At 34.1% G+C, this 72,089-nt stretch overlaps 1 protein-coding gene and 1 non-coding gene across 2 annotated transcripts; one reads left to right on the top strand and one right to left on the bottom strand.

Moving 5' to 3' along the window:
• Window positions 1-56,351: 56,351 nt before the first annotated feature.
• LOC107962823 (trihelix transcription factor DF1) lies at window positions 56,352-58,426 on the top strand. Its single transcript, XM_016899356.2, has 2 exons — window positions 56,352-56,890; window positions 56,962-58,426. Exons 1-2 carry the CDS (start codon window positions 56,553-56,555, stop codon window positions 57,998-58,000), a joined length of 1,377 nt encoding a protein of 458 aa, XP_016754845.1. The 5' UTR covers window positions 56,352-56,552; the 3' UTR covers window positions 58,001-58,426.
• An 11,017-nt stretch (window positions 58,427-69,443) lies between these two features.
• Window positions 69,444-69,550, bottom strand: LOC121231681 (small nucleolar RNA R71). Its single transcript, XR_005929737.1, has one exon. It is a non-coding gene; the product is annotated as a small nucleolar RNA R71 (small nucleolar RNA).
• Between the last annotated feature and the right edge of the window lie 2,539 nt (window positions 69,551-72,089).

Below are 72,089 nucleotides of genomic sequence, written 5' to 3'. Positions count from 1 at the left end.
GTAGTGTCTTCTCATTTATCCCTCAGAATTATGCCTTTCCTTCATCTTTATCTTTAGTTCTCACTCTAGCTAATCCAAGGATTTTATCCACAATCTCAGGGAAGTTTCACTTCTCTTCCTTTCTTTCGATATTATATCTTTGTACATTGAGGACAATGTACATTTTAAGTGTGGGGAGGGGGTTATTTATATCATTATCAGAAACAAATCCCTGAATTTAGTCTTATTCTCACGTGAATCACTCATATCACTATTAGAATGAATTTTAATTAATTTATGATTTTTATTGATATGTCTTGAATTAAAATATAGGCATTTATGCATTGACTGTTTAGACCTTAAAGGAATTAAGGAATCAAGCATGAAAAGTTGATTCTTGAGAATTAAAAATTTTTAGGTTGTTTCCCCAAATTTAGGTATTATCTTGAGTTGAAATTCATAGGTTAAACATCAAAAAGCCATAATTTTTGTGAGATCTTGAGCCTTTAGAGCATATATTATTTCTTTCATGCTCACTTTTATTGTTGCTTTGAGTGCGTCAATATCGAATCGTTATTCTAGAACTTGCTTGATTATGCATGTCAATACCACACCATTGATTTGATATGTCAAGATGATAAAGGCACTAAGGTTTAACCCACTTACTCCATAAAAGCCTACCCTCATAATTAACCCTTAGTGAACCCCTTTGAGCCTAACAAGCCATTCATTGATTTACCCTCAATATTAACCCATAACCCATTATTTTATAAATCCCCTAATTTGACCCCTATTTTTGTCGAGATTTGATTGGAATTAATTGCTTAGCTATGTTTTATTTTTCGTTGTAATAATTAGCAAAGCTCTATGTTATTTAACTAGTTCTTAAAAAAAAAGAAAAACAAAAACAACATGCATACATATTAGTCGTAATTCTTTGCTTTTGAACTTAAGTATTTAAATTCCTTAACCCATGAAGAAAAGCTAAATTCTAGGATTTTCGAATTAGAAGTGTAATTTATCAAGTTGTAGTATTTTTCTAGTTAGGTAATTTTTCAAAGCAATCTCGAATGTAACCTTCTTTTTTAGCTTGTAACCACACCCCCTAACCAAAGCCACGTTACAACCCTCTAAAGACCTTTTGATTGATGTATCATCTCAATATATGGTGGCGGAGATTTGATTTTCACGCAAGCCTATGGTAATAACTTTTTTCTTTTCCTTAAACAACTCGAGTGATTTGAGTGAATCTTTAGTGAGGATGTGAAACTCTGTGATGTTTTGAATAAAAGGTGATTACTTAGATGAGGGGAGACACCTATGTTTCCGTGATAAAATGCTCAACCTAGAATGTTTGAAAATTTGATGTTTTTCGAACTGAATTTTCAATGTATGATTACTTATGGATTATTTTGAGATACTATTGATGAGAATTATAAGTTGAGAAGAATTTATTTTGATTGTGAGTTGAGGATTTTGCTTGAGGAGAAGCAAACGCTTAAGTGTGGGGGTATTTGATAAACCATAATTTATACATATTTTTATCCCATGCTTAGCATAATTTTGGATGAATTATCCTTAGAATTGATTAATTCGATGCTCTTAATCCTTTAATTTCATTTTTTATACTTAGGAGAGCATAGGAGAGTAAAAAGAGTGAGAAACGGGCCAAAAACGATGAAAATGGGTCAACATGGGAAATCAACATGGCCTGGACTTCCTCACACGGATAGTTCACACGCCAGTGTCCATTCAACAGACTCAAACACGGTTTGAAGCAATCGCACACGGGCGTGTCCCTGTCGAGCCCAAATTTAGTCCTATTCGAAAAAGGCCACTCTTGAGGGTTTTGAAGCATTCTAAAGCCTGTATAAACACCCCAGAAGGTACCTGAAAGACACACACGGAGTAGGAGGCAAGAAATTACTCAAAAAAAGCCGATTGATCCATCCCAGAAGTCGGATTCACCTTCAAGACTGAAGATCTCCCTTCAATTCCCTTCAAGAGTTCTTGGGTTTTCTTTATGTTTTGTTATCATTATTCTTTTGAGATGTTTTCTTTCATAAATATGAACTAAACCCCCTAAATACCTAAGGGGAATGAAACATAAGACGGATCTTGTTATTATTATCTGAATTATATTATAAATATTGGACTTGTTCTTAATTATGAGTTCTTAATTCTTGCTTTAATATTCCCAGGTATTGATTCAAGTATTGATGTACTTATTCAAAGGAGCAAAAGTCCCTGGCTAAAAGTAGATCTAACATAATTAAGCGGAGTTGATTGCACGCCTAGAGATAGGGTGACATAATTTTGCCCGATTAGGGTGAAACCTAATAAGGGAATCCATAGATCGAGTTAATGCAACACTAGGGGTTTTAATTAGAAATAGATTTCAACTAATCAACCTAGGGTTAGATGTTGTTAGTCTCGAGAGAGATAATAGTATAACTTAGGGATTTCTACGGATTAAGTGAACTGAATAAATTGTCTGATTCAGAGACAATAACAAGCAAAGTCTAAGTGGATTTTTCCCTTAGGTATTGTCCAAATCATTCAGTTTTCCCAAAAGTTATTTCCCCAATTTACTTTCTGGGCATTCTTAGTTTAGTATTTAGTTTAGATAAAACAAACACCTTTATTTTTAGGCTAGATAATAAAAAGAAAGTTAATACTAGTACTTTTAGTTCCTTTGGGTTCGACATCTCAGTCTTGCCATAAGCTATACTACTGCTCGATAAGGTGCGCTTGCCTTTGTCGTGATAATAGTTAGTTTTCAAGAACGGACATTCATAAATTATAAAACTTATCACAATTCACATCACATCACAATTAAAATGACTAATTAAATCTAATAAGTGCATAAAAGACTATGTGAGGTAACAAGGTATTCTTATATTAAAACAGTTTAATCACAATAATCTTGCAAGTTATGCAAGATAAATGTATCGCTAGATACAATGCTAATTTAACCTTTAGCTACCTTAGAAGAATAAATATGCACTAATTAAGTATTGTGTCAATTAATTACAATTTCAATCCGTTTAAATAATTAATTCATTAGTTCCCTCAAAATTATAATGCAAGAATAACTTAGGCATGCTTTTACTTAATCAAGCATTTTACCGAGGCCTATAATAGCATAAACGCAATTTTAATAATTTAAGAGGGCGAAATGCAATCAAACCAACACAAATTAAATTCAAGCTAAGCTGATTAAACTAACCATTACAATATTCATAGATGTGTTCATCACAAAAACAACAAAATTTAAAGAGATATGGAACAAGAATCAAATCCGGTGTTTTTTCGTGACTTGACTAGGTTATTCCATTCTTCCTTCTTTGTTGTCCACGCTGAACAAGGCTACTATGAACACTCAATTGCTACTCCAAAATGGATGAAGAAGATCCCTTTCTCAAGAGGAGAAATCGACAAAAGAACGAGGAACTTTGAATGGGAAAATGAGAGAAAGTGGAGAGAAGAGAGAAAAGATATGAATGAATGAGATGTGTATCAAATGATCAGCTTAAGGGGGGTTTTATAGCTGAAGAGGACTGCTAAAAATAGCTAAAATTAGCAGCCAAAGAGCCCTCCCTTGGCCGGCCATACAGGTGGCAAGTTTGATGATTTTAAACTTGCTAAATTAAGCTTGGGGCAAATCTAGAAAGCCACCATTTGTGGAGGGGTTTGAATGCTATTTGAACAAGTCTTTAAGGGCCTCTTTGCAAGCTAAATAATCAGCCAATAAGCTATTTTGGGTCAGCACGTGGGGCGGTTTTGGGCTGTCCATTACTTGGTCGGTTAGGTTCACTCGATTCGGCTCAACTGGACCACTTTTCATAATTTCTTAATAATAATTTATTAACCCAAATTAAATTCGATATTAATTAAAATTAATTATATTATGAATTAATACACATAATTTTGGACCATCTTAGGATGAAAATTAATTCTCCTTGATACTTCAAATTGCTTCTCGGTTTTGTGCTTCTAGCAGTGTCTGCCGAGCCATTTTTCGATTTTTGTGCAAATTTGTTGAAAATAACCAAAATTCATCAAAATTTATTATAAAATTAATTAAAATTCAACATGTTCATATTTTAACTACACTTTAATTATTTTATAAAAATTAATTATTTTCCAACAGGAATTTTATCGAAACTGCATGAATTTAAGTTAAAAAGGGCATGAAAAAATGTGTAAATTTTCGTGTTTCCAGTTAAGGACACGGGTGTGTGTGACCACACGGCTTGCCCACATGGGCGTGTCCCAGGCCACACGGTCGTGTGACCCCTGTTTTGGTGAAAATTTTCCTAAGCATTGTAAAATTTCCTAAAGTTTTGGGTTTGGTCCCGAACCACTTTCAATGTATGTTTTGAGCCTAGTAGGCTCGTATTAGGGACGATATGAATGTATATGAAAATTTTAAATTTAGATGGAAATTTATATCTCGATTTTGTATGATTTCTTGTGTATATGTCCAGTAATGCCTCATACCCTATTTCGACGTTGGACACGGGTAAGGGGTGTTACGACAATTACTCGAGCTTAATTGTATATGTGCTATTGGTCCCTCTGCTAGCTCAAAAAAGCTCGATCGGACTACATTTGAATCAAAAGAAAATTCTATGAGAATTGTTCAACGAGATAATTTGATTAAATATTTTCTTGAAAAATTAATTTGGAAAATCTAATTGTTTTCTAGGAAAATTAATTTTGATCAAGAAAAATTAAATTAATCAAATTAATTAAAATTAATATGATATTTTTGAAAATTAATTTTCAAGTAAGACAATTAGCCCGATGGGTAATTAAACTTGAAAATTGGACATGAGATTGAAAATTTGGCCTTAGAACACAAAACTAAGACTGATACCCAAAAAATGGTCTAACCAGGCCTGGGATGTGAAATGGGGCTGACGATCCAACCAGTGGCAAGACCGGACAGGTCGGGCTGTCACTGGCCTGGACCGAACTGGCAAAAGTTGAACTGGTTCGCGGTGCCATAAGGGTGTCGCACTTGCGATGGCACCACCGGACATGACAATGTTAGCAGCGGCATTTCGGTGGTTGATGGGTGGTCCTTCAATGATTGAGCAGTGGAGGAATCACACTCCTACTGGGACTCTATCAGATAATTTGATTTCATATTAACTATTCAAAAAATAATATTATTTTAATATATTTAATATTTATCTTGTAGATAAATATTCTATTAGTTTAATAGATTTAATCTTAAATTTAATCTAATATTTATCTTAATAAGTAATATATTAATTTAATATTAAGATGATTAAGTTTAATCATAGTTGAAATCTCTAAACTCTCTCTATATAAAGAGAGTATCGGGTCATTATTTTTCACATACTTGAATTTAAGAGAAAGTTGTAGAGAGAAAATTATCTAAAGAAATTATTTCAGAAATTTTCTAGAGATATTTTTCTTATTTACAATTTGGCTCAGAAGTTTTGAAAAATTATAAAATTGCCCCACTAGTAATTTTGTGGAAAATTTTCTTATTTGAAGTGACCCACACTTGGCAGACATGAGCTTGAAGATAGCAGAGAAGACAACTTAGTCGAAGCATTTATCCTAGATGAATCGAAAAGGTAAAATTTTGATTAAATGTATATTACATTAGATATCACAACCAAGTTCTTGTTTTTGAAAAAAATTAAACTCTAGTTTTTCTCTTAAACTTATTTTCTGTTATGTTTTCTAAACTCGTTTTCCCAACAATTGGTATCAAAGCCAGGTTGTGCACTATTTATAAGTATAAATATGCAACACCCCTATCCCCTAACCATCGTCGAAATAGGTTAGGGGCATTACCAGACAGACAGAACATTTCAGATAAAAACATAATCACAGATATCAAATAGTATTATTGCATAAACAAATCAACAATTCATCCCTTATAGAGGTCTCTAAGACCTAAGACATACTTTTAGAAAAGGTTGGGACTAAACCGAACACATTTAGAATTTTCAGAATTTAGAAAAGGGTTCTAATCAATCAACTAGTCAATACCCTAGTAGGATCTTTCCATACATCCACTAGAATAACGAGTCAACCAGAACTACTTATTTTTCGACCTCACAGTCCAAACTAGTTTGGGGTTAGAGTGTTCATGGATAGGCCATACCAATTTTGGGTTAATTCCCACCTAACTGACTTCCTAGGGTTGTCAAGCCTAAAGTTTATGTTCTTCCTCTCCCGAACAGTTGATCCACTAAGAAACTCTACCCATCAATAAATTAATATGATTAGAATAGTTGAAACCATGCAAGATATGTATGAAGCATAAATTGATTCTAATATTTATGCAAACATTCAATGAACAATGTTAAAGAAAGAGATATAAAGAATATAATAAAGAAAAAGAGATGTTAATAGACTTCTCGATGAAAGCTTGGCTCTAGAACAATTTCCACTCGCGAGAGTCTCACTTTGAAATTGGATCTTTTGATTATAAGAACATAAAATACCCTAAGTAAAAACTAAGAATGAAATAAAAACTCTAAGTATACTTTGTCTCCCTAAAGTTATGTGTTTAAATTGATTACAATGGCCTTTATATAGGCTAAACTTGGAATATTAAAGTCCCTAAAATATGCTTGAAGTCTTTAGAGTTCGACTAGGAAAGATACCATTAATTTCCCTAAAAATGAAACTATTATGTGGAAGGACCTTTTGGGTTGTGCACGGAGTCTAATGTAGTGACACAGGAGGGTCGTGTCACAACATCGAGGATAGTTGTAATGCCCCGAATTTGGGCCTAGAAGTATTGGGCCTTGAGTATGAGTCCGTAAGGAGGTTGTATATAAGTATTTAATTGTACAAGGAAATGACACAATTAAATGCCTACTTTGGTGGTTAATGGCCCTGAGAAGTGTTTGAGAAATCTTGGGTTCAAATCTGGGCTTTAGCAAATTTTAGTTTCAAGTGAATAAAACCTTGGATGCTTGGATGAAGGCCTTTTATATTATTGTGTTAAATAAATGACATAAGAAAGTATGTGGTCTAGTGGTTGTGGCGTCATTAAGGTTGCAAGGAGCCTTAGTTCAAGCCTTGGCTCTTGCAATTTATTTTAATTTTTGCTCTTAAGTGAATCTCGACATTGGTATGTAGGGCTTATATTTTACTACAACTGATTGATGACACAAGTGAGCTTGTGGCCTAGTGGTGGTGGCGTGGCATAATTATTGTGAGAGAAAGTGTTCAAATCCCATGGCAGGTAGGGAGTAATTATTTTTCTATCAGGGGACGGCAAGAGTTAGTGTTGGATTTGAACTTTGGTGATGGAGAGTTTGAATTGGTCTTGTGGTTGGTTGTGGAGGATATCAGGGAGAGAATCAAGGAGATTTTTAAGGAGTTTGAGTGGGGAAGAGTTGTAGCCGAAATGGGCAGCTTGATGATGCAAAATTCCTCCAAGGGGTTTGGGGTGTGCATTTTCGGCAAATGGTATTGAGTAGTGGCCGAATTACCTTTTAGACATTTTGGGGTTCTTCGTTTTTAGCTTCTTTTCTCTCTAGTGCCGACTTCCTTGGCTATCATTTGTGTTTCTTCGGGATTTGTATAGTGCAAGTCTTTTGTGTCAACATACCGAATATCTTGTGTTGTTCTACTCAAACCTTTTTCCTCTCTCCTTTGTTTCTAAAGCTACCAAATCTCTCATTGGCCAAATATTGACTACCTATTCTTTTCTTTCTAGTCGAACCTATTACTCTTTTATCTTCAATATTTCTTCTTTTGTTTCTAAAGTTTGTTTAGGCCGAACAAAATTACTTCTTCCTCTTCCATTGCTTCTTTTCTCTTCAAGGAAGTCGAATACTCTGCATTCCTAACCATTGCTTCATCTCTTCGATTTTTGGGTAAGTGGTTACTCTAGCCGAAACTTGGGTGGCTTCTTTTTCCATGCTCAGTTTTTGATATCTTGTGGGCCAAAAGGCTGCCATTGTTTTTGTTTGCCGTATGAATAAGTTCATCTAACACCTTTCTTCCTCGTTCAAATAATGCTAGCGGTTCATTTTCCTTAACCAGGGTGTAGGTCGATTACCTTTCTTCTGCAAGGGGTCTTTCAATTTGTGGAAAGTTTTTTTAGCATAGCATAAATGTATTCTATTATGATTGTGGATTCATATAAGATGGTTAAACCCTTACAACCCAAGGAGAAATAGGAATTAATCCAAGTATTAATAGAACATAAAAAGGCCATAGCTTGGAAAATTTCTGACATTAAAGGGATCAGCCCTTCTTTTTGCACCCATAAAATTTTAATGGAAGATGAATATAAACCATGTGTGCAAGCTCAAAGATGGTTGAACCCCAACATGAAGGAAGTTGTTAAAGCCGGGGTAATTAAACTTCTAGATGCTGGAATTATTTATCCTATTTCTGACAGTTCTTGGGTAAGTCCAGTGCAGGTTGTTCCTAAGAAAGGAGGCATGGTTGTGGTAGCCAATGAGAAGAATGAACTAATTCCAACTAGGACAGTCACAGGTTGTAGAATTTGCAATGACTATATGAAGCTAAATGATGCCACGAGGAAAGATCACTTCCCCTTACCATTCATTGACCAAATGTTGGAAAGATTATCAGGGCACATGTACTACTGCTTCTTAGACGGACTATCTGGCTATTTTAAAATCCTAATAGCTCTTGAAGATCAAGAAAAAATGACATTCACATGTCCATACAGTACATTTGCTTACCGAAGAATGCCCTTTGGATTATGTAATGCTCCTGCTATGTTCTAGCACTGCTGATGGCCATCTTTGACGAACTCGTAGAAGATATCATGGAGGTATTTATAGATGATTTCTCGGTATTCGGTAACTCTTTCCATCTTTGCCTTAAAAATTTAAAATGAGTTGTGAGGAAACGAACCTTGTACTTAACTGGGAAAAATGTCACTTTATGGTTCAAGAAGGTATAGTGCTAGGACATAAAATTTCTAGTAAAGGGATTAAGGTTGATAAATTTAGAGTCAAAATCATTGAATAATTACCTCCTCCTAGTTCGGTTAAGGCTATTGGAAGTTTTTTAGGACATGCTGGGTTTTATAGAAGATTTATTAAAGATTTTTCTAAAATAGCTAAGCCTTTGACCAAATTACTAGAAAAAGACATGCTCTTTAATTTTGATCAGGAATGTTTAGAAACATTTAATACTTTAAAGGATAAATTGATTAATTCTCCAATTATAATAGCACTAGATTGGAATTTACCTTTTGAACTAATGTGTGATGTGACTTTGCAGTAGGTGCAGTTTTGGGACAGTGAAGGGACAAGCACTTTCAACCTATTTATTATGCTAGCAAAACTTTGACAGATGCACAGGAGAATTACACTACCATAGAGAAAGAATTGTTAGCTGTAGTTTTTGCATTCGATAAATTTAGGCCATATCTAATATTGTCTAAAGTTTTCATTTTTACTAACCATTCTGCCCTTCGCTATCTGTAAACTAAGACTGATGCAAAACCTCGTCTCATTCAATAGATTTTGCTTTTGCAGGAATTCGACTTGAAAATTCAAGATAAGAAAGGAGCAGAAAATCTCGCAGCTAATCATTTATCCAGGCTTGAAAATTCAAATACTAAAGAGCTAGATGAAGTGGAAATAAATGATTCGTTCCCTAAAGAACAATTTTTGCTATTTCTGACTCAGAGGTACCTTGGTTTGCAGACATCGTCAATTTTTTAGCTGCTAACGTTATCCCAAAAGGGTTGACACATCAGCAAAAGAAACGATTCTTTACTGATGTGAAAAACTACTTTTGGGAAGATCCTTTTCTTTTCCGAATATGTCCAGATCAAGTCATTCGGCGATGAGTTACAAGAACAGAAGCATTAAAAATCTTGGAACATTGCCACTCAGGACCAGCTGGAGGACATTACGGTGGAAATAAGACCGCACATAAAATACTTGAATCAGGTTTTTATTGGCCCACCTTATTCAAAGATGCCAACAGGTATGTTATTTCTTGTGACAAATGCCAAAGGACATGTAATATCTCTAACCGTGATGAAATGCTTCAGACATATATGCTTTCATGTGAAATATTTGATGTTTGGGGTATCGACTTCATGGGTCCATTCCCTAGTTTATTTGGAAATAAATACATCTTAGTAGCTATCGATTATATGTCTAAATGGGTTGAAGCCCAAGCTCTTCCTACAAATGATGCTAGAGTAGTGGTACGTTTCATTAAAAAACATTTCTCTCGATTTGGAACACCTAGATTAATCATCAGCGATAGGGGACTCACTTCTGTAACGCCTAATTTGAAAATACCCTCAAGAAATATGGAGTTTACCACCGAATAGCTATCCCTTACCACCCTCAAACTAGTGGCCAAGTCGAAGTGGCAAATCAAGAACTTAAACGTATCCTAGAAAAGACGGTAGGATTAAACAGGAAAGATTTGGCAATGAAAGTAGATGACACATTATGGGCTTATAGAACTGCTTTTAAAACCCCCATAGGAACATCACCATACAAACTCGTTTATGGAAAAAGTTGTCATCTACCATTTGAGTTAGAACACAAAGCATTCTGGGCTATAAAATTTCTAAACTTTGATCCCAAACTTGCAGGTGAAAATAGGTTGATGTAGTTAAACAAGTTAGACGAATGCCGAACCTATGCATATGAAAATTCAAGACTATATAAGGAAGCAACGAAACGACGCCACGATGCTCGGTTAAAACAAAATAAACAATTTGAAGTTGGAGATCTTGTACTATTATATAAATTGAGACTCAAATTATTCCCTGGGAAGCTAAAATCACAATGGTTAGGTCAGTTCATAGTCAAAACAATTTTCCCATACGGCACCGTAGAAATAAGTCACCCATTGCAAGGGACATTCAAAGTAAATGGACATCACCTCAAACCTTACAATAGTGAGAAATTTTAAGATGACAGGGAGGAGCTATGGCTCCACGAATCTCCTTAAGTATACTCACTCGGTAAAGTCTAGCTTAGACTTTAAATAAGCACTTCTTGGGAGGCAACCCGAGCACTAACAATATTACTTTCTTTAAATTTTAGTTTTTAAAATCTAACATACTAACCAAATCATTGAGCACAAGCTTTTCAGAACCACACGGCCAGGCATACGGGCATGCCGTAGGTCGTGCGCATACCATGGAATGCAACACGGCCGTGTGAAAACAGAGCAAAAAAATTTTCTTCCCCAACACGGGATGCGATAAGTAGCCATGGCCGTGCGACATGGCCGTTGGCGAAACTGCCAAAAGAACACAGGCGTGCAACACGCCCGTGTTTTGAAACCGTGGTTGAACATGTCAATTTAACGCTGGCGTGCGCCTTCTTACACGGGCGTGGGAGAAGCGAACGGAGATCGACACGACCGTGCAACATGGTCGTGTACACCAATGCGCCTAATTTTGAAAAATACGAAATGCACAAGTTGAGCTTAGAGCACATGGGCGTGCCCCACGGTCGTGTGCCCCAATTTCCCTATAAACACCTATTTTTTATTTTATTTTATTTTTATCTCTATCTTTTAAAATTATTTTTTATTTATTATTTTTTTTCCTTTTAATACTATTGCATCCTGAGTTTTTACAATTTCTATTCTTCAGCTATTTCATTATGAGTAATTATGCTTCAGTATACCTCTTAAAGAATTCTTGATTTGCTCACAGTTATAAAGAGCTCCAAAGCTCACTATTACTCATGAACTTGAAACTCCATTGGGAAAGGTTCCCCATGACTGCCATGTCCTGCTCGACCACGACCATACCTACCACCAGACATAATATCCTTTTGGCGTAGGACTTATAGACTAATGAACCTCTACCACCGCCAGAGTATCCTCCTCCACCCTCATGCAAATTATTCTCCAAAACTCTAGTTCAAGGAAATTCATTAATCACTCAGGAAGTTTCACTTCTCTCCCTATCTTATATTTATATTATTTTCTATATATCTATCTTTGTACATTGTGGGCAATGTACATCTTAAGTGTGGGGGGTATTCATTTCACTATCAGAAAAATCTCTGAATGATTGCCTTGTTTACTTGAAAAGCTCTCATATCATGTTTAGGATAAATTTTGATTGATATATGACTTTTATTGATATATCTTGAATTAAAACATAGGCATTTATGCATTGATTGTTTAAACTTTAAGACACTAGGGAATCAAGCATGATAAGTTGATTTTTGAATAATTAAAAACTTTTAGGTTGTTTCCCTAAGTTTAGGTATTATCTTGAGTTGGAATTCACAAGTTTAAACATCAAAAAGCAATAATTTTTGTGAGATCTTGAGCCTTTAAGGGCATCTATTAATTCTTTCATGCTTACTTTCATTATGAGTGCGTCAGTATTAAACTGTTATTCTAGAACTTGCTTGATTATGCATGTCAAGACCACACTATTTGATTTGACATGTCAAGATGATAGAGGCACTTAGGATTAACCCACTCATGCCATGAAAAGCCTACCTCCACGATTAACCCTTAGTAAACCCCGTTGAGCTAACAAGCCATTTCTTGTATTACCCTTAATATTAACCCTTAACCCATTATTGTTAAAATCCCCTAAATTATTATGATCCCTATTTTTGTCGAGATTTGAGTTGAATAAATTGCTTAGTTATGTCTTGTTCTTAATAGTTAGTCTATGTTATTTGACTTGTTTTGAAAAAAAAAAGGTGTATATATATTAGTAGTAATCTTCTGTTTTTGAGCTTAGGTACTTAAATTCCACATTCTAAGAAAAAGCTCTGTTGTACGCAAGTAATGATTAAAAATATTTCTAGTTAAGTAATTTTTCAATTCAATCTCAATTCTAACTTTGTCTTTCATCTTATGACCACACCCCCTAACTAAGCCTCGTTACAACCCTCTAAAGACATTTTGATTGATGTATCATCTCAATTTATAGTTCTGGAGATTTGATTTTCATGCAAGCCTATGGTAATAACTTTTCATATTGACTGATGAGTGCTACTTTCATTGTTCTTAAACACTTTGAGTGATTTGAGTGAATATTTAGTGAGGATGTTAAACTCTGTGAGATTTCAAATCGAGGTAACCACTTAGATAAGGGGAGATGCCTAAGTTTTGCATGATTAAATACTCAACTTGGAGTGTTTGAAGCTCTAATATTCTTTCAATTGAATTTTCAATGTATGATTACCTATGGATTATTTTGAGATCGATAGAAATTATAAGTTGAGAATAATTTATTTTGCTTATGAGTTGAGGATTTTGGTTGAGGACAAGTAAATGCTTAAGTGTGGGGGTATTTGATAAATCGTAATTTATACATATTTTTACCACATGCTTAACACATTTTATGGATGATTTTTCCTTAGAATTGGTGAATTTGATGCTCCTAATGCCTTAATTCCATGTTTTATACTTAGGTGAGCATAGGAGAGCGAAAGGAACGAGAAATGGGCCAAAAAACGAAGAAAATGGGTCAATGTACGAAATCAACACGACTTGGACTTCCTCACACGGGCAGACCACACGGCTGTGTCAATTTGGCAGAATCGAAGCACGACTCACACAGGTAGAACACACGCCTGTTCCATTCTAACAAGCTCGAGCACGGCCTGAAGTAATTGCCCACGGGCGTGTCCCTGCCGAGCCCAAGTTAAGTCCAATTCAGAAAAGGCTAATTTTGAGGGCTTTTAGGCATTCTAAAGCCTATAAATACACCCTAAAGGAAGAGGAAAAGGGAGGCACAAGGAGGAAGGAAGGAATTACTCGAAGAAAGTTGATTGATCCATCTTAGAAGCCGAGTTCATCATCAAGACTAAAGATCTCCCCTCAATTTCCCTTCAGGAGTTTTGGGTTTTCTTTATGTTTTGTACTCATTATTCTTCTGAGATGTTTTCCTTTTTATTTATGAACTAAATCCCCTAAATACTTAAGGGGAATGAAACCTAAGACGAATCTTGTTATTATTTTCTAAATTGTATGATAAATATTGGACTTGTTCTTAATTATGTGTTCTTAATTCTTGTTTTGATATTCCAGGATATTGATTCAAGTTAAACTCTTATTCAGAGGAGGAATAGACCCTGTCTAAGAGTACAATTGTAATAATTAAGCGGAGTTGATGCGTGCCTAGAGATAGGGCGACAAGATTTTGCCAGATTAGGGTGAAACCTAATAAGGGGATCCATAGATTGAGTTAATGCAACCCTAGGGTATTAATTAGAGAAAAGTCTCAATTGTTCAATCTAGGGATTAGACGTTATTAGTCTTGAATAGGGATAATAACATAACTTAGGGATCTCTACGGAACAAGTTAAATAAATAAATCGTCCAATTCAGAGTCAGAATAACAAGTGAAGTCTAGGTGGATTCTTCTTAGGTATTGTCTTAATTCAATCGTTTTCCAAAAGTAATCCCCCAATTCTATTTTCTTTGAATTCTTAGTTTAGTTAATTAGTTAGTTAAAACAAACCCCATTATTCTTAGGCTAGATAATAAAAAGAAAGTCATTACTAGTACTTTTAGTTCCTTTGGGTTCGACAATCCAGTCTTGCTAAAACTATACTACTGTTTGATAGGTACACTTGCCTACATCGTGATAATAGTTATTTTCAAGAACGATTAATTATAAATTAATAAAACTTATCACACAAAATCACGATCACCACTCCATGATATCTACCTTACTATGGAAAAAAACTAAACACAAATAATATCAATAAAAATAAAATAAATGAATAAAATCATAAAAAAACATTTGAAATTTAAAATAGGAAATAAAAGCTCTTTAAAAACTGGGACGATCTGTGTCGCCACCATAGAAAAAGTTCTAGTCGGTTCTTGACACTTTGATTCGACATTTGTTCCATTGTCGATATATATGAACCAGCCCCTTCGGTCGATTCCAATAATGTTGCCTTATTTTTTATCGATGCGACATCCACATTACAATCCATTTAGTACATAATTTGAGCCAACCCTAAATCTTTTTTCAGGTTATTATTGCCTTAAGGTTCCTCCCTTCCATGTCTCTTGAAGTTTTGGTTATAGTGATAAGGCGACCCTGGATTGTGCTGCTAAACGAATGGTGTTAAGGACCACAAAGGATGAGGAGGTTATAGTGATAGGTGAGCAAAGGGATTATTTGTCCAATGTGGTGTCGGCATTAAGAGCCGAAAAGTGGATTCGGAATGGTTGTGAAGTCTATTTGGCATTTGTAAGTCAGTCAGAAGAGGAGGGACTGACAGCGGATAAGGTTGGGACCGTAAAAGAGTTCCAAGATGTTTTTCCGGAGGAGCTTCCAACATTGCCTCCGAACCGAGAAGTTGAGTTTGGAATAGATTTGTTGCCTGGAACGGCGCCCGTGTCCATCGCACCGTATAGAATGGCACCGAAGGAGTTAGTGGAGTTAAAGGCTCAAATTCAAGAGTTTCTGGATAGGGGCTTCATTATGCCAAGCGTGTCTCCATGGGGAGCACAGGTGCTATTCGTGAAAAAGAAGGATTGTACGATGCGGATGTGCATTGATTATCGCCAGTTGAACAAACTGACGATTAAGAATAAGTATCCACTGCCAAGGATTGATGATCTGTTTGACCAGCTTAGAGGAGCTTCTGTATTTTCTAATATCGACCTCCGATCTGGATATCATCAGTTAAGGGTCAAGGAGGCGGATATCCATAAGACCGCATTCAGGACTCGGCATGGTCATTACGAGTTTTTGGTTATGCCATTTGGACTGACGAACGCTCCTGCAGCATTTATGGATCTGATGAATCGGGTGTTCCAACCATTCTTGGATCGATTCGTAGTCGTCTTCATTGATGATATCCTGGTATATTCTGAAACTAAAGCGAAACATGATGAGCATCTCCGTATAGTGCTGCGAGTGTTAAGGGAGAAGGAACTCTTTGCGAAGTTCAGCAAGTGTGAATTTTGGTTGAGGGAGGTAACCCTCTTAGGACATGTGGTCTCTGCTGAGGGGATTAAGGTGGACCCTCGAAAGATTGAAGCAATTTTGGAGTGGAAGGCACCTAGGACGGTGTTAGAAATACGGAGTTTCCTAGGACTGGCAGGATACTACAAAAGGTTTGTGGAAGGTTTTTCTGTTATGGCAGCACCCTTGACAAAACTCATAAGGAAAGGAGAACCGTTTGTATGGACTGAGAAGCAGCAGGGAGCTTTTGAGAAGTTGAAGAAAGTTCTGACTGAAGCACCTGTGTTGATTCAGCCGGAGTCTGGGAAGGATTTTACTGTGTACAGTGACGCATCATACGTGGGTTTGGGTTGCGTGTTAATGCAGGAGGGTAAGGTGGTTGCATATGCATCACGACAACTTAAACCTCACGAAGGGAACTATCTTACTCATGATTTGGAGTTGGCGGCAGTGATATTTGCACTTAAGATTTGGAGACATTACTTGTACGGGGAGAGGTGTATTGTATACACAGACCACAAAGGTCTTAAGTATTTGTTGACTCAGAAGGAGCTGAACCTTAGGCAAAGGAGATGGATTGAGTTGCTTAAGGATTATGACTATTCGATCGAGTATCACCAGGCAAGGCTAATGTGGTAGCCGATGCTCTAAGTCGTAAAACTATATCTGATCTGAGAGCAATGTTTGTTCGTCTGAGTCTGTATGATGATAGAAGTCTGTTGGCTAAGTTGCAAGTGAGGCCAACCTGGGTGGATCGGATTAAGGAAAAGCAGTTGAACGATGAGTCTTTGGTCGCTCATTTTCAACAAGTTAAGGAAGGGGAAACTTCTGAGTTTGGTTTAAATGGAGAAGGAGTTCTGTGTTTCCGAGGAAGAATTTGTGTTCCGAAGGACTCTGATTTGAGGCAGACAATATTGAAGGAAGCTCATGAAGGACTTTGTGCCATGCACCTTGGAGGGAACAAGTTGTATCACGACTTACGAGAATTGTACTGGTGGCCTAGACTTAAACGAGAAGTAATGGAGTTTGTAGGGAAATGTCTGACATGCCAGCAAGTGAAAGCTGAGCATCAATTACCCTCTGGACTGTTACAGTCAGTGAAGATACCAATTTGGAAGTGGGAGAGGCTAACCATGGACTTTGTGAGTGGGCTGCCCTTGACACCATCAAAGAAAGACTCGGTGTGGGTGATTGTGGATAGGTTGACCAAATAGGCCCATTTCATACCTGTTCGTACTGACTTTTCACTTCAAAAGTTAGCCAAGTTGTATGTGGCGGAGATTGTGCGACTTCATGGAGTCCCAGTTTCAATTATTTCTGATCGGGATCCTAGATTTACATCTCGATTTTGGCAAGAGTTGCATGAGGCGTTGGGGACGCGATTGAATTTTAGTACGACTTTCCATCCCCAGGCTGATGGTCAATCGAAAAGGGTTATTCAGATTCTGGAGGACATGTTGAGGGGATGCATGATTGATTTTCGAGGTAGTTGGGAGGATTACTTGCCGTTGGTAGAATTTGCGTACAATAACAGTTACCAGGTGAGTATTCGAATGGCACCGTATGAAGCACTGTATGGACGAAGGTTTCGTACACCTAGTTGTTGGACTGAACTAGGAGAGCGACAAATTCTTGGACCAAAGTTGGTAGCTGATACTGAGGATAAGGTCAGAATAATTAGGGACCGGTTAAAAGAAGCATCTGATAGGCAAAATTAATATGCAGATTTGAAGCGTAAGGAGATTGAGTACTCAGTAGGTGATATCGTCTTCTTAAAGGTTTCTCCTTGGAAGAAGATATTAAGGTTCGGTAAGAAAGGCAAGTTGAGTCCGCGGTTCATTGGGCCTTATCGGGTTTTGAAGCGAGTAGGCCCAGTGGCTTATCAGTTGGAATTGCCTCCAGAGTTAGACAGGACTCACGATGTTTTTCACGTCTCCATGTTAAGGCGTTATCGTGCTGACCCTGCTCATGTCCTGCCAGTTGCAGAAATTGAAGTTCAGACTGATTTGACCTTTGAGGAGGAGCCTGTGCAAATATTGGCTCGAGATGTTAAGGTTCTCAGAAGGAAATCTGTCCCGTTAGTGAAAGTACTTTGGCGTAATCATGGAAGGGAAGAAGCTACTTGGGAATCAGAAGAGACTATGCGTCAACAATACCCTCAACTAGTTGGATCAGGTAAATTTCGAGGACGAAATTTGTTTAAGGAGGGTAGAGTTGTAACGCCCCAATTTTCGGGAATTCTGTGAATGTTGGCATAGGTTTAATTATGTTAGTGGGCCTCTAGAAGGCCCAAGCTTAAGATAGAACCTGGCAATTTTAGTTAATTTTTGTTCCATAAGAAAAAGGGGGTGAAATTATGAAATAGAACCTATGTGAAAATGTTTGAAAATGCTATAGGCTAAATTGAAGGGGCCAAATAAATAGGAGAACAAAATAGGAGGATTTGCATGACAAACCTCCCATTTTACATGAAGTGGCTAGCCATCATGTTGTTGTAGACAATATGAGCACTTGATATCCATAATTCATGATACAAATTGATAATGGGTTAGGTAAATGTTCCATGATAATGGATTAGGTAAATATTCCATGATAATGGGTTAGGTAAATGTTTTATGATAATGGTTTACGTAAATGTTCCATGATGGGCATTTCATGTCTTTTGTATTAAAGAATTAAATGGATGAAATATGAAATTTTATTAAAAGAAAAAGGGGTGAAAAAAGTTTTGTCCATCTTTGTTCATCATAGCCGAAAGTTAGAGAAGAGAAAGGAGAGGAGAAAGCTCTTGAATGTTCGGTCACTTGGGGAAGAAAATTGAAGGTAAGTTCATGGTAGTTTGCTTCTATCTTGATGTTCATGAGTTCTTCTTGATTCTACCTTAACTCTTGAAGCATATTTTGGTTTTTAGTTGTGTTGTGAGCATTTAGTCATGAATTAAAATGAAGGAAATGGTTGTTGTTTCATGTTCTTTTGATGAAAAATGGAAGGTAGGTGAAGTTGAGCCAAACAAATGAGCATGCATGTGCCTTAGATGCTAAGGGGAAAAATCGGCTAACATGTTGTGCTTTAAAATGATGAAATGGAGATTATACTTAAGTAAAATCATAGATATGTGATGATTGATTGGTGATATACATGTTTAAATAACAAGCATGCAAGTTAGGTGTGAAAGAGTGATTTGGTAATAAATCTGCTTGGGACAGCAGCAGTAACGTGACTTTGGAAAATCACCATAAATTGTGGAAGATGAGTTAGAAGCTGAATAAATTATGTAATTAAATCTTAATGAGTCTAGTTTCAAATGGAATAAACAAGAACATATTTTGAATTCTGTACAATGAGAAATTTGATTCGTAATGAAGAGTGGTCAGATTAGTCAAATGGTGAAATATCGGAAACTTTAAGAAACATCAGGTATTGATTGGTCAAACCAAAAATTCTGAAAATTTTATGGATAGAAGATATATGAGTCTATTTTTAGGGAAAATTAACGGCACTTGATTTGGAGTTTTGTAGCTCCATTTATAAATGATTTAGTGACTGTTGCTCAAGAAGACAGCTTGCAGTGAAATTATGATTATGTGGTAAACATTGACAAAAATTTGTTAATGAGTTGCTTATTGATTTCTTATAAGCTTACTATGATCTGTAGGTGTGGTTGGCCGAATATTGTAAGGGGTTAATACGTAGTTTGTATTTGAATAGTTAGATTAACGTGTTAGTAATCCAATTGTAGGCGGTTCGTGTGTGGATCTCATCAGCATATCGTCGCAAACAGGTGTGTAACTAACACCCTGCGAAAAGTCGGTATTTTTGGAATTTGCGAGTGTGTGAATGCTTGTAAGATAGTTGGGTTTGTATATTTGGTAATCTAAAGTAATAAACTGCAGTACGCGCGATTTCCTACATTTTGATAATTTGGGCTTAATGGGCCAAAGATCGGGTTCATGGGCCAACGGGCCCAATTCGGTAAGTATGCGCGGTAAGTGTTCTGATAGTACGTAAATAGTTAGGATATACATGAAAACCCTAAAAGCAGCTAAATTACTATAATACCCCTATGTATGGAAAATTACTGTTATACCCCTAGGTGCAAAATTACCGTTATACCCCTAGGGTTAATTTTAACTGAAAAGCATGACGATCTGATTCTGTATGATGTATGCCATGATTATATATCTGTTGCATGGGGACATGGGTTATATTGTGGAGGAAGCGTCCTGGTGGCTATGCCACAATTATCTGATCTGGTGGCTCTGCCACATATATCTGTCCTGGTGGCTATGCCACAATTATCTGATCTGGTGGCTCTGCCACATATATCTGTTCTGGTGGCTCTGCCACAATATCTGTATCTGGTGACTTCGTCACAATATCTGGCAGCCTCGCTGCGATTTCTGTGGTGTGTAGCGGTTGGGTGGGTCGAGTAGTCTCCCCACATGGTGTAAGGCTGGTACGGGGGTGTTATGGATGAATCTGGGTTGGGTTTCTGCATAAACTTGTAATATCTGTTCTGTTCTGTTATGGGCCTATAGGCTTTATTCTGAATTATGTTATTAGCTAAGGCCAACTTATTCTATTTCTGTGATTTGAGCTGATATAGGCTATGGTTGGGTTAATTTAAACACTGAGTTTCCCCAAACTCACCCCTTTTATTTTCATCCACGCAGGTAATCCCCAACCATAGTGGGCTTGGACCTGTGAGGGAATTCGGAGTGGCCACCCATTCTGAAAGTTTGACTTTCTTCTGGTGAACTGGACATCCTTTTAATTACGTTTGAGGTTTTGGGCTTTTAAATGTAATAAGGCCGCTTATTTATTTTTGATGGTTTTTATATGTTTTATTAAGATAGGTAATATTTATATTTAACTGTTGAAATTGGATAGCTTTAGGGCGCGTTTTCAATAACAATAATTGATTTAAAAATAACACGAAAGCAAGCAAAGCTTCCGCAATGAAGATATTTTCCAAAATTAATAACTTTTCCTAAAAAGGACTTAATCAAATCGGTTTCCTAGAAATATACATGACGTTAAGGTATGGCAATGGCGGTTTGCATGTCTAGGATTGGATCCGAAGGGAGTTTGGTACTTAAGTAGTCCGATGGACTCACCTCCTCTTTTCCGGTTTCCTACCTGGTGCACAGCTTCCATTCACTTTAACCTATAATGAAATCATCTTTTAAAACACTTAGTAAGTTTTCTTTCTGGATCGGAAATGTTTTGAATGCTTCGATGTGGCATGTCGGATCCGGCCATAACGTCTGGGTCGAGTTTGGGGTGTTACACATATAGGTGTTTATTCAGCTCACTGACCGCCTCTAGACGTACTAGCGTCCAAAGTGTGAATATTGCAACTAAAGATATAGATTTGAGGTGGTTTCTGCAAGTATACGAATCAGGTTGTAATATAGTTACAATGAAGTAGGTAAGTACTCTGAGGATCGTACCCAAGGAAATGCAGTTTTGGGAAGGCTATTATTAAACCAATTACAGGGAATAATTACTAATCTACTTGAGTCATGAATTAGTAGTGTTAATATGGAAAAAAGATGATAATAATATTAATAAACTAAATAAATAAAATTAAACCTAAATCTACTCTTAAGTTCTTGTGTTGGCTTCTCCTATCCTTTGTTTCGACTACGTGAGTTCCTTTAGCCTAGATCCAATTGTTTTAACTAATTAATTACTGATGTAGGGTTCTAATCAATCAATTAGACGATACCCTAGCAGGATCTTTCGATAAATCCACTAGAATAACGAGTCGGTGAGAACTATTTATTTTCTAACCTCATAGTCCAAATAGATTCAAGGTTAAGGTATTCGTAGATAGGCCATACCAATTTTGGGTTAATTCCCACCTAAATGACTTCCTAGGGTCCTCAAGCCTAAGGTTTAAGTTCTTTCTCTCCCAAACAATAAAGCATAAAGTCATTTTAATCTTTACACAACATTCAATTAAACAATGTTAAAGAAACAGATATAATGAATAGAATAAAGGAAAAGAGATGCTTATGGACATATCGATGAAAGCGTGGCTCCAAAACGATCTCCACTCTTGAGAGTCGCACTTTGGAATTGAATCTTTCGATTACAAGAACATAAAAATACCCTAAATAAAAACTAAGAATGAAATAAAAAACCATAAGTATATTTTCTGTCTCCCTAAAAGTGTGTGTTTAAATTGATTATAATGGATTTTATATAGGCAAAACTCTGAATATTAAAGTGCCTAAAATATTCTTAAAGTCCTTTGAGTTGGACTAGGACAGATACACCTAATTTCCTTCAAAAAAGTAATTAAAACGTGCAGAAGTTTTGGGGCTGCACAGGGGCTTGGTTACAATATAGGCTTGCGATGTTGCAACCAACCACAGGGGGTATGTCGCGACATAGGAGGGCCATTTCATGACATCGAGGGCATTTTCGCTCCAAAGCTTTTTTTTGGCTTTTTTCTTCAATGTTGAGACATCAGTGTCTTGGTGTCGCGACATATGCATCGATTTTGGCCCGAATAAGCATTTTTAGCTCCCAACTTGAACTACAAGATCATGTAACCTTATTTAAATATATAAAATATAAAAAAAACTATTAGAAAGCATAAATTACTTTAAGTATGAAAACTTAAATATATACTACGATGCTTGGATTTAACTATTAAACAAGCTAAAGTTATGTGTAAAAAGGATGCAAATAATAGTGTAATCTTTTTGCTTGTGCTCAAGCAAACCAAGTCTAGACACATAACATGCAATAATAAGGCGTCCCTTGGGTTTTATTACTACTATAAACACGATTGTCTAATATGAAATGTATAATGTCTAGGTTCAGGAAATCAAGGATAAGCAACGATTATATGATGCTTCAACGCCTCGATTTAAATAGATTGAAGATGGTTCGACTGAAGACTTCAGGATTAATTTCGATGGTATCTTGTGCTTCTGAGGCAAATATTGTTTACAAAATGATCAGTATTTGAGACAGTCTATACTAAAGGAAGTGCATAGTAGCCCTTATGCTATGCATCTTGGAGGTAATAAGATGTATTGTGACTTAAGGGAGATGTATTGGTGGCCAGGTCTTAAGCGTAAGGTAACAGATTATGTATCAGAGTGTTTAACATGTCAGTAAGTTAAGGCTAAACATCAATTTTTGTTTGGGTTGTTACAGCTGGTCAGAATTTCGCAGTGGAAATAAGAGAGTGTGACCATGCATTTTGTTAGTGGGTTACCTTTAACACCTACAAAGAAAAATTTATTTTGGGTCATTGTGGATAGACTGAACAAGTTTCCCCATTTCATACCAGTCTACACTGATTATTCTCTTTAAAAGCTAGCTAGGCTCTACATTTCTAAGATATTGAGGCTACATAAGGTGCTAATGTCGATTATTTTAGATTGGGATCCCTGTTTTATGTCTCAGTTCTGGAAAAAGTTGCATGAGGCTTTGGGCATACATTTGGACTTCAGTACAACATTCCATCCACAGTCAGATGGTCAGTCTGAGAGGGTTATTCAGATTTTAGAGGATATGCTAAGGAGCTGTGTGATTGTTTTTCAGGGTAGTTGGAATGAGCATCTATCGTTGGCTAAGTTCGCCTATAATAACAACTTCCAATCCAGTATTCAGATGGCAGAGTATGAGGCTCTTTATGTTTGTATTTTTCATTCACCCTTATGCTGGACTAATATATTTTGGGTCCAGATTTGGTTTTGGAGACTAATGATAAGGTCTGTTTGATTTAGGACAAATTAAAGGTGGCTTCAGATAGACAGTAATCCTATGCTGACATAAAACGGAAGGACATCGAGTTCAGTGTGGGTGATTAGGTATTCCTTAAGGTTTCTTCATGGAAAAATGGTTTTGAGGATTGGCTGGAATGGCAAGTTAAGCCCTAAGTTCATTGGACCCTATTAAATTCTTCAAAGAATTGGTCTAGTAGCATATCAACTTGAGTTGCCTCCAAAGTTGGATTGAATTCATGATGTTTTCTATGTCTCGATGTTGAGATGATATCGATTCGACCCTTTTCACATTGTTTCGATTGATGAGATCAAGGTTAGAATGGATCTATGTTTTGAGGTGGAGCCAATCCAGATTTTAGATTATGAGTTTAGGGTTTTGAGTAAGAAGGTGATTCCTTTAGTTAAGATGTTTTGGCGGGACCATGGTACTGAAGAGGCTACTTGGGAGTCAAAGGATTGGATTCAACTTTAATATCCTTATCTTTTCAAATCAGGTAAATTTCAAGGCCGAAATTTTTTTGATCGAAGGAGAGTTGTAACATCTTGAATTTTCAATTATTTATTTGTATCATTGTTTCAAGATTGAGTAATTGGCTTAATGGTTAAGAGAAAATAAGGGGACAGTGTAATTGTCATAGAGACCTGAGTTTGAATCCTTTCCTTTGCAAGTTCATTAAATTTTTGCTAATTTTTTCCCTTCTATTTTTGTGCTGCCCTACCTTGTTAACCTAGGTTTAAAAGTCAAATTTTTATTTTTTTGTTCAGCCTTTGTTCATCTTTAATTTTGTTGTAGCTATCCAACCATTTTTCCTCTCTCAAACTTTCTTATTTTTCTTCCTTTTTCCTTTCACTTTGCCACCCCTATCAACCCCTGTTGTGCCGCCCCTTCTCTTCATTGTGTAAATATCACTTTCCTCTTCTTTCTCTTATTTTTGCTACCAATTTTATAATATTATTTTTCTGAGTTTACATGTTCTTTTTACTATCCAAATCAGTCCCTTCCAGCCCCTAAACATCCCTTTTTAAACTTCCCAAAACAACCATTAGAGCCGTGGTCGTCCGGGGTGTTTTCAACCCCTTAAAACTCGTACGTTGGCTACCATTTTGAAACCTTTAATTACTATTTTGTGCTGATATTTTCCAACCTTCTTATCTTTTATTTTCAAGCCTAAAAATATCCCCTAAACAACCCTTATATTCACTTTGGTGTCACACAAAAATAACCTCCTTTTTGTGCCAATTGTAGTAGTGTGATGTCCATTTTATCACCATTAGTGGGTTAGTATTTTTCTTTCTTTTTCCGCCCCTTTATAGTAATGTTATTGTCGCTATTTCTCTATTATAATTAGCTTTTCATCTTGTCAATTATAGGTGTGTCCAATCTCATTCGTTCGGCAACTCAGATTTAGTTAAATAGAAAGCATAAGTACGATTTGTTGCGAGTAACTGCATAGTGTTATTTTTGTTAAGGGAGGTTTAGTGGCTGATTGTTCTAAGGTTCTAAATTGATTTTAAGGTGGTTATTTCTAATAGTAGGTGTTGATCAGAACTTTCTGGATCAGTAGTGAAGTTGGATTTCATTTGCATTTTCGTTTTTGAACGAATCAGTGTAAGTTCGCTCGATGTTTTCAAATCTAAAAATTCATGCCTGTAACACTGCTTTGGCTGAACCCTTAGTGGTGTTTAACGGCTGATCATTAATCGTATATTATCGTACTAGGAGTTATTTTTGGATCTAGAATCATCTAAGGTTTAAGGTGTGAAAGTGCGGATTTTTATGGCATAGTGCTATAAGGTGCGAGTTAAGCTATAGGTCCTAACTTTGCATAGTCATTTGTAAATGCTTAATATAATTTATATATTGTTATAAAATGCTTGTTGTTTGGGCATGGTTGAATAACCCAATAAGCGAATTAAAACCTTTCGAGTAAGGTATGTGACTTTAAAACTATTGATTGAATGATAAAGCCCTTATTGGGATTGTCTATATGCGTAATTGTTGTATTTGATTGTCTGATTGATTACCAATGTTATAGATTGATGTATCGAAGTTGTGGCATGCTTTGAAATGATGTTATATCATGTTCATTGATTATGCGGTGCATGTGTAATGTTCAACATGTAATGCCACTACTCCAAATTTCTTACTAAGCATGGTTAGACCGTATCGTATGTTACATACTAGTGAAACTATTGATTTGATTGACAGAATGTATGCAAACCTAAAACTGGACATGTACTGAAAGCATGATTTAGGGCTAATTTAGCAATGCTGTAACACCCCTCACCCGTATTCAATGTCGAAATAGGGTTGTGGAGCATTATCGGACTTACAACATATTTATACATACTTTTCACATACATATAATCAATTCATACAATCATCATTCAATCTCAATCAATTTTTCCCTAATACGAGCCTACGAGGCCCTAAACATACATTAAGAGTAGTTCGTGTAACACCCTTTAACCCTAAACCGTTGTCGAAATAAGGTTACGAGGCATTACCGGATAATCAGATAATTTACGATTAATATTTAAATAATTATCGAACATATTATTATATAATCATAAGTTCATATAAAACTTTTCCTAATTGACTCTTCTTCTCTTTTTTTTTCAGAAAAAAATTCAATATAACCCATTCATAAATATTTAACCTTCCCTGCAAATTCAAATCGCAACCAATTCAAAACCAATTTCACAATCCATACAATTTCATATTTAAATACACCTAAACATAGTTCAACATCAACTCAGTAATTTACTAAGTAAACATTCGCATATATTGTTTAATTAAATAAACTTCATTCATTATATTTCAACTTGTTCCTAACTATACCAACTATGTTATGATAATATATTTCCATTTCATTAAACCAAGTATCAAAAGATCATGTTACTATTAATTATACCAAATATATCATATAAATTTTCATACTATTTCATTAGTTTAAATACCAAAATACCAAATACCATTCTTTACAACAAAAATTATATAGCATTTTAAAGTGACCAAATTAACACCTATGTACATGCCACTTTTGCCAAAAGAAGAATACATCACCGAGTTTTTCACTGGAGTCGGGATCACCTAGACGCTGAACCAAGACTCTGAATTCCTATTAACCTGTGCACAAAAACAACTATATGCTGAGTATTTTATACTCAGTGGTATTACCATAATTCAAATTATAAACATAATAATCATGTAAATTAAATCATCTAACTTTAATATTTACTAAACCAATTCAAACATAAATTTGCCATTCTCAATATATTCATACAATTGAATTTAGCTATTCGTCAATTGAAATCATAAACATTCATGTTGAGCCATTGCCTATTCAATGAACCATTAATTCATGCTTTCCATTCTCATACTTACATTCAAATCACATTTTCAATTCATGTTCCATTTTCACATTTCTTTAGTGGCTCAACCGATTCATTTTATTCAACTTAACTATTCTTTTAATTACCCCTATTAACAGATTCGGACTTTGGCGGATACGCGAATCCAGCCAAACACACTAATTTGGCACCCAGTGCCTCTTCGGATAGTTCGAAGCAAAGTTGACACCCAGTGTCTCATCGGCCTAGCCGAAGTAAAGTGGTACACAGTACCTCATCGAATCTATCTGAAGTAAAATAGTGACACCCAGTGTCTCATCGACTCAAGGTCGAAGCATCCCTGAACACTTCCAATCCTATGGCATTCCAACTATATCCGACTCAGCCCGACCAGTAATAGGGTTTCCGGATCACATATAAATCTCAATTAAATTCAGTCGCAATTTCTCACATTTTCAATTTAATCATTTTCCACTATTCAATCAATTTTCAATTCACATATTCATAATTCAATACACTTTCTCAATTCAATATGCATTTCAATTAGTCACATATAATCACAATTCAATTTAATTTCATACAATTTAATACTAATAATTAACTTAAAATTCAACAATTAATAATAATTAAATTTGAATTATAGTAATACTAACACGAATTTCTCATTCAATTCAATTTTCTAAATTCAATTCAATAAAATTGCTTACCTCAATATTTATTTACTATAAAATAAATAAATTTAAAATTAATACTTAAAAATAAATAACTTGAATTATAGTAATACAAATCCGAAATTCTTGATTTACTACTCAGTAATCTTCTCCTTTCCCTTTTGAGCCGATATCTCTTGTTCTTTGTTAGCTATCAAAAATTAAAATAATTATACTATTAATTACAACACTAATTAAAATAATTAATTGAATTTCTAATCAATTCCTACCTTATTCCCAATTTGATCCTAAATAATTTTACTTACTTTTCTAATTCAATTCATACTTTATTTCTATTCAAAGTCCCTCCATACTTACGTTTAACTATTAATTTTTCAGCAGTTTTTTCTAATTTCGAAATTTCTTCAATTTAATCCATACAACATAAAACTTATAGTCTAGTTTATAATTTAATCATTTAATCAATTCTAACTTAAAATTCATTCAATTAAATCCCTAATTCTTCTTTTTGTTCAACATAAACTATACTTAAAAACTTATGAACTTCCAAACTATCACTTAATTCAACTTACCAATTAAGCTTCAAGCTTCAAATCTTTAGTTTTTCCTTTTTATTTTTCTTTCCTATTCTTTCTTCCCCTGTTCGAACGACCTCTATTCTTTCTCTTCTTTATTTCCTTCCTTTATTTCATATCTATTTACTTTATTTTAATTTATTTTCTATTTAATTAATTAATAAATATAAAATATCTATTTAATAGCAAATATATATATTACAATTGTATCTCATATCCACCCTACATTTGTCTTGATCTAATCTGTTTCATAATATAATATAATTAATAATTTTAATAATAATAAACATCTTATAAATATCTTTTACTAATTAATAATAAATATAAAATATATTTTCACTAATTATACATAAATAATACAAATGTACTTATTTAAATTAATGCACTTTTCTTTTATTTTTACCTTACACTTGCCTTTTCTTAATTTATTTCATAATATAATAATAATTAATATAAATTATAGCTTAATAATAATAATAATAATAATATATTTTTACTTAAATTTTAAGTAAAAAACTAAATATATTACAAGTGTACCTATTTAATTATTATTTCAATACACTTGTATACTTCATCTCCCTACACTTGTCACACAACTAGATTTATTTATTTATTTATATATAATTCATATTATAATTTAAATAAAATAATAATTATATAATTTAATAATTTAATAAAGTAAGAAAAATCTTACACTTATGCCGCGTCATTCTATAGTAAATGGCATATTTGCCATTTTGGCCCTTTTCATTTTATTTTAATCTATAATTCAATTTTTACCCCTTATTCAATTTAGTCCTTTTTACTATTTTCTCTAAATTGAGCTAATTTCACTTAATTAAAGCCTAATTAAACACATTACTAGACTCACAATTATTCATAATAATTATTTACGAACTTGATTTACTAAGACAGAGGCCCGATATTGTACTTTTCCGATGCCTGTGAATTTTAGGTCATTACATTTCTCTCCCTTTAATAAATTTCGTCCTCGAAATTTACTTGAGAAAAGATGAGGATATTGTGCTCTCATTGTTTCTTCCAGTTCCCAAGTTGCTTCTTCCACTTTATGATTTCTTCATAACACTTTTATTAAAGGAACCCGTTTGTTTCTCAACTCCTTTACTTCTCTAGCTAATACTTGCACTGGCTCTTCTTCATAAGACAGATCCGGTTGAATTTCAATGTCTTTAGTGGAAATGATATGTGAAGGATCCAACCTATATCTCCAAAGCATAGAAACATGAAAAACATCGTGAATCTTCTGTAACTCTAAAGGCAAAGCTAACCGGTAAGCAACCAGTCCAACTCTTTCTACTATTTCATACGGCTCAATAAAACGTGGACTGAATTTACCCTTTCGGCCAAATCTCAAAACTTTCTTCCAAGGTGATGCTTTGAGGAATACTTTATCACCAACAGAATATTCAATTTCTCGCCGTTTCAAGTTTGCATATGATTTCTGCCTACCAAAGGCTGTTTTCAATCTATCTTTAATCTTCTTTACTGTTTCTTTTGTTTCTTGAATCAATTTTGGCCCAATCATTTTTCTTTCCTTCAATTCTGTCCAACATACTGGTGTTCGACACCTTCGACCATATAATGCTTCATATGGAGCCATCTGAATACTAGATTAGAAACTATTGTTATAGACAAATTTAGCTAATGGAAAATAACATTCCCAACCTGATTCAAAATCAATGATACAAGCCCGAAGCATATCTTCTAATATCTATATTAACTGTTCAGACTGTCCATCTGTTTGCGAATGAAAGGCCGTACTGAAGTTAAGTCTAGTACCCAATGATTAATGTAGCTGTCTCCAAAATCTCGATGTGAACCGAGGATCTTGATTCGAAATTATTAACATCGGAATACCGTGTAATCTAACAATTTTTTGGATATACACTTCTGCAAGCTTCTACAATGACCAATCTGTTCTGACTGCTATAAAGTGAGCTGATTTTGTAAGCCGGTCAACATTTACCCAAATAGCATTCTTTTTGCTCGCCGACAGTGGCAATCCCGTAATAAAATCCATCGTGACACGATCCCATTTCCAATCAGGAATACTAATAGGCTGAAGTAGTCCAGTAGGAACCTGATGTTCCGCTTTTACTCGCTGACATGTCAAACATTTACTAACATACTCAACTATGTCCCTTTTAATTCCAGGCCACCAATATAATTCTCGTAAATCACGATACATCTTCGTACCTTCGGGGTGTAAGGCAAATGGACTATCGTGAGCTTCTCGAAGAATTCACTCTTTAAGCTCAAAAGTAGCTAGAATACTAATCCGATTTGGAATCTCAAACAACCATGATCATCAACACTAAAGTTTTTTACTGTGCCATTCTGTAATATCACTCTCTTTTTCAACAACTTATCATCTTTCAATTGTGCTTACCTGATCTGATTAAACATTATCGGCTTTACTCTTAACTCGGCCAGGAGACTCCCATCATCACTGATACTGAGCTGTGCAAACATTGCTCTTAATTCAATTGCAGCTTTTCTACTTAGTGCATCAGCTACAACATTAGTTTTTCCCGGATGGTAATCTATAACACAATCATAATCTTTTAGGAGCTCTATCCACCGTCTTTGTCTCAAGTTCAATTCTGTTTAGGAGAGGTGATATTTCAAACTTTTATGATTAGTATAGATGTAGCATTTCTAACCGTACAAATAATGTCTCCAAATCTTCAGAGCGAAAATCCAGCTGCTAGCTCCAAATCATGAGTCAGATAGTTTCGTTCGTGTGGCTTCAATTGACGAGATGCATAGGTTATTACCTTTCCGTCCTACATCAGTAGACAACTCAGACCACTCAAAGAAGCATCACTATACGCTACAAAATCTTTCCCCGACTCTGGTAATGTCAAAAATGGTGCCTTTGTTAACATTTGCTTCAACTTTTCAAAACTTTCTTGGCATTGATCATCCCACACAAACGGTACATTCTTTTATAGCAGCTTGGTTATCGGTAAAGCTATCTTCGAAAATCCATTTACAAACCTTCTATAATACCCAGCTAAACCAAGAAAACTACGTACCTCTGATACATTTCTTGGTGGTTTCCACTGTACAATCGCTTCAATCTTCTTTGGATTAACTCGAATTCCATCTGTAGATGCTACATGACCCAGGAATACAACCTCTGGCAAACAAAATTCACATTTGCTGAGCTTCCTATACAATTGTTTTTCCCGTAATATATGTAGTACAATCCTGAGATTCTGATCATGCTCTGAATCTGACTTCGAATAAACCTATATATCATGAATAAAAACTACTACAAACTGGTCTAAATACAGTTGAAAAATACGATTTATCAGATCCATAAAAGTAGCTGGAGCATTTGTCAACCCGAACCGCATTACTAGGAACTCATAGTGACCATACCTTGTACGGAAAGTTGTCTTTGGAACGTCACTTTCTTTTACTTTCAAATGGTAGTAGCCTAACCTTAAGTCAATCTTCGAAAATACAGAAGCTCCTCTCAACTGATCAAACAAATCATCAATGTGAGGTAATGGATACTTATTCTTGATTGTTACTTTATTCAACTGTCGGTAGTCAATACAAAGTCGCATCGAGCTATCTTTCTTCTTAACAAATAATACCGGAGCTCCCCACGGTGATATGCTCGGTCGAACAAAACCACGGTCTAATAAGTCTTGCAACTGCATCTTCAGCTCTTTCAACTTTGTAGGTGACATTCGATATGGAGGTATAGATATTGGAGCCGTACCTGGATAAACCTCTATAGCAAATTCAACTTCTCTATCTGGCGGTAAACTCGGTAATTCTTCAGGAAATACATCAGGAAACTCACAAACTGTCTGAATTTTACTACACTAGCTTCCAACTGAATCTGAATTAATAACATATGCCAAATATGCTGAACAATCTTGCTGAAGTAATTTACTAGCCTTTATTGCTGAAACAATTCGTACTGGCCCACTAGTACGAATACCATTTGCTTCAACTCGACCTTCACTCTCTGTCTGAATGCTAAGTCTCTTTTTATAGCAGTTCAAAATCACTCCACGTTCAGATAACCAATCCATTCCTAGTATTATATCAAAATCCCCAAATGGAATAATCAACAAGTCAACCGAAAAATTTTTATTCTGTATAATCAATGAGCATCTTGGACAGACCTGGTTCACTAACACTGTTTGCCCCAACGGACTTGACACCTCAATAGACACTCTAGACATTTAGGATTTTAATTTTCCCGACTCAACTAATTTTGAATTAATATAGGAATGCGAAGATCCAGGATCAATTAAAGCATGAACAGGCTCAGAATATAATAGAAATATACCCGTTACCACATCATGAGCATCACCTTCTTCACAAGTTCTGACCACGTAAGCTCTGGCTGGTACTCTGGCTTCAAACTGTTGGGTAACAATATCACTACTCCTCCTAACACCTCCTCCTCTGGAAGCCGAACTACCTCTACCTGACTTTCTGCCTCTAGCAGTAGATACTGATCTCTATGACGTCATGGGTGCAGCACTATCAGTTTTCAAGCAGTCTCTAATGAAATGATTAGTAGAACCACATCTGAAGCAGCCTCTAGTTAATTTCCAGTATTCTCCTCTGTGTTTCTTTCCACAGTGTTCACAGTCTAGAATTTCTACACTTCGGGATGGACCTCTCACACTACCAGTAAATATTGTCATCTGTTTACCCCTGCTTCTTCCACCTTTGTCCGGCCTAAAACTGAATCTCCAACTACCCTGAGATTCTTTTGGTCTTTTCGGCTGAGGATTCGAATTGGTGGTTCTCGTACGCTTCCCAGCTGGTCGAGCACTTTCAGTCTTTTTATTAAGGCCCAGCAATTGTTCTACCATTTTAGCTCACTCAATCAAGTCGACCATTTCAGTAATACGATGTGATACCAGCTGTACCTTGATCTCGTCTCGTAAACCCTGTAAAAATCTTTTACAACTATCAACTTCAGTTGGAATAAACTTGGAGGCATATCTGCTAAGTCTCGAAAATTCCCTCTCGTAATCTATAACTGACATATTACCCTGTAGAAGCATTAAAAACTCTTGCTTCTTGGCTTCGATATATATTTCTTCGATGTATTTCTTTTAAAACTCTTTCTGAAATAGATCCCAAGTTATCTGATTCTCTGGTAAATGTCGAACCACTGATTCCTACCATAAATAAGCCTCCCCTTGCAGTAACGATACAGCACAAATCAAACTCTCCCAAGGGTACAATCCAATTGCTATAAAATTCTCTTAGTCGATTCCATCCAATTTTCAGCAGTTGATGGATCGACTCCTTTTAGACCCATAAATTCAGTGGCACCATACTTTCTTAATTTCTTTATCGGGGCCCATCTTTGAGTTGGAACTAAAGTCGTAGCAGGAACGGTTTCGGCTACTCTTTGTAGTGCATCAGTAATTTTTCTCAATATATCATAATCATCTCTATCATTTCTTCTTTCTGCTCTAGGAGGTTGGTTTCTCATCGGGCTAATACTAAGTGTTACCGATTCAATTTCATCTAACCCGCAAGATTCTTCTTCTTCGATATGCATTTCTTTATCGGTATCATTTATTCTTTCATCAGACATCTTTAATCTATAAAACAGAAACAAACAAATAGGTCAGCATCCAAAAATCCCTACTCAGTTTCGACTCAAAAGTGGCATGTACTTCTAGACTCAATTTCCAAGCTCGATTTAGGCCGAGAATCAGCTAAACCTGATGGCTCTGATACCAACAATTATAACACCCCTTAACCTTAAACCGTCGCCGGAATAGGGTTACGAGACATTATCGGATAATCGAATAATTTACGATTAATATTTAAATAATTATCGAACATATTATTATATAATCATAAGTTCATATAAAACTTTTGCTAATTGACTCTTCTTTCTTCTTCTTTTTTAGAAAAAAATTCAATATAACCCCTTTATAAATATTTAGCCTTTCCTGCAAATTCAAATCACAACCAATTCAAAACCAATATCACAATCCATACAATTTCATATTTAAATACACCTAAACATAGTTCAACATCAACTCAGTAATTTACTAAGTAAACATTCGCATATATTCTTTAATTAAATAAACTTCATTCATTCTATTTCAACTTGTTCCCAACTATATCAAATATGTTATGATAATTCTATTTCCATTTCCTTAAACCAAGTATCAAAAGATCATGTTACTATTAATTATATCAAATATATCATATAAATTTTCATACTATTTTATTAGTTTAAATACCAAAATACCAAATACCATTCTTTACAACAAAAATTATATAGCATTTTAAAGTGATCAAATTAACACCTATGTACATGCCACTTTTGCCAAAGGAAGAATACATCACCGAGTTTTGTGCTGGAGTCGGGATCGCCTCGATGCTAAACCAAGACTCTGAATACCTATTAACCTACGCACGGAAACAACCGTACGCTAAGTATTTTATACTCAGTGGTATTACCATAATTCAAATTATAAACATAATAATCATAAAAATTAAATCATCTAACTTTAATATTTACAAAACCAATTCAAATATAAATTTGTCATTCTCAATATATTCATACAATTGAATTTAGCTATTCGTCAATTGAAATCATAAACATTCATGTTGAGCCATTGTCTATTCCATGGACCATTAATTCATGCTTTCCATTCTCATACTCGCATTTAAATCACATTTTCAATTCATGTTCCATTTTTACATTTTTTTAGTGGCTCAACCGATTCATTTTATTCAACTTAACTATTCTTTTAATTACCCTTATTAACAGATTCGGACTTTGGCGGATACACGGATCCAACCAAAAAATATCAATTTGGCACCCAGTGCCTCATCAGATAGTTTGAAGCAAAGTTGACACCCAGTGTCTCATCGGCCTAGCTGAAGCAAAGTGGTGCCCAATACCTCATCGAATCTATCTGAAGTAAAATAGTGATACCCAGTGTCTCATTGACTCGAGGTCGAAGCATCCCTGAACACTTCCAATCCTATGGCATGCTAACTATATTCGACTCAGCCCGACTAGTTAATAGGGTTTCCGGATCACATATAAATCTCAATTAAATTTAGTTGCAATTTCTCACATTTTCAATTCAATCATTTTCCACTTTTCAATCAATTTTCAATTTACATATTCATAATTCAATACACTTTCTCAATTCAATGTATTTCAATCAGTCACATATAATCACAATTCAATTTAATTTCATACAATTCAATACTAATACTTACCATGCATATTAACTTAAAATTCAACAATTAATAATAATTAAATTTGAATTATAGTAATACTAACATGTATTTCTCATTCAATTCAATTTTTTAAATTCAATTCAATAAAATTACTTACCTCAATATTTACTTACTATAAAATAAATAAATTTAAAACTAATACTTAAAAATAAATACTTAAATTATAGTAATACAAACCCGAAATTCTTGATTTACTCCTCGGTAATCTTCTCATTTCCCTTTTGAGCCGATATCTCTGGTTCTTTGTTAGCTATCAAAAATTAAAATAATTATACTATTAATTACAACACTAATTAAAATAATTAATTGAATTTCTAATCAATTCCTACCTTATTCCCAATTTAATTCTAAATAATTTTACTTACTTTTCTAATTCAATTCATACTTTATTTCTATTCAAATTTCCTCCATACTTACATTTAACTATTAATTTTTCAACATTTTTTTTTCTAATTTCGAAATTTCTTCAATTTAATCCATACAACATAAAACTTATAGCCTAGTTTACAATTTAATCCTTTAATCAATTCTAACTTAAAATTCATTCAACTAAATCCCTAATTCTTCTTTTTGTTCAACATAAACTATACTTAAAAACTTATGAACTTCCAAACTATCAACTTAATTCTATCAAAATCTTGTTTTAAGACTTCTAAAACATCAAAATTAAGAGAAAGTGACTTAATTTAACTTATCAATTAAACTTCAAGCTTCAAATCTTTAGTTTTCCCTTTTTATTTTTCTTTCCTACTCTTTCTTCCCCTATTCGAACAGCCTCTGTTCTTTCTCTTCTTTATTTCCTTTCTTTATTTCATATCTATTTACTTTATTTTAATTTGTTTTCTATTTAATTAATTAATGAATTTAAAATATCTGTTTAATAGCAAATGTATATATTACAATTGTATCTCATATCCACCCTACATTTGTCTTGATCTAATCTATTTCATAATATAATATAATTAATAATTTTAATAATAATAAACATCTAATAAATATATTTTATTAATTAATAATAAATATAAAATATCTTTTCACTAATTATACATAAATAATACAAATGTACTTATTTAAATTAATACACATGTCTTTTATTTTTACCTTACACTTGCCTTTTCTTAATTTATTTCATAATATAATAATAATTAATATAATTTATAGCTTAATAATAATAATAATATCTTTTCTCTTAAATTTTAAGTAAAAAACTAAATATATTACAAGTGTACCTATTTAATTATTATTTCCATACACTTGTATACTTCATCACCTTACACTTGTCACACAACTAGATTTATTTATTTATTTATCTATAATTCATATTATAATTTAAATAAAATAATAATTATATAATTTAATAATTTAATAAAGTAAGAAAAATCTTACACTTATGCCGCGTCATTCTATAGTAAATGGCATATTTGCCATTTTGGCCATTTTTATTTTATTTTAATCTATAATTCAATTTTTACCCCTTATTCAATTTAGTCCTTTTTACTATTTTCTCTAAATTGAGCTAATTTTACTTAATTAAAGCCTAATTAAACACATTACTAGACTCACAATTATTCCTAATAATTATTTACGAACTCGATTTACTAAGACAGAGGCCCGATATTGTACTTTTTTGATGCCTGTAAATTTTGGGTCATTACAGTTCGAGACTAAACCGATAACTTAAGAAACTTTCATGAAACTTTGAAAATTTTTCTCAAAACAGGGGACACACGCCCGTGTATCGCGCCGTGTGTCTTACACGGCCATAAGACACATCTGTGTGGACATTCAAAATGGGAGCATATCGTCGTGTCCCAGCCCGTGTCTTACCCCGTGTCCAAACAAGTGAGCTTACTGACTTGGGTCAGACGGCTAACTACACTTCTATGTGTCTAGCCCGTGTGCCCTTCGAAGTGGCCACACACGTCCGTATGCCAAGCTGTGTGCTAGGCCATGCAAACCTGTAGGGTATACTGACTTATGCCACACGGCCAAGTCACACGCCCATGTGTGAGGCTGTGTGGAGCTTATTGACTTGATTTCTAAAATACACCAGGGGACACACAGCCGTGCAGCATAACCATGTGTCACACACAGCTGAGACACACGCCCGTGTCTCTGCTTGTGTAGAAAAAAATAGGCTATTTACCAAGCCAATTTTCCACCCAAACTTTTGCTCAACTACATCAACTCAATTTCACCATTATATAGCATCAATAAGCATTTTAAAATGATCAATTCAAGCCTAGTTCTTGCATGATCTAAACCACTTTTCTCAATACAAAAATCTCAAAATATACCACACCATTAGTACTAAAATTTCATATACAATTTAACTTACTAAACCTTTCTCAAACATACATCACTTTGCACCAACTCACAAGCACAATTCATATCTAATATCAACCATTTAACATTTACCATATCAATATCCACAAGCCTCATAATATAAGCTATTCACAAATCCATCCATGAACTCGAAATATCAACCATACATGCACATATATGCACAAAACCAAATCCACCAAATTAAGCCAACTCTCATGGCTATATTTACAAACCATAACATATACATTTACAAGCCATTACAAATAACCAAAATCATTATCAATTCATAATCAAAATGACTCAAAATACCTATACATGTCATATACTTTAAATACCAAAGTTCATAGGTACCAAGTGATAAGTGGATAGTCTGAAGCGATCTCTGACGAACCCCGAATCTGAGCTAGCTTGATAACACTATAAAACACGAGAAAAACAAACAAAGTAAGCTTTACAGCTGAGTAAGCTCGTATGAAATAAAATTAATGCAATCACATATATATAATTCCATAATTTGATTATACCAATATGTAGCTTACATTAGCTAACAAACCTTTCAATTACTCAATTGTGAAATTATACACTACCTTCACAAGTTTCTTCGATTTAACATCAATCTCATACCCATCCACCTCTTTCGTTTACCAATTGAACCGTTTGGAATAGAAGTCGGATACTCAAGGGTCTCACACAATAAGTACCTATACCATGGCCAGAAGCCAAATCAATGTAACTTATATCTGAAGTACTGATATCATGGCCCGAAGCCAAATCAGTCGATATTCATGGCCCGAAGCCAAATCGGTATAACTCGCACCCGAAGTGCTAATATCATGGCTCATAGCCAACTCAATGTATCCCCTAATTACATGTCACTAGTATCCTAAACTACTTATAAAGTTCAACAAGGATTTCAAATGTCGAATTATCATCGAGTCATTGTTGAACTTATCCGAAGTCTCGTATTCACATCATATGCAATATCAAAGCATTTAATATATGTTTAAAATGAAATTATGAACTTACCTCGAATGTGGAAACGATGAAATAAGTCGATTAGTCGATAACTTTAGTTTTCTCTCGATCTAAACCCGAATTCTGCTTTTCTTGATCTAAATTTATTCAAAATTAACTTATTTAATCATCTCTCTATTCAATTTAATCCAAAATACACATTTAAGCACATTTACACATTTGCCCATAAACTTTCACATTTTTACAATTTAGTCCTTATTACATAAAATAACAAATTCATGCAAATTTCAAAACATCCATGCTTAGCAGAATTACCAATATACCCCTAATAGCCCTTATTTTTCATTTATTTCACATTTTAACCATAAAGTTTCAACATTTCTTAATTAATCCCTATTTTATATTTTTACTAAAAATCACTTAACAAAACTTGTATATCTATCAACAAGCATTCAAAATCTATCATCACACACCAAAATACAAGCTTATTCATCAACTGCAACTTTCTAAATCTTTAACAGTTTTGCAAAATAGTTCAATGATCTCAAAAACCTAGAAATCATTAAAAACGGGACAAAAACAAACTTACAATTGAACCTTGAAGTAGCCGAATGTTTCAAGCCCTAAAATAGCTTAATTCCTTCTTCAGATTTAGGAATAAGCACGAAAATGAAGCAAATTTTGACTTTGTTTTATTTTATTAACCTTTATTTAATAATTTACATTTTAACCTTAATTAATAACCATCAAAATACTTTAATATATGCCATAAATGTCCACTCATGATATTAATGATCTAATTACAACATAAGGACCTTTTTTAAGGTTCTATAGCTATTAAACACCTTTATCTTTTAGAACTCAAGTTTTACGCTTTACGCGATTTAGTCCTTTTTATCAAATTGACCAATCAAACGATAAAATTTCTTAATGAAACTTTCACATAATCATTCAATCATGCTGTAAACATTAAAATAATAATAAAATAAATATTTTGAATTTATATTTATGGTCCCAAAACTACTGTTCTAATTTGACTAAAAACGGGCTGTTACAAATGTTTTTGAAAAGTTCTTTTGAAATGTGCTTTTGAAAATTTTGATTTAAGATTTGAGTGTTTAGCATTGTTATCAAAAGTGCTTTTAAAAAAAATAAAATATGCATTTTAGATATGTTATTATCAAGTAACAAATATGCATTTAAATAATTTTTAAATTAGTTAATATTATTATATTTTAGTAAGAATATAAAAAAATTTATTGTAACTTGTTGTTAATATTTTAATATATGAAATATAATTTTAAATATTTTTAAGCAATAAATATTAATTATTTATAAAATTTAATTAGAATATATAAACTATATTTTAAATATTTAAATATAACCATTAAATATTTGTAATTAGATATTAACACATTTTTATTATTTTTAAAAATATGTTTTATTTTTAATTAATGATTTTAACACATTTGTAATTAAGCACCAAGAAAAAAAAGAAGGAAAAGTACTATGTTATTGGAGGGGTAAAAAAGTAATTAAACACCAAAAGTGTTTTTGGAAGAGGAAAAGCTAAAAATTTTAGCTTCTCCTGTAACATCCCGAATTAGGGCCTAGTCGGAACAGTGGTTTCGGGACCACAAATTCGACATAAGAAAATTTATTTTTATTATATTTTTATGGTCTACGATTTCATGTAATGATTTTGTTAAAATTTCATTCGAAAATTTTGACGTTTGGGCACTCAATTAGGTTAAAAGGACTAAATTGTAAAAAGTGAAAAAGTTGAGTTCTACATGTTAGAGGTGTCCAATTGTTATGAAATTTTAAATGGGAGGTCCTTAAATGGTAATTAGACCATTAGTTAATTTTTGGACAAAAATAGACATGAAATGGGTGTAATAAAATATTTTTAAGTTAGGGGCATTTTGGTAAACTAATAATTAAATGAATTAAAAAGCCAAAATAGCCAAAATAGCCAAAATTTGGTCATCTTATCCATGTACCAGCCGAAACCCCCATGGAAGCCATGGTTAGGGTTTGGTTCAAGCTTCCAAGCTCATTTGTAAGTGATCCCGAGCCCCGTTTTTAAAGTTCTTTACATTTTTGAAATCCCGGTAACATGTTCTAGCTATTTCTACCATTATTTTGAGCTAGGGTTTACGTTTAAAAATTTACCCATGAGTCATATGCATGCATTTTGATGTCTAATGGTAGAAAATGAGTGTTGGGTGTTTAATAAATGACTTTTACTAAGCGGTTTTCGATGAAAACGTCCGAAAGGACCGTTTTGTAAAAGTTGTAAAATTAGTCATAAATGGGTGATTTAGTGGAAATTGGGGGCTGTCATAGTTATGAAAAATGATCAGCATGTCATAAAACATAAGAAAATAGGATGAATTTTAATTTCCGAGCATTGGGGCAAAAGTGCAAATATGTAAAAGTTTAGGGGTTAAAATGAAAATTTATAAAAATATGATTTTTGGACCCTTATGAATAATGTGACTAATTATTAGGCTAAATGTGATATTATAGATCAAGGAAAACAAGATTCGGACTTAGAACGAGGCCGAACAAGGTTAACACAAACTCGAAATAAATAGTCGTACTCGAAACCGAGGTAAGTTCATATGTCAATGATAATGCAATGATATTATTATTGTTCATACTTGAACTTAAATTGATGTGTTAACATTGGGTGATGGATATTTATTTAGTTTATATGAAGATTATATATTGTAACAAATGCCAAATTATAATTATATGTAATACCATGTTTATCTTATGGACTAATGTCTAAATAAACATAGAAATGTGTTGAATTAGATGTACATGCATGAGCAGCTATGCATAATGAGATACTTGATGAAAAGAGAAAAATCTCGGTTGAATAAAAAGGGAAATTCGATGGATAAACCATAGCTTACATGACTTGAGATCCTGCATGTGTTGCGAAAAAGGATTTAGCTCGGACAGGTAATCCGTTGATCTCAAATATAGAAAGGATCTAGCCTGGACTGGTGTTCCTTAAGTGATCGAGCCTCCCGAAGAATATGTGTAAACGGATTTAACCCGGACGGGTAATCCGATTAGGGTTTGAATTTAGCCTAGACTGATAATTCAGATCCCAGCTCAATGAGAGTGCTTGTCATTATAAGGGATTTAGCCTGGACTGGCAATCCTGACATCACTCCATGAGTTTATATTATGAGGGATTTAGCCTGGACTGGTAATCCTGCTGTAAGATGTGAGGTTCACGGGAGTGCACATATGAAATGATCACTTGTATGAATTGATGGTGATGGGATATCCATTGAGATTTCGAAAAATTCAACGAGATTAATATGAGAAATGAAATAAAAGGCTCTTGCCATGATACATAATGTATGTTATATGGTAATATTATGATGCATGTGAGTTATCCTGTTTGGATGAGTGCAGTGCTAAATGATAGCACAGGTAAGTACTCGAAACCCATGAACACGTGCTTGACATGTGAAATGAAATGGACTTATGATGATGGTGCAAATGAATGAATGATATTTATGAGAATAATTTCTATGACAAATTGTGATGGTTATTATCTTGTTGCACTAAGACAGATTTGGTATAGTAGTATTGGTTCGACTTTGAAAATCCACTAAAAATCGTGGAAATTGAATTAAAGACTTAATTAAATATGGCATTAAAGCTTATTGAGTCTAGTTTCACATAAAGGAAACGGTGTAAGCAAAAGAATTCTGTATCATGAGATATTTGAATTCTTGTGGGATAGAGTCGGAGTGATTCCAAACTCCCCTGTCTCAACTTTGGAAAATCACTAGAAATTGTAAAAGAATAATTATGAGTTAAAATTCATATTACTGAAATCCATAATGAGTCTAATTTCAAGATAAAAAGACAGAAACATTATCCGAGTCTCGTACTAGGAGATCAATGATTTTTATTTGTATGATTATGTTTAATATTGACTCACAGTGAGCTATTTTAAGCCCATTCCCTAGTCTTAACTTTTCAAGTAATGATCGAGACTAGGATCGAGCCTGGACATATTGTGGAATCCGGAATATTTTTACTTTAAATAATTTTTATTAAGTATTTATTCAATTTTGGACTGTAAAGTTTTATTTTGGATTGTGGTTTGTGGTTTTTGGATTAGGGGTTTATGCATGCATTATTCAACATATTGTGTAACAGCCTAATTTTTAGTGGTGCTAGAAACAGTGATTCGAGATCACTAAATTCAACGAATGAGTTTGAAAATTTAGTAAATTAATATTTATAAGTAATGTGTGAATTTAAAAGTATTCTTGAATTAGAGAATGTTGTGATTTAAAAGAAATGATTAGGTAAATTGAGTTAAAAATGAGGTATCGAGACCTCAAATTCATAAACCAAGCCATAAATATATTTATAAATTTTTATAAATATTTATGGAGTGTTATTGATTTAGTATTAAAGTTTTGTTAGAAAATTTTAACGTTTCGATAGTTAATTAATTAGAAAGAACTAAATTGTAAAAGTTGCAAAACTTGTTAAAGTGATTAAATAGCTTAAATGTCTAATAATGAAGGATTAAAAGGCAATTAGACTCAAATTAAATGGGTTGGAAAGTATGGGCAAATAAGTAAGAAAATAATGTAAAATAAGGGTAAAATTGGAAATTTTGCAAATTAGTTAAATAAAACAAAGACTAAATTGAAAAATCTAGAGATCTCTTCACTTTTCTTCAGAAAAAATTCCATAGCGGGTCTAAAAGAAGATTTTTTTTCATATTTTTACACCATGTGAGTTAAATTCTTACTTTTTCTTTGTAATTTTTATGTTTTTGTGACTTCTACAATTAGGTCCACCTATTAAATTCATTAGTTTTTGATTCTATTGGTGATTTTGAAAGTTGTCATGGATGAGTGCTGTATGTTTATGATGAATTATCATGGATTTGAAGCTTTAATTTCATTAAATAATGATTTTATTAAGTGATTTCAATAGAAATTTACTTTGAGGACCTAATTGTAAAAGTGTTAAGAATTTGGGTTTTGTGCTAAAATTTTAAATACCAAAGGTTATGTAGCTGTTTATAATGATGGAATAAAGTGTTAATTAATAAAAATTAGTTCAATCGATGGGCTAATTGATTAGGGACTAAATTGTAAAAACTGTAAAATTTAAGGTAAAAGTGTAATTTCAAAAATTGAAGGGCATAAATTGTGAAGTGAAATGAGACTAAAATATGTGTGCTAATGAATGAATAATTTTATATTATAGATCAAGAAATCGAAGGTAAACGAGGAAAAGAAAAAGTAGTAGAATAGTCCCAGAATTTCTACAAATTCTATCAAGTGGTCCAGGTAAGTTCATATGGTTAAAATTTTATGATAATTTTTAATTTAGAAATGATGTAATGTATTATTTCATGTGTTTTTCATTGAATTATGACTATTGAAAGTATATGAAAAATTATTTGAATGTTCAAATTGAGTAAAACGTAGGCTTGAGTACAAACATCCAGTGATAAGTGAAGTGATAAATGATGAATTGATGGATAAAAATCATGGTATAACCATTGTAAAGCATGGAATGTAAGACTATAGCTATGATATGGAATTTTAATGAAAAGTCCATAATTGAATTATGGTACAATGTACGTAAGACCATGGTTGAACCATGGTAGTAAGTGTACATGTATAAGACCATAACTGGGTTATGGCATCATGAGTGAAAGAATATGGCAGGGCCATGACAATATTAGTGAAAGACCATAGTTGGTCTATGGTATTGAGTAAACGATGTACTCAAATCCGTAAGACGTTCTATAAGTTGAAAAGTGTTGGTAAGTGTTATATGAATGAAAGTGAAAGAATTTAATGAGTTGTGATATTGAGTTCAATCAAATAAATTCAACATTTGAGATTGTGATTGACAGAGAATATTATTGAAATGCTCTATTCAATATTTTTTTATTACATATTCGATAAGATTTATTTAAAAGCCTATGAACTTACTAAGCTTTCATAAGCTTAATCCTATGTGTTTAATGTTCTGTGTAGATTAACAAGAGTTCGAAGGATCAGATCAACACATCGGGCCACATTTTCCAGATTATCTCCGATAGATTTTACAAGTATCTTATGGTTTATATGGCATGTATAGGATGGAATGAAAAGAAAGTAAACTTGTAATATGGTTATTAAAAGCTTATATATATATAAACTTGTAATATGGTTATTAAAAGCTTATATACATTTATGTTAGTCTATGTGCATATATTTAATAGTATCTATTAGTAGTTAATGAATGGAAATTACATAGTAAATTTATAAAAATGAGTAGTGTGATGACATATTATATTTAAAACTTGATGTTTGACTTGAATTTGTTGTTTGGTTGGGATATATTGGTGTGTACAAATGTTATATGTAGGTAAATTTTGAAATGGCCTATTTTCGTCCACACGGGTAGACATATGGGCCTGTGTGTGACACACGGCCTGGCACATGGGCATATGGTTTGGCTGTGTGTCCCCTGTACCTAAAATTTGAGAAACAGAATGCTGAGGATTGAGCATACAGGCAGAAACACGAGCTTGTGTCTCAGCCGTATATGCTACACGGGCGTGTGTCTTGGCCGTGTAAAAACTTCACCTTAATGTTTTGTAAGTCAGAGAGTTACACGGGTTAAGGACACGATCGTATGACCTATGTCACTTGGCTGTGTGAGCCACACGACTTACCCACACGGCTTACCCACACGGGCGTGTGACCCCTATACATGAGAAAAATTTTGAAATTTCGTGAAAATTTTCCTAAGTTCTCAGATTAGTCCCGACTTGCTTCTAATGTACAATTTGGGCCTCGAGGGTCCATTTGAAGGATAATATGATTGATTATATATGATTTTCAATATGAATAGTAAATGTTATGAATTAACTGAAATTGTTTTGAAAAACTCTGGTAATGCTCAGTAACCCTGTTCCAGCAACGAATATGGGTTAGAAGTGTTACATTTATTGGTATCAGAGCTTCAGTTTAGTCGATTCTTGGAACAAATGTAACGTGTAAAGTGTTTAGAAATACATGCCATATAAATCTATGATAGTGTGATGTGTATGATCTAATCTAATCCTTGTTTTTCTTATAGATTGTAAAGATGTCCGATAGACTTGAACTTACTGAACAGAAAGAAGTTCACAGTAGGGTGCAGACATCTAAACAAGGGACAACTAGTAATGTCCCAATTTCTTTGATCCAATAGTAAAAGCTTAAAAAAATAATTATTGGAATTATGAATCAGTGGTATAATGAGACGATACAGGAAAGGAATCAGGCTCAGTAACCTTTGGTTTATGAATTAACTGAAATTTTTTTGAAAAACTCTAGTAATGCTCAGTAACCCTGTTCTGGCGACGGATACGGGTTAGGGGTGTCACACATTGACTATATATGTTAACCGAAAACAACGGGTGTAACATCCCGAATTAGGGCCTAGTCAGAAAAGTAGTTTCGGGACCACAAATTCGATGTTAAAAATAATTATTTTATGATCATTATGAGGTCTAGGATATGAAAATAAGCATGTGTTAAAGTTTCATGAAGAAATTCTGCGTGTAAGGTGTCCAATTGGAAATTAAGGACCAAATTGAATAAATTGCAAAACTTGGATTCTAGAAGCAATTTGTATGAAATTGCTTTGGAATATTAATTAGAGGTCCTTAAAGAGTAATTTTCCCAATTTTTAAGTTTTTGGATAAAAATAGGCATGCATGGAAAATTTTAGAAGTTTAGTAATGAAAGGCACTTTGGTCATTTGGTTAATTAAGGAATAAAAAGGGAAAAATAAGCCAAAATCATGTCATTCATCATCTCCATGCTGCTGAAATTTTCATGCTCTCCATAGCTAGGGTTTTCAACATTTCAAGCTCAATAGTAAGTGCTCCCTAGCCCTGTTTTTAATGCTCTTCGTATTTTTGAGATCCTCATAACATGCTCTCTTTATTTCTACCCATATTTCAAGCTAGGTTTCATGTTCAAAAATTTACCCATGCATGATATGTTTGTGTTTTGATGATTTACGGAGGAATATGAGAGTTTAAAGGATAGTAAACAACTTTTACTAAATACTTTTTCATGGAAATGGCTTAAGGGACCATTTTGTAAAAGTTGTGAAAATGGGTAGAAAAATGTGAAATGAAAGAAAATGTTGATTTCTATAGGCAAGAAAAACATTCGGCTAGGCTTGGGTAACTTAGCAATTTCATGCATTTCATTATATGAGCCTTAGGACTAAATTGTAAAAGTGTTAAAGTTTAGGGGCAAATTGGTCATTTTTCCCAAGGGTGAGTATTAAATCCTAAAATGAAAAATGTGATGTATTAATAGTCAAATTTTATTGATATAGACCCCGAGGAACCAATTCTAGAGGTCGACCGTGGAAAATGAAAGGTTTCAGAATAACCGAGACATGAATCCAAAACGACTACCAGGTAAGTTCGTGTAACCCGAAGTAAACTCTTAATACACTTAAACATCAGGTTCTTGAATGTATGAAAATTTAGATATTCATGGCATGATAATTCATGAAATGTGCTTGTGCAAATTAAAGATGATAAATGTCCCGGTTGAAATAGAAAGGGAGATCCGATGGATAAATTATGGTTTACATGACATGAGATCTTGCATGTGTTATAGAAAAGATTTAGCCTAGACGGGTAACCCGATGATCTCAAAATAGAAAGGATCTAGCCCAGACGGGTGTTACTTGAGTGATCGAGCCTCCCAAAGAATATGGGTGTGTTAAGGATTTAGCCCAAACAGGTAATCCGATTGAGGACTGAATTTAGCCTGGATTGGTAATTCAAATCCGAGCTTATGAGAGCAATTTTCGTTGAGAGGGATTTAGCTTGGACTGGTAATCCCGATATTGCTTTATGAGTTAATACTATAGGGGATTTAGCCTAGACTGATAATCCCACCGTAAGATATAAGGTTCATAGGGGTGCATACTTGAGACGATCACTTGTATGACTTGACGGTAATTGGGCCATCCATTGAGATTTCCTAGGAATTCATCGGGATTAACATGAGAAATAGAAATGGAAATATTGAATTGATGAGCTCATCTAAGATTAATGACATGATGTATTGTTATGAGACTAATTTGATGATTGAGTGTATGTGATGGGGAAACTATTTCATGCTTGTTGGAATTATTGCCTAAATATGGTTGTATGCTAATTAACCGATAAGTTTACTTTCCAATTATCCGGACTTACTAAGCATATAAATGCTTACCCCCCTTTTCCTTTCCTTGTCTTACAGAGCTCATGGACTCATATTCCTTATTCCAATGTAAGGGCCTAAATGGTATACTTATTCCTTTGTATATGGCCTTGAGATATAGCTCATATTGATGTAGGTTGTAAACCTACTAATGATGCATGTGTATGTTTAAATGTTTCATGAGAAATGATGATGAGGCTTATCATGAATGGATGATTGAAATGGGACCTAATAATTTGAGAGAGGACATAACATATAATTTTATATGGTTATAATATGGCCTAAGTGTAAAATGTAAAATGTGCTATGTTAATCCCTAATACGAAAAGGATAATTCAACATGTACTAAACCGATGAAATGAGGTTAACATGCAATGATTTATGTCAAGGTTGTTTCATGTTAAATACCATTGAAGTCTCTAAGTGTGTATGGAAGAAAAAGGGTGACCAAAGGCTTGGAAAATAGCCCTAAAAAGGTCTACACGGGTAGACACACAGGCATGTGTCTAGGCAGTGTATGATACACGGTCAGCCCCATAGGCGTGTTGCTTGGCTGTGTGTCCCCCGCACTTAAAATTTTAGATCATTTTTCATGTTAGTAAACACACGGGTAGAGACACAGCTGTGTGTCTCAACCGTGTGGAGGACACGGCCTAGCACACGAGTGTGTGCCTTGGCCATGTGCCTCAAAATGAATGATGACGTCATAAACAGAATGTCTGGGTTTTTGAACACGGACGATGACACAGGCGTGTCTAGGCCGTTTGAGGGACATGGGCGTGTGCTTGGCCTTGTGAAAATCTCTATAGGTTCAAAATGGAAAATAAATCCAAATAATTCAACATAGGTGGGACACACGGGCGTGTCCCTAAGCACACAGGCATGTGTTTTGCCTCTTCACGGGCGTGTGAGGCATAACCCTAGTAATTTTACTAAAATTCTCTATAGTTCTCAGTTTAGTCCTAGATTGCTTTTAGTGTATATTTTTCGCCTCGTAGGTCCATAATCGAGACACAATGATGTCGTTTGATCGGTTTTAAATTAGAATGAAATTTTATAACCCGTATTTTCTGAAAATATCTGAGTATGTGTTTGATAACGCCTCGTACATTGTCCTAGTCTGGGGTACAGGTAAGGGGTGTTACAAAGGGTTTCTAAAAACGCCACTATCAATAATAAAATGAGACTTAATAATTGACGACTTAATAAATGTATATTTCCTAAACTAACCAAGTTTAATCGCGGTTTTCCAAAGGGAGTTGAATTAGGGTTTTCATGGTTCGTAAGGTTACTTAGTCATTTTGGTGGGTAATGTAGTTTTCACGATCTGGCCATAATGTCTAGGCCGAATTGGGGATGTTACATTAAATAGGTCTTAAATCATAGAAATAAATACCAAAAACTTGAATTATTCATCCTCAATTCTTGCCTTTCCTTTCCCTTTTGATGCTTTCGTGTTGTCTTTAGCTTTGAATAATAATCTGACAATGTATATTATTAATTTCTAACTCCATTTTCAATTAATTACAAAGTTATGCATATTTTGATAATTATTCAATTTAGTCCTTAAGACCTAAATCACCATATCATCTAAATTTGTGCTTCGATTTCGAAACCAATCTCAATTCCATCGTTCTAAGACCTTCTATTATCTATAATTACAGAAACTTTATACCAATTTAAAAATATTTACACTTTAATCCTCATGTTCAAAACTAATAATTTTCACTTTACAAACTAGTCCCTTTCCATATCTAAGCTTAAAATCTAATAATTTTGCACCAAGAACTTCAAGAAATCAACAATGAAAACTTTAACAATTTTACAAATTGATACACAGGTTAGCTAAATTAATCTCCCACAACCTCAAAATCATAAAAATTACAAGAAATGAGCTTTAACTCACTTACAAATTTAGGGATTAAAGTTTAAGGACTTTGAAACCCTTGTTTCTCTTCTTACCTACGGTGGGGAAAAGATGAAGAAGGAAAATAGCCTCTCTTTTTTAATTTTTTTAGTTATATACTTAGTTTACTAATTAATAATCTTAATTAAACTAATTACACACTAATTATCTTAACATAATCTTAATTAACAATTAGATGGTGGAAAATAACATTACTTTACACTATCTACTAATAGTAAATGATTTAATTATTCATTTGGTCTCTTAGCTAATTAAAATAATTAAAATCATATAGTAATTGGACTTTACGATTTAATCCTTGAAATTTAATTAAGCCTTAATTTGGTTAAATTACTAACTAAAAGTTCGATTTATCCGAAATCTCAAAATTGCATTTTCTGATATTACTGACTTTCAAGTCATTACAAAAAGGAAGGTCCCTAGATGCCTTTCTTGTGACACATGTGCGCTTAATTTTTTTTCCATTATAATTATAGTGGTAAATTTTTAGTTTTAATCCCTCTGTTATGCTTACATTTAAGATTTAAGATTTATATTTTAATTTCACATAATTTGATTTTCTACTTTTACAATCACATTAGGTACTCCAAATAATTAACATCTTTAGCTATTCTGATTAAATTTGTTATTCTATTTTAAAAAAAAATGCTATTCTATAAAAAAAATTATTTCGGTATGATGATTTGTAATAAGTATTAATAAAAAAAATCACATAATCAACTAAAAATATTAAGGGTGTTAATTATTTAGATCAATAATGACATGACTTTTTTTTTAGCCATTATAAGATAATAATAAAATAGTAGTTTTGACCTTTCTATTATGCTGACATTTGAGATTTAGTCTTTATATTTTAATTTGACATAATTTGATTTTCTACTTTTACAATGACATTAGGTAGTCCAAATAATTAACATATTTAACAGTTCTGATTAAATTTTTTAGTATTTTTAAAAAACGCTATTATATCAAAAAAATTATATTGGCATAATGATTTGGAATAAGCATTATTAAAAAAATTCACATCATTTACTAGAAATAGTTAAGGGTTCTAATTATTTAGATCAATGATGACATTACTTCTTTTCTTTTTCTATTTTTTTAATCATTATAAGATAATGATAAAATGGTAATTTTGATCTTTCTATTATGCTCACATTTGATATTTAGTCATTATATTTTAATTTGACATAATTTGGTTTTTTACTTTTACGATGACATTAGGTAGTCCAAATAATTAACAGCTTTAGCTATTTTGATTAAATTTTTTATTCAATTTTATTAAAATGCTATTATATAAAAAAATTATATTCACAAAATGATTTGGCATAAGTATTGTTAAAAATAATTCACATCATCTACTAAAATAGTAAGGGTGCTAGTTGTAACATCCCGACTTAGGGCCTCGTCAGAATAGTGCTTTCGAGACCACAAATTTGAGATAAAAATAATAATTTTATGATTTTTATGAGGTCTATAATATGAATTCGTGCTTACGTGAAAGTTTCATGAAGAAATTCTATGCATAAAATGTCTAATTGAATTTTAGGGACCAAATTGAATAAAATGAAAAACTTGTATTCTAGAAGCTTTAAGCATGAAATTGCTTTAGATTATGAATTATAGGGTCCTAGTTAGCAATTTGACCAATTTTTATAATTTTGAACAAAAATGGACATGCATAGGAAAAATTTGAAAGAAAGATGGCATTTTGGTCATTTGGTAATTAAAAGAATAAAAAGGGAAAATCAAAGCAAAAATATATCCATATTCTCCATGTGCTAACCAAATTTCTCAATAGCCGTAGCTATGGTTTTGTTCAACATTTCGAAGCTTGATTGTAAGTGTTCCCTAGCCTCGTTTTTAATGTTCTTTGTATTTTTGAAGTCTTTGAAGCATGATCTACCCATTTCTAGCTATATTTTCAGCTAGGGTTCATGTATAAAATTTGACCCATGTGTAACATGCATGTATTTTGCTGATTAATGGAGGAATATGAATGTTTGATGCATGATAAACATATTTTACTAGGTGATTTTTAGTGAAAACACCTAAAAAGGGGACTTGTTTGTAAAAGTGTAAAAGTAAGTAGTGATAATGTGAAATAAAAAAATATATGGGCTGATATGAGCATAGTAAAGGTTCGGCTAGGCTTGGGTAACAAAGAAAATACATGCATTTCATTTTACGAACAAAAGGACTAGATCGTAAATAAGTGAAAAGTTAGGCGTAAAAAGGTAATTTTACCAAAGCATGCATTATGGATTGATTTGAATAATGTGATTAATAAACAAGTTAAATTTGGCATTATAGGCCAAGAAAAACGTGAACCTGGTCTTGATCGAGAAAAAATAAAGTGTATGACGATTAGGCTCGATTACCATCATTTTTTACTAAGGTAAGTACATGCGTAAATAATGTGACAATGTGGTATGTTATGTTCTGTTAACATTATGAGATAATTATTTTATTGCTTATTATGTATGCTACGTCTAATGGTACTATTGTAAGCATGAATGATATAATGGTTGCTATCCACGATGTCACGAGCAAGTGCAATAGAGGTGCAATGTGCAAGTGAGAAAAACCCCGTTTGAACCTTAGGAATAGTTTAGGATACAAGTGACATGTCACTAGGAATTAAGAAGTCTGAACTCATTGAGTGGTCCAGGTTCGTGATACATGTGGCATCCGAGCCCGTTGAATGGTCTGAGTTCATTATGGATACGAGCATCCAAGTTCGTTGAGTGGTTCGAGTTCATAATGGATGTGATACATGTGATTGAGTTTCGGGCTATGGTCTTGTGTATCCTACCGGTGGCTAGGTAATCCTTGAGTGGTCGGATACCTGACAGCTTTTGTGAGCAGCCCATGTTGTTACACCTTGATCGATAGCTTACATGAGCAAGCCCATGAGTAGCTCCATGGTGAGCATTGCATGATATAAGGTAGCTTCGGCTACGTATGTTTATGTGGAACTTATGTGCAAGTTTTCGTGTATCCAATAGTATTCCGAGTGTTCAACGAGTATTATAATAAATGATGCGATGAAAGTCCCAAGATGGCATGGTAATGAAGGTAAAGTTATTTGATATGCTACGGATATGTACAGGTACGTACATTATACTCATAAGGGATGCCTCGTTAAAGGATGGTATGTGATGAGAAAGTATATTCATATATATATATGAACACTTGATAAGTGAGCTAGGATGCTTGAATGATGAATAATCTTGGTGGTTATGCTATTATGTCTTGCATGATTATGGTTTATTAATATTGCATATTATTTGCATGTGGACTTGCTAAGCTGAAATGCTTACTCCCCTCTCATTTCCATCCGTTGTAGTTCTGCCAAGCTAGCTCGGGTATCTAAACTTGTCGGAGCATTCGATCACATTATCAAAAGAACATTGGGTATAGTGAATTTGTTATTTTGAGTATAGCACTATAGGAGACTTGGTCATTTTGTGGTATGTGTCATGCTATTTGGCCAAATTGTGAAGGCCTATGATGTTGATGATTCATTTTATAATAGCCATGAGATATGGCTCATGATTGATTCTTGGGTCGTAATATCCAATTGTTCATGCATGCATGTGTTGATGCCTTGATGATGTTCTATGTGGTTGTGTGATGGATATATGATGAGATATTGTCTTGATGATGTGGAATATGATTGCTTGGTGGATGTATGAAGATGTATGGATTAAATACTAGGAGATAAAGGATGGTTTAATAACCTAAGATGACAATAGTTATAAATGTGCAACTTGAAATTTTGATAATTAAGTTGATTTGCATGAAGTTTGTATAAAACGCTCCCAAATGGTGTGATTAAGGGAATGTGCAATAGTATGATTTTATAAAGATGTGAAAGTGCTATGGTGTTGAATATTGAGTGTCTAAGTATGTCATGTTACATGCTATGAAATATGCTTAAGTACATGAGTGATTAAGGGTGGCAATTGGCTTGGAAAATAGCCTTCAAATTGTCTGCATGGGTAGACACACGGGCATGTGTCTAGGCCGTGTGTGACACACGGTCTGGCCCACGGGAGTGTTAAATGGTTGTGTGTCCCTTGAACCTAAATTTTGCAAGTCAGTATGCCCAGTAGTAAACACACGGGCTAAGACACAGGCGTGTGTCTTGGTCGTGTGAGAGACACGGCCTACCCACATGGGCGTGTATTTTGGCCATGTGAAGCCTGCACCATTTTATGAAAAATTCATTTATTTTTAATTGACCTCACGGTCTAGCCACACGGGCATGTGATACGGTCGTATAACCCTAAATTAATGCTGACTTCATAGTCAGAGAGTTACACGGCTGGAGGACATGGGCGTGTCAAGAGCACACGGGCGTGCCCCCTATTTCACACGGGCGTGTGGCTCTGTATTAGGGAAAATTTTCCAAACTTTTCTAAAGTTTTTGATTTAGTCTCGAATCCCTTCCAATGGTTGTTTCGGGCCTCGCAGGCCCATATCCGGAACAAATTGTGTATGTATGAATGAAGTTGTTTTAAAGAAAAATTTTATAGCCCGATTTTTGCATGAATGACTGTATTTGTGTTCGATAATGCCTCGAATCCTATCCCGGCCTCGGGTACGGGTAAGGGGTGTTACACTAATTATTTAGACCAATACTAGCATGATTTTTTTTTATTTTTTACTTATTATAAGATAATGATAAAACGATAGTTTTGATCCCTTTATTATGCTCACTTTTGATATTTAGTCTTTATATTTTAATTTGAAATAATTTGATCCTCTACTTTATAATAGCATTAGTTAGCCCGAATAATTAACATCTTTAGCTATATTGGTTAAAATGATTACATGAAGTTGGAATGAGTATTTTTAAGAAAAGAATTAACCTCAACATTTTGACTATAATAATTAAGGGTATGAAATATTTCAATTAATTAACGATATTATATAGAAGAACCAAATTATATCGAATTAAAGAATAGATATTAAATTCTAAATTTAGACATTGTAGAAAGACCATAATCATAATTTGATATAAAACAATCTATGCCTAACACAATCATTTGTGATTTTATTTAATAAAAATGTAATTATTTGATATATATATACAGGCGATGAAAAGCAAGATTGAGATTTTACCACATGCTCTATTGATATTTTTATAAATAATTTTGTTTCAATTTAATTTAATTGGTATAAATAATTATATATTTGCTGGAAATGATTACTAAAAATAATAAAAAATTATATATGTTTATGTCTTAATGAAAATTATTCCTATTTTGTTGTTGATTTAATTACTTTTGATTCACATCTTTTATCATTTATAAAATTTTAAGGAAAATAGCTTAATAGCTTCACCCTTCATACAAGAAGACGATGATTAGGTTAGGCTAAGCAAGGAAATTAGAGGGTCGGGGAGTTTAAGAACACGGATGCATGCAACTGCAATGTCAACATATTGCAGCAGAAAGCAGACAGAAATTAAAAATGGTGGACAGGGGGACAAGAAGACAATGTACTGTAATGAATTCACGTGCAACATCAATTGTTAAATAATCCCAAAGGTTGTCTCTCATGTCATGTCTCCTCTCATACCACGTGGTCCATTTTTTTTTTCTTTTAAGTAGTTTATAAGTATAATTATACTATAACAAAAATAATTCATATTCTTGTAATTATAACAACAATTAATTTAGTAGAAATAGAAATTAAACAAAAATAAAATTGATGGTATTTATGTGTTTAGTGGAAGGCGAATACAAAAGAAATTGTTCCAAAAAACTCAACTTTGTTCTATTGTTCTAAATACAAAATACGAGGACCCTTTGCTATATATATCCTTAACCCCCGGTGTATTAAATTTGGCTTCATCACTCTCTTCTTTCTTGTTAAACTTTAGATTCAGATTGTTAGGCAAGGAATGAAGAAAGATATTGAAAAAAGAAAAAGAAAATAATGATCATATCTATATGATTTTAAGTTTAAAGCAAATCGGATCCAGTTAGATTTTTTCCCATTCTATGTTCATTTGGTTAATTTGGTGAAATTAAGAAGCTAATTCAGTTATAACTAAATACATTTAATCCAATTATTAATTTTCACTCATTCATTATATAAATAGTTGAATTATTAATTTTCAAATGTGATTTAATCACAAAACTTAACTGTATCAACCAACTGAATTGATTTTTAATTTTTTTAAAATAATAATGACTAAATTTTAATTTAATTAAATTCATATAGATATTAAAAATTATTCTATACTATTATTTAAAAAATTAATAATTTTAAATAACAAAAAGATAGATTGTTTTGGGGATAAACCAAAACCCTAACTTCCTTGGAGAGTATCCCGTCCCATGTAACAGAATTTTCCTTTATTTCTTTTAAAAAATAAATTAATGCTTCGTCTCTCACCCTTTTACCTTTTTAAACTTTCCTTCCAATTCTCCCTATATCTGATTATCTTCCTTTGTCTTCCATTTTTATTACCTTAAATAACCAAAGAAAAAAAATGCAGCCAGTTAAATATGGTGCACAGAATCTACAAGAGCGGCTAACGGAGGAAGATGGTTATTCTTCAGTTTTCTCCATTTCAAACTCTCTTCATTGTCAACAACTTTTCCAGCAAAATTTGGGTCCACTTACCCATCAGCTTCTTCTCCACCAACATCAGTTTCAGCAACCCAATTCGGCTGTGGGTTTCAAGTTGGGTCTTGATGAAATTAGTATGAAAAAAGAGGCTGTTTTAGCTTTGAACCATCCTCAACAAAATGGAAATGACCAGCCTTCTCTTTTGGCACCTCATTGTTGGCATCCCCAAGAAGATTCTCCCATCAAACAACCCTTTTGGTAATTTTTTTAAAATGATTTATTATAATTTCTTTTTTCCCAAAATTGACTTCTTTGTTACCCATGTCCAGGAAGTCCCTAAATAGGTGTGATGAGGATAGCATTAGGCAATGTACAAGTGAGAGAAGCAAGCATTTGGATAACAAATATAGGTTCTTTGGTGAGCTTGAAGCTATTTATGGCCTTGGTGGGGAAACTACTCAAGCTGGCTCTGGCTCGGCTGTCACAGGTGAAAATTATTCACCTGCAAATGAGGGTATTCCCATGCCCTCAACCGAATTTCAAGGCCATAATGTAGGTGCCAATGGTCGGGGTGATAATGTTACAACCGGGGTTGACCATGGATCAGAGGGTTCTATTGGAGAACAAGCTTCATTGAGGAAGATTCAAAAGAAGAAGAGGAAGAAGAAAATGAAGGAGCAATTGTGTTCGATGCTTGTTTTTTTCGAAACTTTGGTGAAACAAGTGATGGATCATCAAGAAGGACTTCATAAAAGGTTCTTGGAAGTGATTGAAACAATGGATAAAGAAAGGTCAGCCAAAGAAGAATCATGGAGGCAACGAGAGGCTGAGAAACGTAAAAATGAGGCCATTGCAAGAGCAAACGAACAAGCTTTAGCTTCAAATAGAGAGGCTGTTATTGTATCTTATTTGGAGAAACTTACAGGTCAAAGCATCAATCTTCCTCCAAGGACTCCATTGTTGGTGCAACCAGAAAGTGCAATGGTACCCTTAAATGATAACAATAGCAGGTGGCCTAGAGCTGAAGTTGAGGCATTGATCCAAGTGAGATGCGACTTAGAAGCAAAGTTTAGAGAACCTGGATTGAAAGGGCCTGTTTGGGAAGAGGTAAGCTCTTTCATGGCTTCCCTTGGTTATCAAAGAAGTGCTAAAAGATGCAAAGAAAAATGGGAGAACATTAACAAATATTTTAGGAAGAGCAAAGAAAATGGCAAGAAGCGCTGTCGGCATTCTAAAACCTGCACTTATTTTCACCAATTGGATCAGCTCTACTCAAGAATGTTACCCACTACTTGTCCCACTTCTCCACCTAGTCCTTTGATCAACAATGATATTGATTTGCCTGACACTGAGCTTGGGGCAGCATAAGTTCCCCAAAACCTGATTTTGATGGTGCAGTTTGTGAGAATTAATGTAGTACAAGGAAGCTGCAAAGGAAGCCTTGGAGAATGAGGGTGAAGGAGAAGAAGAAGATGATGATGATGACAGTAATGCTAGCTAGGTAATTCTTTTTTCCATTCTCAAGGATTCTCAGTGCCAATGGTGTTTAGTTCCATAGTATTGTTACTATTAACTTTTGAGTTTGAACTGAATTTACTGACTGTGTATATGCAATATGTTAGGACTTGAATTAGTATCTTCAGTTCCATCTATAATAATTTTTAGTCAAATTAACTGGATGTAGGTCTCTTTTCTTGTTGTGGTAGGCATTGCCTTTTTCTTGTTCTTTGTTTTTTCTTTTGTATTATCTGCACTATGGTCCAAATGGATAGTTTTAGTCCGACAATTCATTTATTTAGTTTCAAAATTTGAACCCTCTCTCTTCAACCTTGTTCTATCTCTCTCATTGTCCATTTAATTGGTTGGAAGTTTTTGGCTTGAAATGAAACAAATAGAGAACAACATTGTCTCTACATACAAACATAAACTAGGCATTGTTTAACATTTTTAAATTTTTAACCACACTTTTTACCTTTCAATATGGTGGTATGAAGTTGTGTTACTGATGAAGCTGATGAATATATGAGTTGGGGCAAAAACAAAAAAGGTGTAGCAGCATATATCTTTAATTTCTCCTGGGAACAGTGCATTGCAATTGGAGAGTACGTGCGGGCATGGGTCCTGCACTGCCCTGCCTTTCCCCGCATGGCATGGGGACGACAGTCACAGAGATATGATATAATACTACAAGGCTTTTCCCTCTCTGTCTTCCATTATAGAGCTGAAAGGAAAATCTGAGCTTATTTTGGTTCTAATGCAACAAATGAGATGACATCACTTGTAACGACACGTGGCTGCACTGTCTTGGATTGCTTATTAGCAGCAGCAATTAACTCTTACACTTCCCTCCACACTGCACCAATAATATTTCCTCGGGTTTATCAAAGGTTTTTTTGGCTGTCCCTTTCTTTTCTTTTTTCCACATTATTCTAATTTTCAATTATTTTTGTTGTGACGTTTCGAGAGGGGATTGGTTTAGCTTAAATGCACTTTTTTAAAGTGATAATTCTAGGACACTTCTAATCACTTAAGTGGATTTGGACAGCAAATAAACAATGATTAATAAATAAAAAAATCACTTCCTTGCTCACGTTCAAAATTTCAAAAAAAAAAATTAGCGAGAATAATAATTACATCATTAACATCTCTATCCAATCTGCAAAGATGGAAAATATCAATTTATACAGCCAACATTCATTTTGTTGAGGGAAAGATTTGGATGTGAAACAAAAGTGGAGGTTCAGACGATAGTGGAGAAGTCTTATAGCAGTTGAAGAGTGGTTGAATTTGTGCTTAAGTGGTATACGAAAAGTTTGGTAGAATAACAGTGTTCGGTGTCTTGAGGATGTAGGTGGAGTCTATTATTTATTTTTATTTTTTATTTTGTAATATCTGTGGTTTGAAATTAGTTTTTTTTGGTAGATAAAACGCTCTTAATAATATGATAACTCAAAAATTCCGACTTAATTCAAAATTTTAAAGAAAAAATCACTTCTACCTTCTCCAACTAGTTATTAGTAGAGTCAATTAATTAGATATTTTTTATTGTAGGACCTCACCATTTATGTTGTTTAACATGTGCTTCAAAATTTATTTGGAAGATAAATGGTCATGTTGAGAGTCTCACATGGGTTTTGATGTGATAGATGATGTCTTTCCATGCCTTGTTACATTGTCTTTAGGGGAGTTGACAAGGATACTCATTACTATCATCTCCGTAAATGGTATGTGTTCGACAAATGTCAAGGCTCCGCCATATTTATGGAGGAGCGCCTTGCATATATTACTGATGAGCTATGGAGATGTTTATCCAATGAGGTTTTGGTGATTTCAACCTCTTTAGTTCTAGGCCCAACAATGATTTCTTTTAAAAATTATTATGCCTTAACTAGTAATTCACAAAAACAAAAAATATAGAGCCCTGTAATTTCCACAAACTCTCTCTTTGTTACCCAATCTTCAAGCGTTTGATTTCTTAAAAAAAAAAACAAAAACAAAACAAAACAAAAATGTTGATCTGATGAAGAAAACGTTGCTGTTTTGTTTCTTCCATGCTTGTATTATTAAGCCAATAGTATTTCCAAAACTCTAAATCATATCGAATTAATAAAATTAAATTTTCATTATTTAATATTTTAAATGTGTTTGATATAAAAAAATTTATATATAAAAAATTTAATAAAAAATTATTGAATGAGATAAATAAGTAGTTAGCTATTTATCACTTAATATAGAAAACATTAAGTTGATTTTATTTTATTAAAAATTATATCAAATTATCCTTTTTTTTAATAAGATATTCAAATTAACATATGTGACTTTTATCGAAAAATATATAAAATATCATATTAATAAAATTTAAATTAAAAAATAAATAATTTTTTAAAATCAATATGTATTTTTACCGAACAACATAATTATACTTAGTACTTATTTTTACTTATTTACCAAACAACTTTCTAATATAAATTTAGCACTTATAAAATTTAGCAGTAAAAATTCAATACTTAATTTTTCAGCATTTAAATCTTCAGTTTATCAAATACATTCTAAGTATTATAGATAGAATTAATAAGTTGAATGCAGATGTTGTATGTCTCATGAAGACTACAGTGAAGCAAGAGAGGGAGACTACCGCTATAATGAAGCAATTAGTGGGAGACTTTAATGGAGAGAGGAATCTTTTATGAACTTGATTGTTGTATCTTATCAAAGTTGAACTTACAATTCTACACTTCAAGGAAAAGATATTTTTGTTGAGATCGTTTATGAGTAATGCCAAGGAGCAATGCTCATTGGTGTCTAGCACAGCTTAAACTCATAAACCTACCATATATTTATTGGAACATCTGTATGACCCTTGGAGCAACAGAAAAATAACTCCAAATATCACAACTTATGGATCCATGTACAAAGAATGAACCCGGGTATACCTTAAAATGATCTGGAAAATAACAATACTAGTATGGATGTGAAACTGCTGTCGAGATGCCAAACCTCAACCGCAACAAAATACCCCGAACTCTACTTGATACACCTATAAGAGAAAAATTAGAAAACTCTCTAAACTCTTCAGAGAGAAAAAAAAAAAAGAAAATCCTTTTGCTGCTAGCCAAAGTGATATTTCGGGTAACATAAAAAATTAGATTTCTAGCTTCCTTTTATTCAAAATCCAATGTTAAACCATAGAGCGATTTAAGAAAACTACCATCAAACCTGACATCCTTACCATAAGGTTATTAGGTTCCATAATCCCTAAAAGTGTATCTTTGAATGAAAAATATTAAATCATTATTGAATAGTTCCAATAAAATATTCTCAGTTAAAATTTATATGAATCCAATTCATATATTATTTTAGTTGTATCCTCTATGCATGTACATCAAGTATGTACACATATCTCATTTAATATCTAACTTTGTCAAATTAAATTAGTCATAAGAATATTTCTATTTTTAATTTAATCCATGTGATAGTTAAATATAATCTTAACTTTCTTTTTATTCTGATCACTTTAACCATAGGTTTGTGACCTGTGGGCTTATGCAACATTGGAACATCTCTAGATTGGACACAAGTCATAGAACAATCACATTTGTATGGTCCAATCTTTTGTTTCCTAATATCCCGAGTAGACTAAAATAAACAAATAAGTGAGGTTTTTCATATCAACTCATTTGAGCATGTCCATGCATTTTTAGTCTCACTCGATCAAGAGGTATAAGATATTGCTCCCATTATGTAAGAGGGACAAATCCTATCTTGATCACTCACATTACTAGAAAAAGTTTAGTTCGAAAATGGTTTTCTTGCACAAAAAAAAATAATTTTTTTGAAAATCGAGCCGATTTGTATAACAATAAAATCTTTATCAAAATCACACTTGTGTTCTTGGCTAGACGGATCCTTATAGTTCTTGGCTTTCAATTGAACGACCTTCTCCACTATTCTCGTACCACGAAGTACTTCGAGTGTGGACTCAAACGACTCGAATTAAAAATATAACTAGAAATAGTTTTCTTTACTTTTAGTGTGAAAGCAAAATCTCTCTCAATAGAAACCGACGAAATTTTTATTCCAGAAAATAGAATTAATACTTAAAATAAACTCTCACTATTTTTGGATAAAATAATAATATATTAAAGTTGTGTGTTTTTAGCCCTATCGGTGCCATCTATTTATAGTGAGAAGAGGTCACACTCTTGTTGAATTGTAAAAGTTTATTTCAATAGAAAAATGAACTCCTAGTTTAACCAGGATTAGGTGGGGTGACAACCTTAGTTAAATGAACTAGAGTTTGTTGTCCCTAGCATTAAACATGAGGGGTTTTGGGGCCTCTTCTATATCGGGTCCGATTACAAGTACTTTCTGGATTTTTAATCCAATACTTTATAATTTAATCCAACCGGATATTTGTTTTTCCTATTTCCCAAAATAAACATCTTAAATTAATTTGTTAAATTAATTTCTCAATTAAATAATTTAGCAACCCAATTCTAATTCTATTAAAATCATGACGACTTTAGCGTAAGATATTCTATGAGAAAATATATTCAATATTTCTACATTCAATACATTCACATAACCAATAAATTTATTTTCATTTTCGATTTTCAATTATTTAATCACTTAATTAAATAATAATTAAAAAAATCATAATTTCATTTTTCAAGGTCATTTCCATTTCGAGAAAACTAGATTCATTTCCAAATGTTTCCTATTTCTCTAACTTTATTCTTTCTATTTAATTAATTCAACATGCAATTTATTTCTGGTTTCAATGAGCTAGAGGTGGGACCGATTAGACATATGTGATTAGCACTTAAATGATTTATAATTAAGTTCTAGCTTTTTGCCTATTAATTATAAACTCATTTAGTCACGAAGTCATTCCACTGTAGTATCGTGACTGAGCTCTCCCCAATGATATACCATTACGAAAGTGACTTGATCAGTGCTCGTCTAATGACCTTGTCATAAGTGTGTTACCCTCATAGGCTATCCTTAATCTCTTTGGGATAAATATGTTCTCCCAATATGATCCTATTTTATCTCATGGTAATCATTACATCTTCATTCATGAAAAGTCAATTACTATTAAATAATAATCAAGTCATTCATCACAAAGATGAACTACTTGTGGCCACGTTCACTTTTCATCAACCATGTAATTCCAATGAGAGGATATCATTTACCCATATCTTGGGCTATGAATTCCATTGTTGTGAATGATGCTACATACTACAAAAGTCGTATTGTAACACCCCTCACCCGAGTCCGAGGCCGGGATTGGGCACGAGGCATTACCTAACTTAAACACATGCATACGATTATTTTCAAATTATAAAAAAAAACTAAATCAAATTTAAAAATTTTCGCTCTTAATCTAAAAATTCTCAATATGGTTTTACAAGACCCAAATCATCTTTGGGAATCTATCTGGGATTAAACCGAACATCTTTAAAGATTTTGAAAAGATTGTAACTTGAGATAGGGGCACACGCCCATGTGGAAAGATGACACGCCTGTGTGGCCATTTTGATCTGGTCGTGTTAAAGGCCCGTGTGGTTTACACGGCCTAAGCACAAGGGGACACTCCTGTGCCCCGAGCCCGTGTGAATTAAATTCAAAATTTGAACCTACAGGGGTTTTCACATAGCTGAGTACACGCCCGTGTCTATAGCCTGTGTCCCTTACACTGCCATAACATGCCCGTGTTATAGCCCGTGTGTAAAAACCTTGACATTCTATTTCTGACGTCAGCAACCAATTTGAGGCACATGGCCAAGGCACACGCTCGTAGCCAAAGGCCTTGTCCTCTACACGGCTAAGACACACGGTCGTGTCTCTGCTCGTGTGTTTACTACCATGCATACTGACTTGCAAATTTGAGGTGCAGGGGGCACGCAGTCTAACAGCACACCCATGGGGCTAACCGTGTGTCACACACGGCCTAGGCACATGCCAGGGTGTCTAGCCTTATGGACAAAAATAGGCTATCTACCAAGCCTTTTTGCCACCATTACTTACACCTACCTATAAAACAATACATACCACCAATTCACACAGCAACATAAAGCCAATTCAACCACAACAAGATATCTAATACAACCACATTACACTTTAACAATCTAACAAAAATTTGATTAGTCATGTGATTTTCTCATCTATGAAATCATCATCATTTGCACTTATCAATAACCAATAATATCCACCATCCATGGCATTATAGAAAATGACTAAAGAGCTATGACAAGCCACTCATTTGGCCCAAAACAATGTGACCATTACAAAAAGACTATTTCCTATACATGCCATAATCAAAATGATAAAACTAGCTATACCAATTGCTTCAGGGATAGTGTGACTAGCTTCTCCGATGTAAGACGATGATTCATGAGCTACTTTGGCAGCACTATAAAAAATGGAAAGGAAAATAGGTAAGCATAAAGCTTAGTAAGTCACATAAACACTACTTGCTCATATTTATTTCTCACCAATCATACAACATTGGTTTGAATTCACATCTCATAATTCGTGTAAAAAGCACAAGTAATCATATGTATACTTACTTAGTTTCCTCTTTTACTAAACATACAATGTAATTGAGCTCGAATGTCATCATTCTCATTTAGGTACCTTTACTACTCACCACATGATAATAAGTTCTCTCGTTTCGATATAAACCATAAATCTCCCATTGAACCATTTGGAATACTACAAGATATTTAATAACCCCAAACATGGGATAAAATGCTGACACCATGTCCCAGACATGGTCTTACACTGGCTAGCACATCGAAGTCGATGCCATGTCCCAAATAGGTCTTACACTGACTTTCATACATCGATGCCAATGCCGTGTCGCAGACAGGTTTTACACTGGCTCTCATCTATTGATGTCGATGCCATGTCCCAGATAGGTCTTACACTAACACTCAACAAGCTGATGCCATGTCCTAGACAGGTCTTACACTAGCTTGTATATCTTGAGGCTGATGTATGTCCTAGACATGTCTTACACTAGTTCTCATAATATGGTCGATGCATGTCCCTGACATGTCTTACACTAGCACACATATCACCCAATGTCATGGCATGAATATCCAAATCTATTCTTAATGTTCAACTGGGAGTCTTTATTACATTAATTTCTCAACATGCATACTTGTATTACAATCAAAACAATTTATGCAATATCAATTCAATTACACATCATAACAATATAGTTGCATTATTAACACACAACTTACCTCAAATTATAAATGTAGGTGACTAGACGATTTACTCCACTTATTTGGCCTTCTCCCGGTCCAAGTCTAGTTTTCGTGTTTCTTGATCTAAAATAATAAAAATTTACTCATTTAACCCCTAAATAAATTTAAGCAATCATAAATTCACATTTTTTGCAAAATGACCATTTTGCCCTTAGACTTTCACAAAATAACCATTTTATCCCTAGGCTCAAAAATTGATTTTTATCGAATTTCTTCAAATCTTAAGCCTAGCAGAACCCTTTTTACTCTTATAGTGACCCAAAATTCCCATTGTTTCACAACATTACTATCCATTTTTCAAACTTTACAAAATGGTCCTATTAGGGTTTTCATGAGAAGTCCTTTCACAAAAGTTGTTTACTACACAACTAAGATTCATTTTCTTCCATAAAAACTTAGCAAACATCATAAATCATTTCATGGAAAATCCCTACACTATCAACCATTTTGCAAAATGATCCCCTCATTAGCTAACTCATGCCATAAGGGTTCTAAAAGTACCAAAACTATAAAAAATAAGCATGTAAATCACTTACTTGAGAGAGATATAAGTGGCTGAAATTTCAAGCTTCCAATACCCTTATAATGGCTAAAAATTTCGTTGGAGGAGAAAGGAAGAATGAAAAAGATGAAGGCTAGTCTCTAGGGTATTATTTTATCATACATTAAGTCACCAACTCCTTTGACTATTTGATTTTCTTGTCCCCTGTGGTCGGCCATCAGCTTCTGAAGGGTCTAATTGCACTTTAAAGACCCCCAATTTTGGTTCTCTAGCTATGTGGTACATCTATCAAGTAAAATAGAACTTTTACCCCTTATGCGATTTAGTCCTTTTTCGAAATTAAGCTCACAAACGCTAAAACTACATCACCAAATTTTTCATGCACTAATATAATCATGTTATAACACCAAAATAATAATAAAAATAATTTCTTGAATTCAAATTTATGGTCCCGAAACCACTATTTTGACTAAGCCCAAAATTCGACTATTACATGTATACCCAATGCGCCAACTCTCGATTCCTTATCTATTTGAACTCATGATTTTACTTACATCAAAGTATACGAGTTACGCATACATAGTCCGCCATCCACTCAGTATTAAGATGTGCCATACTTTAAACGTCACAAGTAAATAAATCTATAATAGGATTCAGGATCTCTTCTTCTTTGGTCAATCCGATGTACTGTCAATCTAGTAAGTCACATCTATGTCTCTATATTTTGGGAGTCATCTGCTTTGATGCCTAAGACAAGACATCTTTTAATTTAACTTGATAGATGAAAAATTAGTCTTTCAAGCAATTAGACTAAGGACATGTTTAGGTTCATCTACTAATATAAGTTGTCTTTCCATATTACGATCTGACAACGTAATACCGCTTAGGATTAGCTAAACATTAGACAATTAGTGAGGTAATATTTGCTTCTATTTTTCTTTACATGTAAAAACCATATCAGGACATTATACAAAGGATATTAATGTAATTCATGAATAAGTTGATTAACAAATATGTTTGAAAAAATTACAAGTGTACATAGATGAAAATACTACACTTATGGCACCATATCCAACAATCCCCCACTTGCTCTAGTGAAGTAAATGAATGTTGGTAAAACAAATCCCTAGGGTTTGTCTTTAGATGAGATATTTGACTACATCCACTATTCTGTCAAACACTGCCATCTCCCTTGTGATACTTTCTATCACTATGTTTTGTCCTTATGTGTAGCTATATTTGCATTGTTATAGTGGCATAGCTTTTTCATACCTCATATTCGACCCTCCATAGTGAAGTTAACAATGTAACCCTATTTGACACATATTCACACAATGGACCTGTCGTCTAGGATAAAAACGCAACCCGATATTGATTTCCTTAAATCTCTATGTTTTGTCCTTATGTGGTTTCTTTGAGGTTTAACTATATTTGCATTGTTACAGTGGCATAGCTTTTTCATATGATAAACTGTAATTTATACATTTTTATCCCATGCTTAGCACATTTATGGATGGTTTCTCCTTAGATTTGGTGAATTCGATGCTCTTAATCCTTTAATTTCATGTTTTATACTTAGGTGAGCATAGAATAGTAAAAGGAGCGAGAAATGGGCCGAAAATAGAGAAAATTGACTTACATGGGAAATCAACACGGCCTGGACTTCCTCACACGGGTGTGCCACACAGCTGTGTCCATTTGGCAAGATCGAAACACGGCTTACATGGGTAGACTACACGCTCGTGCCTATTCAACAGCCTTGACCACGGGCTGGAGTAATCACACACAAGCGTGTCCCTACCGAGCCCAAGTATAGCTCTATTTGGAAAAGGCCACTTTTGAGGGCTCTTAGGCATTCTAAAGCCTATTTAAACACCGGAGGAGGCACTTAGAATAGACACACAGAGTAGGAGGCAAGGAATTACTCAAGGGAAGCCGACTGATCCATCTCAGAAGCCGGATTCATCGTCAAGACTGAAGATCTCTCTTTAATTTCCTTTCAGGGGTTTTGGGTTATCTTTATGTTTTGTTATCTTTATTCTTTTGAGATGTTTTCTTTCTTAGTTATGAACTAAACCCTCTAAATACCTAAGGGGAATGAAACTTAAGACAGATCTTGTTATTATTATCTGAATTGTATGATAAATATTTGACTTGTTCTTAATTATGTGTTCTTAATTCTTGTTTTAGTATTCCAGGATATTGATTCAAGTTAATGCTCTTATTCAGAGGAGGAATAGACCCTGTCTAAGAGTAAATTTGTCGTAATTAAGCGGAGTTGATTGCACACTTAGAGATAGGGTGATAAAATTTTGCTGGATTAGGGTGAAACCTAATAAGGGGATCCATAGATTGAGTTAGTGCAACACTAGGACATTAATTAGAAAGAGATTTCAATTAATCAACCTAGCGTTAGACGTTATTAGTCTCGAGAGAGATAATAATATAACTTAGGGATTTCTACGGATCAAGTCAATTGAATAAATGTCTGATTCAGAGTCAAATAACAAGTGAAGTCTAGGTGGATTTTTCCTTGGGTATTGTTTTAATTAATCGAGTTATCCCAAAAGCTTTTCCCTATTTTCTCTCTGTGCACCCTTAGTTTAGTTAATTAGTTTAGATAAACAAATCCTTTAATTTTTAGGCTAGATAATAAAAAGAAAGTAATTACTAGTACTCTTGGTTCATTTGGGTTCAACAATCCGGTCTTGCTAAAGCTATACTACTATTCGATAGGTACACATGCCTTTATCGTGATAATAGTTAGTTTTAAGAATGATTAATTATAAATTTTTAAAACCTATCACAAATATCACATATTATGTTTTTGGCGCCGTTGCCGAGGAACTAGGATATTAGGAACACTCGATTTTTATTACTTTAGCCATTCTACTTTATTTGCAATTTAAATTTTTTTCTAATTTTTCTTTTATTCGTTCTTAGTAGGTTTTTATAGTGTATGACTAGAAGAAACCTATCAGGACCATTATTGTTTGATAGTGAGATCATCGCACAGTTCACAGAAACTGAAGAGAAATAAGGCAAAGCTTACGATACATAGAGGAAGAGGAAGAGGACGATACTTCAACCACAACCGAGGAGATGGCTGAAAACCAAGAAAATCCACTACCTCCTGCAATTGCTGATAATCAGAATCCTGCTCTACGTACTATGTATGATTATGCTAAACCTTCTTTAATAGGAACTAAATCGAGCATAGTTAGGCCTGCTGTTGCTGCAAATAATTTTGAACTGAAACCTAACACAATTCAAATGATCCAATAGTTTGTTCAGTTTGATGGTTTGCAGGACGAGGATCCCAATGCTCACTTGGAAAATTTCTTAGAGTTTTTGCGACACTTTTAAAATCAATGGCGTTTCTGATGTTACCATCCACCTTCGGTTGTTTCCCTTTTCATTGAGGAATAACACTAAACAATGGTTGAACTCATTACCACGAGGTTCAATCACTACTTGGGAACAAATGACAGAAAAGTTTTTATTAAAATATTTTTCATCGGCCAAAACAACCAAATTACGTAATGATATCTCCTTTTTTGTGCAGATGTATTTAGAAGCACTCTACGATGCATGGGAGAGAGACAAGGATCTGTTGAAAATGTGCCCTCACCATGGGTTACCACTCTGGCTACAGGTTCAAACATTTCACAGTGGCCTGAATCCTTTGACTCGACAGATGATCGACGCAGTCGCTGGCGGAACTATCAATAATAAGACATCTGAGGATGCTTATGAATTTATAGAAGAGATGTCACTGAATAATTATCCATGGCAAGTCATGAGGACAAATCCAACGAAAAAAGCTGCCTTTTTAACTTCGATTTGGTCACCATGCTCTCTAATCAGGTAGAACTTCTGAATAGAAAAATTGATGGTTTTCTTGGTTCTTCACAGGTTCACCCAGTAATGCAATGCGAAGCAAGTGGAGGTGGATCAAGCAATTCAGAATACCTACCCTATGGCCACAACATGGAGAATGAGCAGTTAAATAATCCTCGATCTCAAAATAATCCTTATAGTAATACTTATAATGCAGGTTGGAGGAACCACCCAAATTTCTCATGGGGAGGCCAAGAGAATCAGAGACCACCACCTCCAGGCTTCCAACAACCACCCTACCAACAAAAGAAAAAGTCGAACCTTGAGGAGATGCTAACAAAATTCATCTTGGTGTCAGAAACTCATTTTTATAATACCGAGACAGCACTTAGAATCAACAAGCATCGATCCAAGGGCTCGAAACTCAGATAGGTCAGCTCACTAAATTGATATCTAAACGACCACAAGGTAGCCTGCCGAGTAACATTGAATCTAACCCAAGGGAGCAACTCAATGCAATTACCATTCAAGATGAGGAAGGGTTAGTTGCACCTAAACTAGAACCGAGGTAAGAAACTATGATCAGTAACGGTCAAGGTGAGGTGGACCACAATGACCAGAAACTGTAAGTAAAGAGTACAAACCTCATGTGCCATATCCCAACGCGACAAGAAAAGACCGCACAGATAACAATTCGGTAAATTCCTTAAATTATTAAAGAAGTTACATATTAACTTACCGTTTATTGAAGCTCTTTTGCAGATGCCAAACGCAGTAAACTTCATAAAGGAACTTTTAACAAATAAGCAGAAGTTGGATGAGGCGTCGTATGCGGAGCTAAATACGGTTTGCTTAGCCATATTGCAGAATAAGCTGACCAACAAATTAAAACATCCAAAGAGTTTTATGATTCCCTGTTTAATTGGTAGCCTAGATGTTATTAATGCTTTGTTTGATTTAGGGGCTAGTATCAATGTTATGCCTTACAAAATGTTGAAGAAACTAGGTCTTGGGAAACCCAAACAAACTAGGATGAGTATTCAATTAGCCGATAAAATAATTAGATTTCCTAGGGGGATTATTGAAGATGCACTCGTTAAAATTGACAAATTTATATTCCCAGTTGATTTTGTTGTTCTAGACAAAGAGAAGGATAGTAACGTTCCTTTAATTTTAGGGAGGCCCGTTTAGCAACCGCTAAAACAATAATTGATATTGGCACAGATGAACTCACACTTCATGTAGGAGATGAAACAATCACCCTTCAAGCTCGTAATACGAGAAACACATAAAAAATTGAAGGTGTTTGTATAAATCATTCTACTAAAACTGACCATGTGGTGCAACCTACTTTGCAGGAAATAAGTTTGAAGAACCTACATGAGCCATGTTCAAGCAACAACAAATGACCTATCTTTGAAGAACGAAGGCCATAAATCAAGGAACTAGATGAATGACAGACACATAAACTGAGGACACATGATAAACCAAAACCACACCATGATGATCTCAATATCGCACCAAATTAACTTAAGGTTGGAGACAAAGTACTACTAGACGCAGCAGACTCTCGCATTGCCACTTCTGAACCTAACGGAGCAATCCCTCTTACGGTACTCAATATTTTCCCATATGGTACAGTCAAGGTAATTCATCCCAAATTTGGCACTTTTAAGGTAAATAATACTCGTCTTAAACCTTATGTTGATAAAATTGATAGCAAGGATGAGGAGTGTAAACTCCGCGCAACACCATACCCATGCACCAGAAGGGTAAAGTCGAGCTTAGACTATAAATAAGCGCTTCTCGGGAGGCAACCCGAGCACTAACGATGATAACTTCTTTAAAAATTTTAGCTTTAACATCTAATCACTAACTGAGTCATTGAAACACAGGTTCTCTAATCCACATGGCAAGGCACACGGGCGTACCTTAGGCCGTGCCCACACCACGAGAGGAGACACGGCCATGCGATACGGCCGTGTGAAAATAGGGTAAAATTTTTCCTTAGCACGAGATGCGATAAGTGGCCACGTTCGTGCGATGTTATCGTGGGCAAGTCTATCAAACTAACACGGGCGTACGACACGCCCGTGTCTAGGAACCGTGGTTGAAACTGAGAATTTAGCACGATCATGCAACACACCCGTGCCCACCATCTGTGCTCAAGACTGATAAAACAACACGAGCGTGCGCAATGAAACACGGGCGTGGGAGAAGTGAATGAAGTAGGACACAGTTGTGTGACACGACTGTGGGCACCAACACGCCCAAAGAGCACAGGTGTGTGCGAGTCTCAAACGCGCCCAAATTTAAAAAATTGTGAAACACACGGGCA

This window comes from Gossypium hirsutum, chromosome A06 (assembly GCF_007990345.1).
Source record: "Gossypium hirsutum isolate 1008001.06 chromosome A06, Gossypium_hirsutum_v2.1, whole genome shotgun sequence".
Classification (NCBI taxonomy): Eukaryota; Viridiplantae; Streptophyta; class Magnoliopsida; order Malvales; family Malvaceae; genus Gossypium; species Gossypium hirsutum.
This window is presented reverse-complemented; position numbering and strand designations above follow the sequence as displayed.

Excerpts from the sequence above, each read along its gene's own strand:
- LOC107962823 (XM_016899356.2), top strand. The coding sequence starts at position 56,553 with ATGCAGCCAGTTAAATATGGTGCACAGAATCTACAAGAGCGGCTAACG. Across the intron at positions 56,891-56,961 it reads CCCATCAAACAACCCTTTTG|GAAGTCCCTAAATAGGTGTG; the intron begins GTAATTTTTTTA and ends ACCCATGTCCAG.